Source organism: Uloborus diversus, chromosome 4, assembly GCF_026930045.1.
Source record: "Uloborus diversus isolate 005 chromosome 4, Udiv.v.3.1, whole genome shotgun sequence".
Taxonomy (NCBI): Eukaryota; Metazoa; Arthropoda; class Arachnida; order Araneae; family Uloboridae; genus Uloborus; species Uloborus diversus.
The window spans coordinates 112146366-112218454 of NC_072734.1; the positions used below are offsets into that span (position 1 = coordinate 112146366).

Below are 72089 nucleotides of genomic sequence, written 5' to 3' on the forward strand. Positions count from 1 at the left end.
CCTCACAAAATAGTCTGAACAAGTTTTACAAAAAAGCGTCGCCAGAATGAACATTTCAAATGAGAGAAGTTTTGAGTCTTTTCTCATCTCTGTTACTGAAATGTAATTTAATTAAAATCATTTAATAAAAAAATAATTAAAAGTATAAAATAAAACACATGCTTAGCTTATAAATTTTACACTGTGAGGCACTGCTAAGCGTTTCAAACATTGGCAATTCACAGTCCTCAGGCTATGCTGCAAGAAAGCAGAACAGTGTAAGAAAATACCAGCATCAGTTGATCAAAACAACAGTAAACTCCCGGTTATCGGCGGTCGGATTATCCACGGGTCTTTCCACTTTCTTTTTTATAATTGTCATTAAATGTTTTTTAAACTTATGATTGTGTTATTGTTCGTTTTTACCTTTTACACCTATTTTTTACATTCAACGTTAGTAAATGCAATGTAGTAATGAGTAATGTTTTTAGCTATAGTTTAAATGTACGTGTGTGAGTGTTACTGTATGTCCATCAGGAGAAAAGCCCCCGTCGAAATGTCTGCACCTGTCTATTGCTATAGCAACAAGGCATCTCATTTTCCAACGGAAGTTAAGCTTAATGTTGTAAAAACCCTTACGACTGCATAAAGACGAGAAGAAAAATGGCTAAACGCCCCTAAAAGAATCCTTCCCGCAAACTCTTGCAGAAAATGAACAAAGACCGTTTCTACGTCAGTAAACAGGCTCAGACTTTATGGCGGGAAGCTTTTCTCGTGAAGAATGGACAGTATTAATATTTTCTAGCTATTGTATACAGTAGTATCGCTTTTCACCTATTATTTGGATTATCCGCGAATACTGTGCCCCCTTATTCCGCAGATAATCGGGAGTTTAACGTATTCACATTATAGAAAGGGATGGGAACTTTAAGGAGCACATTTTCCACAATGGCAGATACTCTTTTTCAGTAGCTAAAATCATCTTCCCCATAGGGGATATATATGTGCTAGTGCACAATATTCAATATATTAAAATTTAAACTGTACACACCAATTTGAGCAAATCACACTATGGGTCATTCATTGATCATTCTTATATCAGAATACCACTTTTAACGCAAAGGAAAGAAAAAGTTTATTCATTTGAAACACAAAAAAAAAAGGAATAACCAAATGGCTTAAAAATGAATAATTTTTTCCTGGGGCAAGCATATTGGAGTTTATATTAAAATAGGCCCCATAAAGCTTTTTATTTACTCAAATGCAATAAATGCAATACTGCTTGCTTTAAAAGTAAAAATAGAATGAAAACAAAGAGCATGGCTAAGTAGCGGTAAAAAAATGAGAGAGAGAGAAAGATGACATGATAACGAAAAGATACCAAGTGAGAACTAAAAAAAAGGCCAACTTTGTTAGTATTTAAGTTTCCTTTCTCTACACCTTATACAAAATCAAAATTTAACTTTCCATACATTTCAGATTGGATCACTTATAGAATTCTATCATTGTTGGTAGCGATGAAATGACTTAGAATCAATCCAACACATGACAATTCCATAATTCGTTTTTTTTTTTTTTAAAGCACTAATTCTGACAGAATGCACCCACGTAATGTTAGATAAATATATATACAATTACATCTTTTAATTACTGAAAAAAAGGGAAATTTTCCTTAAAATTCCCACATTGATGCAATCAAATATTTTATTTGTACGAATAAATACTATCTAGTTCTAAATGTCTAATTTAGGAGAATTTTTCTTATTAAAATCTGCTGCTTTTTCAACAAGTAGCAATAACATCTTGATTAAATGTATAAGCTGTGCCTGTACAAAATAAATATACAAACCATCTTGATGGTAACAGTATATACAATATACATTAATTACTTACCATGCCAGTTAAATTCTTTGGCTCATCTTTATTGCAACATGATTTAGTTATCACTTTCATTAGAACAATACAGCAATGCCTATAAGTTCTACAGAACCAACTATATTTCATTCATCATTTAAAAAATTGTGTATTGACTTAAAAAATCCTCCAAAAAAAAATCTAGCTTAAATATGGCTTTCAATCTAGCAATGATAATTTCATTTCGTACAAAAGACTGATATTTTTTACGTCTTTGGTACCAGAGGTCTTACATCAAAATTTACGGTGACCCTTTCTCAAACAGAGCAAATTGGTACAGTGAAACTTAATCTGGGGTTGGATTATTTTAACACTAACCTAGAAAAAGGATGGCTCTTATGAGTGTACTTTGTAAAATAAATATCAATGCACTGATTTACTTTTTATTAGTAACAAAGTAGTTAAAAATCAATTTTGAACAATCTAATATTTAATTGGGGCAAAAATGTACGTTGAACAAAAACAAATTTGAGATTGCCGGAGCTTGGACAAAGCATGGACAAGACAAAAATAAAAATAAGTTCAAATATTTAAGACACATTTCTTCGTTTTGGGGGAAAATGTTCTGATAAAACTTATTTAAATTACTGAAATAGAAGAAATAAATGCTAATGACCTTAATAATAAGATTATGAATTTTTCATGTTATGTCTCCATTTTTTTGGATGTATGGTCACCGTAATTAAATAATTGCATCTGAAGCATTAGATTTGCAATGATATAGATGGCAGAAGTTTGTAGTCACATAACAATTGCTCAAATTAATCACAGTTGACATTTTAAAATTAAGAAAAAACTTACAAAAGTTCACCTATTAACAAAACATAAAGACATTTCTAATAAAAATTGAAGCAGTATCGTGAAGTTGCCAGAAAATAAGCCTAAATTTATAAGACAACTGACGTTAGAAGTCAAAAAACACTTTATACATTTGAAGTTTCAAAACCGAACAACATAACACAACTCTCACAAAAGTTTAATTTAGATGCCATATTTTTACATAACATAATTTAAAAGGGGAAATTGAGCAATTCTTACAAAATATCTCAACTGCCAAATTAAATAATTTACCAAACGTAACAAATTATACTAAACAGCTCTTTAACACGTACACACTTGACACGACTCAGTTTGAAAGACTTTTCTCACACAAAATGCACATTCTACTATGAAATTGGTTCTTTCATTTGGCTTAAAAGAAAACTTTCTTTTATTTTTCTTTCTGAAATATTTAAATGCATATTAAATTGTTCACCTTTCAAACAGAGTCCTATCTTACAGAAAAGAAACAAGACAGAATCTTTGCCAATAAGTAGAGAAATCATTAGCTATGCATTGTAAAGTTTAATGATTGTAGCATTATTTCAATTGATGAAAAATAGAAAACATAAACAAATAAAATAATGAATACATCAACCACAAAATTGATTAAAAGTTTTACGTATGGTAAAACACTCCATTTGAAGTTAAAGAGATAGTACTGTTACAAAATATAACACTTACTACATACAGCATACTAGATAAATTACCCCCAGAAAATAATTAGAAAAATGAGAAATTTTCTTTTTTGACGAAATTATTTTAAGTAACATTTTTACATTTCAAACTAAAATTTGAAAAAAGGCCTTCTAATGACATTAGTTGTAAAAAATGCATTTTTTTTCACTCTAACAACACTACAACTTCAGGATATGTTTCCAAAAGGAAGCTAAAGCTAAGTCACAGAGAAAAACTTAAAATAACAATTTAAAATGCATTTATTACTCTGTCTTTCCATTGTTACCATCAATTTTGCCTCCATCCCTCCAATATCTTCGTACAAGTAAAATTTGTAAAAAAAAAAAAAAACTCTTCATATGTCAGCAATTTATGGCAGATAAGGCTTTACATTTTAAGAAAACATATAATATGACCTTGAATCACACTATAATATGACCTTGAATCACACTATGTGTCATTTTAAATCAATTAGAGATCAAACTTGGAGCAATTCTTTCTAACAATCAAATGGAGATTCAATGCAGAAGTAAAAAATATATATAAAATTGCAAAATACTTGTTGCTGATATTTTTGTTAGCTTGTTTGAAATAAAAAGTTGAGGGAGGCGAAATGAACCTGAAATGCATCAAACTTCAGCTAAAACAATCACAACTTAAGAAAATCTAGCTGGTTAAAAAAAAGCCATTGATTGTAAAAAAAACATACATATTTGAGTGGAATTTGTTTTTCGATTACAATTCTTCCTTTACTATGTAAAAGGAAGTAAAAAAGAGTTAAGGTGTTAAGAAAGAAAGAATTTTATGTTATTAATCAAGATTTGATTGTAGTGTAACAACTATCCAATTCAATACAAATATGTAAATACACTCATTAAAAATTTTTGAAACATACGTTTTATGATATGCTTATTTCCGTTTCGTCACCTTAATTTAAAACACAGTATCTTATTTCTTTGCTTTAAAACTTCATTTGAATATGCTTTGAAATAATGCTACAAATGTTTTTAACAAAAAAATTTAATTCTCATGCATTATTTTTCTTTTATATTGAAGTACACAAGTAAAAATATTAAAGCTGAGGTCACATGTTTCAAAGTTTTTGATTGGTCCCATTCAAATGCCTAAATCCATAGGCACTATATACTATATTTCTCACTGGAAAATTAGATGAAGCATACATCTGTAGATACTGGGCTTTGATTTTGCTAAATGATACAACTGGTAAAATGATTAATTATTGCTACATTGCACATAATAAACTACTGCTAAATATTTTATTGAAAATCTATTTCATAAACAAAATCAATAGTCAAGGTTAATCCTGAGATATGATCATAAAAACATTTAATTGATAATTCAACCAGAATATGTGTTTGCAAAGTGCATTCTTCCTCACATGATATGAATTTAATGGCTCATTAATAATATCCTATGTAGTTAGTTGGATTTTCAAAACTGTTTGACTCAGAAAAAAATTGTTACAACTGAGCCTTTAAAATTTAAAAAAAAAAAGTTTTCTACTTAATTTTTAAAACATTTGTTCATGTTTAGCTACATTAAAACTAAATTTTCAAACTGAAAATTTACAAGTTGGAAAAAAATATGCAAGAAACATCTTTATTTGCAAATTAAATATATATACAAATATTAAAAAATAAAAAATGTTAATCCTCAACTGTTTGATGACAGTAAAAATATGAAGGGTAGTTGGGCAGAAGGAGGGAGGGGGGGGGGGGGTGTACAAAAAAAAAGAAGTCAGATTGTGAGGAAAAATAAGAAATGATACACAAATAGTTGTTTAGTTGGATTAAATGCATTGAAGAATATGAATTCAGGAACTTTTCTTAATTTAGTCAACATGTTCATAAATAATTTGTCAAAGAGTAAGAGTAATATAGAACTGCACACTAATTTCACACAATTTGAAATTGCACTCTCCATTTTTTCCTCTTAAGGCAGCAGTAATATTCAACTCATTTATTCCTTTGTGCTTTGAAGAACAGAAATCACCGAGTTGAAGGGCAAAAAGTTGTCTAGTTGGATTGGACAAAAAATTAAAACATGAAAAAACATGTCAAGCATTCAAACATAAATAAAATTGCAATATTTTGCAATTTATAAATAACAGTGATTCAAGCAATCACACATGAACTAATTTCACTTAAAAATAAAATAAATAAGTTAAAAACAATAACAAAGAAATTATAGATCAATAGGGATAGATCAGGATTTTAAGTAGTTGGAAGATCTTACTGATGAAGAAATTTTCTTTTATGCTTGTTAGTATTGAAATTTTGGTGCAAAAGTTTTTAAAAAAACTTAAATATAGAATGTTAAGTACAAAATCACATAATAATAAGATGCAGCAAAAACAAGATTATTAAAAAGATTGTATAATTGATATTGTGCAACATAAAAACTGTAAAGATTTTCAACAAGATGTATCAACTTTCATTATGGCAAACATTTCAAATTTACATTTATACAGTTTTTAAACGGCAGCGATCGTTGAGTCTGTTTTGTAAAAAACAATTTAATGGTGTCACGTATCCATGTCATCATCAGAATAACTTATTTTGACAGAAGAAATGGGTTCTTGACTGTCATCATCGTAGTCCGATTTTAAAAATTGCAAGTTGTCATCAGTTTGATCGTTTGAAAGTGATTGCATCAGTTCTTCAGCACTAACAGGGGTCATTTTAACATTGGGCGGAGATAATGGCGTGAAATCATAGTCATATAAAGCTACATCAATGTCTCCGAAAATTTCGTCCTCACTGCTTGTCGGAGAGGACCCGGGATTAGGACTTGTGCTACCAGATGCAGAGCTCATGTTTGGGCTAGTCAATGTACTTGGACAATAATAAACCCCAACATTATTTAAAGATGATGAAAGAACAGTTGTTGCTGGCATAAGTGTATGAAGGGATGTTTCAGAGTTTGAAATGGCATCATCTGAAAGAGAACAGTCACTACAACCACTGCTGCTACTCGAAGCATCATAACTACAACTCGCAGCTGAGGAGTCTACATTTGCATCGGAGTATAGGGAACCAATAGCAGATGCACTGTCACCATCCACAATTTTAAGTACTGAACTCCAGTTGAGACTAGGCAACCTATCACTATCATCATTCCATAAGGCACCTGAATCTACTTCAGTTCTAACAAAGGGAGTGGCTCGACCAGAAGACGGGTCGTCGAGAACCATGAAATATTTTTCATAGTCTGCACTATAACCTTCCGCAGAGTTCCCGCAGCCAAACGTATTGTTATTTGGAGGCTGAGGCGAGTTTATCACAGATGCTGCTACAGTTCTCGATGCAGAGTCAACAGTGTATGTGTCTGTTGCATAATTGACTGATGACAAAATAGAGCTAGACTGCGTTTCAGTGGTCGTAGTCGATGGAAAAACATCTGTCAGGCGGCTATCAAGCTCTATTTGATTATTTACCGCAGGCAAGAATGTCGAACCTGTCAAACCATCAACTTTGATACCATCCTTTTCCATTTCCCTCTCAATCTTACGCATGGTGTTAAGCATCAAAACGTAAGATCGTAAATTGGAGTCTGCTGTCTGTTTTATCTTGTTAAGCTTGTCGTAAGTTGTGTTAAGCATGGATAGACGTCTCTGGCTGTAGGTCTGCATCCGACGACTCGGAGCAGTGGGAGGATCTTCCCGATCCTCGTCCTCATCGTCATCCTCTGCGTGCTTTCGTTTCAGGCCTCTAAGCTGGGAGTTGAACATGGCAGCTACATGAATGCTAGAGATGTGGGAACCCTGTAAATGACAAAAACAATGCATATTTTAGAATTTTAAACAATTAAATTGTCAAATTAAAGTAAGAAATTACTTGAGTTTTCATTTTTCTTACCATCCTTTCAACTGTTTCACCAATATTTAATGACAATCAATCACGCTTGAAAATTGGACAAAAAGACATTTAAATATTGTGCCAAAAAAGATTTACATTTTGCTTAATGAAATTCTTAATGTATAACTCATATTATTTGAAGACTTCACTGTGTATGATTCACAACTACATTAGTTGGATTTTTTAAAGGAAAATATATTAATTTCTTTGTGATACTCTATGCAGAACAGCAACAAATGGAAGTAATTTCTAGGGGAAATCAGGCTTATTAAGCCAAGCATGGGCATATCCAGAGGAGGGCAATTGAGCGTAGCTGCCTCCCCCCCCCCTTAAAAAAAAGACGATTGTTTCAATTTCTAAATTTATCAATGAGCTTAGCTGCAGTAAATTTGTCTATGAGTTTGAAAGTGTATAAATCTTCTTTGGGAACCATTGAAAAGGAAAGTAATCGGTGTTTAGTTAGGTCCCAGATGATGGCCCTGGTCGGAATGAAGGGTATCAAACTTAAATTGGAGAGGGGGGAAGGGGTAGAAAACTCTCAATTTGCCGAATGGAACTCTTTTAATTGTCTGGAGCTCTTTTAATTTACGAATGGAACTCTTTTAATTGTCGGCGAATAGATTTCCAACTTTTGCCAAATGATGACGTTTTTGCCGAATCATCAGAAAAATTTGCTGAATGAGGAAACTTTTGGAAGGTTACAGTCACAGTGACCTTCTATCCTGGCACCCCTGGGACCTGCCCCCCCCCCTCCCCTTGTGTTGAGCTGGATACGTTCTTGATCCCAAATGTTTTAAAACCTTGGTATTAAAAGCCATATTGCTGTGGGAATATGAAGGGCAGTAACTGAAAATTTCTCATTTTTTTGCATTTTCGTCATTTTAAGCTTTACTGTACAAGCTTGCTTATTTGTTTTTTGTTGAAAAAAATCACTTGAATTTAATCAAGTTGATTTAAATCAACGAACCCTGATTTATGGCAGTTTAAACAACAACTTAAGACTGTTATTTCACTATCAAAGAGGAGAGCAGAAACCCTGTTTCTGTTTATATATATATATATATATATATATATATATATATATATATATATTGAATCAAAAAGATAAAAAGGCTTTTCTAGTTGTATTAAGAACGTCGCTCAATATGATAAGAAAGGGAATATTTTAAATGTTTATTTTTCCAACCATTTCAAATTTGTTCATTCATCATATGAACCTTTTATTGATGTAATGATATTGTGCTTACAATATAATTTTAATGACGGTTTGCCAAGCTTTTCTATAAATAAAAAATGATTACCATCAAATATGTTAAACATTTCTGCTCGGTCTCATGCAATCTAGACTCCCCCCCCCCCCACTTTTAAACGCGTTTCTTATTTTTTTTCTTTTTTGAAGAGAAAATTTGTGAACGAATGGAGCCATAAAATCTCTATTTCTCCTCTTTCAAAGTTCTTATTAAAAGTGTTCATTGTGTTTTTCCATTTTCATTTTCATAAAGAATAAATTTTTTCTACACGAATTTTTTTAAAAAAAACTCGGTAAAATGTATAAAAAAAAAAATCAGTAAAAAGTTTAAAATGTGTTACGAAGTAATTTGGTAACCAAAAAAATACTAACATAACAATGTGCATGCACGCAAAGAGAGAAGGGGGGGGGGGGGGGTAGTATGAATAGGAGTGATATTGAATTGGCAAAGTTGGATTCATTCATCAAAAAGTAAATTAATGAATCAAAACTCATGATTTTTCTGGAGCTTGCGCCCTCAAACCTCGTGCGCCCCACCGTGTCGTGGGTGTTGCGGGGGTGCTATTTATGACATTCTAACATATTAAAAGCGACCGCCGCCCCTCCCCCTCCCACACACAAAATTTAATGCGGCTTAAACATGATGTTACATTCGCCGAAACTTAGGAGTCGAAGTGCGCACCCTAGTGGCGAAACTTGGAAGGAAAAATGAGGTCGATCCGCCCGAGTAACTAGATCGTAACACTGCTGATGATGATCACGCACGCGACTTTGTTTAGACGTGAGGAAAGGGGCAGCAAATAACTACAGACCAGCTATCGGCAACTGATTCGTTATAACGAACACTAAAACAATAAGCAAAAAGAAAAAAAATCACAAAAAAAAAAAAAAGAAAAAACATTCACTGAACAATGTTTTATAAAAGGAATCGAAACACATATCATTCGTATCACTTATTCAGCAAGTAAGCTTCTATGCCAAATACCATTTTTCTGTCTAGTATATATATTTATTAAACGCAGGGCTCATTATAAAGTCCTGCTTCTAGTGGCGCAGCGAAGGGTGGTTTTGGACACATTTTACCAATTCTAATATGGTAGTTTATGTAAATAAAAGGACTAATCCCCACACCTTCCACACCCACACTCAGAAGGGTAATTTTTGCTGAAATAAGTGTTTGCCCTATCAATTATTATTTATACCGCATCTGGCTTTCCACAACACGATACACAGGGGTGCCCCCCCCCTCACCCTAGGTGGGCACCTCTGTGATACAGTTGCAGTATTATTGGAGGGAAAAACATGCAGTTTAGTTTTTCTGGTATAAATGTTACCAATTTTAAATTTTTGAATGAAATTAATTTTTATGTTCCTCGCACCTTCAGCAGGAGCGTTAAACATGTTTCGTAGGCCGTGATTAGATAAGTGGGTGCATTGAAGATGATATTCAAGATCAAATTTCAGGTGAAGCAAAGTTTTCCCCCTTTCAATAGTTTACATCAGGACTGATAAAAATTGCACCTACCCCACCCCCTCACTCTAACTCAGAAATTGGAACCTCTCTATTTTCCACCTCCTCCTCATCAAAAGTTCAAAGGACGTTCTTTACACATGCACCTTAAAATGCCACTTCTTTTATCACATTTTTACTTACTTCAATTTGCAACACCAATGTAATTTTAATTTAATTCTTAAAAGTTTATTCTTGAACTTTATTTTCACTCGTACTTAAATTTGCTGCCTCTGTCTATCTTCCATTATCCGTCGTTAGATCAGCTGCCAGGGGTTAGGATCTAACACTGGGCAGCCATGCTTTTCTCAACTTCGTTTTACAGTAGAAGATAGGGTTTTTTTCATTACAAAAGAAACTTTTCTCTTTGATCCAAGTTTGGTGGCAAAGCTAATTCGGAATATTAGAGATGAATCTAACTGACGGAGGGGGGGGGGGAGTGATCCTGAAGCCTTCGAGTTTATGACTCCCCATGGAAGGAGCCTATCGGAAGGAAAATAATAAGGTAATTTAAAATAATAAGGTTTCCGTCCAACGACGCAAATTAGTTAAGGGGCATTCCAAGGTATTTTTGACATATATGTAGAGTCCGTAACGTGACCTTTTTTGCCATAACTTTTTAATTTACCGTTTGATTTGCAAATTATTTTAATTTGAGCTGGTGTGGTGGTAGGAAAAGATCAAAATAAAATAATATGCTAATCAAACAGTAAATTAAAAAGTTATGGCAAAAAGGTCGCGTTACGGACTCTACATAAATGTCAAAAATACCGTGGAATGCCCCTTAAATCAACTGGATATTAGGATGTATAACCAGGTTGAAAAGTATAGCGCCCAGAATCCTTCACACGACAGACAACTCATCAGGGCGACATTGTCAAGCGTTCGCTCAACACACGAATCAACTATATACCCTGTTCGCGGAATACATAGGGGAGTGGTAATGAATGCGCCACTAACAAAATGTGAAAAAGTATTTCATAAAACTATTTTGGTGCCACTATTAGATGGAGCTATTTGTTCTACTAAACTCATCCTATTTTCAAATGTTTTAGAGAAGCCATTTTTCCACGAGAGTAGGACGGTCAAGAATCTGATCGAAAAGTAATTTTTTCCTTTTTCAGTAAAATAAATGCTAGCTAAAAAATATCTATTATTTCACTGCATATATGTACGTGTATTTAGCAAATCTTTCCATATCTGTAAACTAATTTTAAGATGTAATTTGATGTTATTTGAATTTCATGTACTAAATATACCTGAATATTTGTTGCTCTGAGGCGACAATGTAATCCAGAAATATAGGTGGGGCTGAATGGGCCACAAAATCATGGTTATAGATGGGCCACCAAAATATGGGTTTTCTTCCTTTTTTCTGATTTTCTCTTTAATATGAAACATAACAGTCTGTCATAGATTTACATTACTATCTCGTTAGAATAGGTTTATAGTAATTTCTATAATTCGCACATTTAACCTTAAGGAATATTGGCTATTTATTAGAAACATAGGTGAAATTCTATAAATGATTAAGATGAATTGTTCAGTTATTGACCACACCTACCAGTATTTCACCATTTGGATTTGATATCAGTGATTCCATCCAGTATTTATTTAATAAATAGGTTTGCGTAGAATAGTGTCCTTTTGCTTTGTTGACTTTATATGATTTTTTGAAAATGTCCTATTGTTTTCTTTTGTAGGCTGAAGTATATTTAAATAATACTTTTAAAAAAATTACTCGTCTATTTGGAAACCTAAGTAATAATTCTTATTTATTATTAACACTTTGTCAATAATATTATTGACTTTGACCAAAAGAAATTAAAATTTTAATTATTAAAAAAAACATAAAATTTAAAAGTAATTGTAATGAAATAGATAAACATTTTTGTTTGTATTTTTAATTATTCATGAGAATTTTTTTTTTAATTTCAATTTCACATGTTTTTATTGAATTCATTTTCATTTAGAGGCCCATTCATTACCTTCAATGGCCCATTAATCCCACTGTTGGGGATGCCAAATTTCTATATTTTTATTTTCTATTATGATTCATTATAGACATTTACTAATCCAACTTTTTTACATAATGAAATAAGTAAAATAAGAGCCAATTCTGAGCTTAAAAAAAAAAAAAAAAGTATTAGAAAATTACAAAAGTTAAAAACCAAAAATTGGCCCATTCATTACAACTCTCCCTTACACTGAAAGTAAACAAAAAAGTTGCCATAAGGTTTGCTGCAATACCACTTTTGGAGACTTTTCATCAAATGAAAAAAAATTAACCGATAGGATTTGCATTCGCCATTTTCTTGACACCGATTTGTTCTTGTCCAAGCCAAGCACGTGATTGAGGTGGCCAAATGGCATGATTCTTAGTTTACATCTAGTCTATCTTCCCCGTGAATGAAGTTGAGTAACTCGGTTCAGTTTTAACAACGATGTATTGTTGATGTCAAAGATTGATAGGAAATAAAAATACATTACATTATATCATGTAAATGTCTTTATGATAAGTGTACTGAAGGGTATCGACCATAAAATCGTTCTTTTTATAACCACATCTTTTTCACAATTTTTTTTTTTTTTTTTTTAACAACATGCCTGGTATTACCTATTCTAGAAAATCACCAGTCATAACATGACGGGTTGAAAGTTCTTGGCCATTTCCATTCTATTTGTAGAAACAAGAAATCCAACGAGTATTGTCCAATCGCAATTCGTGATAGTGAAAAATATAATTTGAATTCAAGACGTTTTTTTCTTTTTATTCTACGTTCTAAAATTAATTTTAACAAAGATAGTCTGAGGTACGTATGGACAAGCAAAGAATTAAATGGAAATACGCCGTAGGCCTGACGTTGCAATGTTCCATGATTCGAAGCTAATTTCTCTGTAATAGATAGGCAAATAATGAACATTGAGACTCTGCGAAAACGCAAAGAGCACCAACCAGGAAAAAATAATACCTGTACACACTCCCGCGAATTGAGAACAGCTATCTAGGTCAAACACAACGCACAGGAGGGTTTTTCGCGGAGTTGGAAGAAAAGTTTTGGTTCGTGATGCGTTTGTTCCAAAGTGTCCCTTATTTCTATTTCCCCGTTCGAATGTTTGTATATTGAAAATTTAACACCGAGCAAGAGAGCATTTAAAACGCAATACTTTACCATCCAGGCCTCGTTAGTAATTAGCTTAAAAAATAATTAATTCATGTCACCAAAGATAGGCTTCAAAAATAATTTTAAACCGGTTTGACTACTTATAAGACTAGGCAGGAGTTGTTTAACACGGTTCATGGTTTTTATTACCGTAAAAAGGAATGAGTGATCACATATTTTGTTTAAAACGTACGTCCGAAAATTTTGAAAATATTTATAATAATAATAGTAGTGATAATAATAAGTGGAAAATATGAAATTTTCATATTCAAAGAGAAATTGATTGAATTCGTTTGTACAAAATTCGTTTGATTTTGTTTGCATAAAAAAAGAGGTAACCCGACAAAAAAAAAAAGTTTCACCCCCTCCCCTCTTAAAGTAAGGATCTGTAAAGATTTTTCTAATCCCCCCCCAGGACCCTTACGTAATTACTGAATGGCCCCTAATCAGGGCGTGCACAGGGGGGGGGGGGCGAGGAGGGACACTTGTTGTCCCGGGCCCGATATTTTTCAAATGAGGGGTGAAATATGTGCAGGGGTGTACTGGTGAACAATATGGAGGGAGCCCGTAAAAGTCCTTCGTGACGGGCCCCAAAATTTCTATGCAAGCCCTTGCCCCTAATGCACGAAAATTGCAAATTACTAAAGACACGTGTTTTGGGGTTACAAGGAACCCTCTTTTCAATGTAAAGAAGCGTTGAGCTTTTCGAGGAAAACAAGTCCGAGGAAAAGCTAGGAAAAGCTTTTCCTCGGTCACGTGTCTGCAGTAATTTGAAATTTTTTTGCATTAAAACGTTGGTAATTCATTCAGTTAACCGCTCAATAATATTGTGAAATTGATGAATGTGTAAGATAATCTCATCTACATCCTAAATTGCCTCAAAAAATTGCATTTCTTTCTTTGCTTCATGAATTTCATATGTTCTTGTAATAATATCGTCGGCACCATGCTCCTCATGGTTGTCAACATTGCAGAAACAATTTGAGGAACATCTGTGGTGATTTTGAGGAGCATTTTGAAATTTTGCAGAGCAATTCGGTATTTTGCATAAAGTTCAATAAAAATTCTAAACCTACTTATCTAAAATTGTTTTTGAGCTTTGATAATCAGTTTAAACACTAGCATAAAAATAAAAACAGCTTCTAACACTATGTCATGTTTGAAAACGATCGGCCGGGAAATGCGGAACAAAATAACTTTTTTTGCGGGGCTGAGGAATTTCACTTTTTTTGCGGAGCAGTTGGCAATCCTGCATGCTAAACTAATGGATGCGAAAAATCGTGTTCGATGTTTATTGAGTACTAGACAGTACCTAGTACTCAAAAAGGGCTACTAGTTATAACTACTTCAAACGGTAGTTTATTTACCCTTAAGCTATCTATAAAAATTAAAACATTGAAAATAACTAAAGGCATCAGGTGGGAAAAAAATTATATTCAGTGTTTTGGCTCTTAAGAAAAGAGTTAATTTTCATATTCGTTGGTTTAGCATGGTGCCGATGATATGTTCAAAAAAAAAACTTGTGTGTAAAAATGTCTGAATTTTTACTTTTTTAAGCTATCCTAATCAGCTCTCCAGTTTTTTATTGTATTGCTTGTATTAACCACGTATGGGGGGGGGGACATTAATTGTAATGACATATATTATATGGTTAGGGAGGGAGACTTCAAAAGGGGGAGCAATGCCTGAAAGTTTGAGAATCCTTGCTATAGAGTGTCTGTGTGTGTTTTTACCACAGACTTTTACTTAAAAATTACATGGTTTCGTTTTGCTGTAAGGAATAGATGGCCCCGTTAGGTATTATACACCGTTTTAAATGTGCTAGATAAAACTGAAAGTTTTGTAAAGTGCTTAAAACATTATTTGAACTCCGGCCAAAAAAAAAAAATCGTGAAAAGTGAATAATGACTGCATAAAATTACATCTTTTGCATTAAAAACATGGTTTCTTTGTAACCGGTAAATGTTAATTGTTTTTTATACTTCAGACGGTGATATCAGTTTTTAGTTGTTTTTAATTTTAATCTCCATTTCATGTTTCAAACTAAATGACATTAACATATTAATGATCTCAAAGCAACGTGATAACAGCAAAATCAATGGAAATGTTCTTAGATCAATTACTGTTCTTACTCTTTACTTTTCATTGTTTGTGCCCTCAGCATGAGGTTCCTCGAACTTTTTTTTCCGGGAGTAAGGGGGGGGGGACTTCTCAATTTACCCGATGAGTCCTTTCTATGGACAAACCGACATTTTGCCCCGCAAATCACAACTCATTCATTTCAAAATTCATAATTAAAAGGGTTTTGAACAATATTTTGTAGCTTGAGACATCACAAACGTGTGATCGTTTAAGGATTTTTTTTTTTAACTTTTTAAAATTATTACTTTTTAATGAAATATCTGAGCTGTCAGTGAGGGAAAAAATGGTAGCTTTGTTCGTGGAATGGCCTAATAGAACTCTGAAGCTTCCCAAATGATACAAACACAAGTATGCACAAACACGTACATCAAACAAAAAATATTATTAAACTTTTAAACTGGCAAAATTACAGTATTGTCTCCAATTTACCTAATATGGAATTTTTTTGAGAAGGATAGTCCCGATGGGAGGTCACGGGAAGTTGCTGCGACATCCAAAAAAAAAACCTCCCCTTCCTTTTTTGACAAATTTAGTTTAGTCTGAATAATCGAAAAATTTGGAAATATTTTTGCAATTTTTAAATGTCCCTTTTCATTAGATGTACTAATATGTGCATACCCATATTTTACCATTCGGCAAAACTTGGAGTTCCATTCAGCAAATTAAGAATTTCCGCCCTACCAAAAGTGTAAGTTCGGGGCGCAAACGCTATTACTTCATGCGTCCTCTTTCACTTTTCATCTTACACTAGTGATGTAAAATACCCGGGTATTTATTTTCAGGGGTAAATACCCAGGGTATATACCCGGGTAAATACCCAAAGTGGGTATTTACCTGGGTATTTATTTAAAAAATTTATATTCAACTAAAATACTTTTCTGTATGTATTCCACTATGTATGTATATAACCAACCATATACAAAACAATAAATTTTCGCCCAAAAATTTTTTTTGATCACACATTTAAAGAAGTATTGTGTCAAACAACTTAGCAATCTAATATGATATTCACATTAAATGAGTTGGATATGCCTAATCAATGTTGATAGCCAAATATCAGATATAAAAAGCCATCCTACAAAAAGTAAAAACTTTAACTGGTTACAAAAAAAAAAAAAAAATCAATTTTTTAAGGTCCTAGTCTTTTATAACCCAGTAATATATCCCTGCACGACATCAAAATGTAACAAAATGTTGCTCAATTTATTATTGCTATTTATTTACTTATATCTTTTGCAGAAATTTCCTCCAAACCTAGCTCAAGTGTTCAGGCGTATTCTACATTTCATATATTATATATATATATATAATAGACACACACACACACACATAATATACAGACACATTTAAAATTCAAAAATAGAAGGGAACAAACCAAAGATGTTCTGAAGAATGGCCCTTGCGAACTAAGTGGCTGGTCTATCCCGTGATAACGTATCAGTCCTTGGTTTGCTTATTTATTTCATTTTGATATTTTGACTTTCACTTTTTATTGTATTTCAAGCATATGTATTGAGTGGGAGAAAAAATAGAGACGTTCCAGCTGATTTACAATGTTTTAATTTAAGGGGACCGTGGACCTTCCAAATAGCTCAAATCGGTCAAAAATATGATTTTTTTATTCCGTGGAAGTAACAATATATGAAGTGTGCTGAATCGTATGAAAAAACCTCTTGTTGATCTGATGTTTTATCGCGAAGTTATATGCGTTTAAAAAAAAAAGTAAACAGAGCGTATTTTCCATTAAAATGGCTGTAAAACATGTAAAAAAAGTCGAAAAACTAAGTAAAACTAAGTGTTAAACATGTAAACTAAGTTTCACTAAATTCTTACATTGGTATTAATGTCAAATATTTAGTCATCGTGAAAATATATTTCAAGAGGTATTAAAATACGAAGAACATGAAATGTAGGTGAAATTAGACTTTAACGTCATTTATCTCGGGCTGGAAAATTCGATGCGACACCGATTGAAAAAAGCTCCATGCGACTTAATTTTTGTTCGATATGTTTAAATTTCAGAATATGATACTTTGGTAGTAGTTTGATAAAACTGGGTATGCATTAAGGTTTAAGAGAATTTTATGTTGCTTAAAAATATTAAAGTTTTGATTTTTATATAATATTCGCAACAAAAACTATTCCTTTACGCGAAAAAAAATACTGTGCAGTTAATAATGGACCAATCCTTAAATGGATACCCATATTTCTTGGCAATGTTCTGTTCTTTGATAAAATGCAAATTTTTTTATATGGTTGCATATTTTTTGGCTTGATATTTTGCATGCTAATAAACTTACTAACTTTTATGCCCAGTTTCATATTTCAAAATTAATAAACAAAAGAAAAAGCTTTCAAGGTCCACGGTCCCCTTAAAGAACAAAACAATTTAATAATAAAATTAAATGCAGTACAACATAAATGTTAGCATAAAAATACTAAATCAATCTTTTTCAGTAAAATGTGTTTGAAGAAGTTTAAAATTTTTTTTTATTAATCCTAAAGGAAAGAAACTGCTGATGTTTGTTTCAAAATGATAAAGAACTGATAATGGGAAAGAGAAAAATTAAAGATAGCTGCACTTCCAGCAGGAAGGAATTTTGATACTGTCTCCAAAAATCCTGTGTTACTGATGGAATAAGTCTTAAAATAAAATTCCAAAACAGTATATTAAAATGAAGAAAATTTGAGCCTATAATAGTTTATTCTAAATTCTGACAGTTTTTTTTAATAAGATTTCACTAAACCTTTAATTAAAAAATTATAATATATGAATTTTTATTGTTTTAATCTTTCATTTTACTGTTTATGTTTAAAAAAGAAAATTATCACCTTTTGATACCACCTAAATTTTTCTTTTGCAAAACGCACAATTACTAGGGGTCTTACCCAGCCTTTGAATAGCCAAAAAAATATTAACTTTCCCACCCTACACACTAACTGCATGCATTAAAAATAGTTAAAATAAATTTTCATCACGAAGTACCGGGGAGCAAATGCAAATGAGCAAGGCAACAGAAAATAATATTTTGATTTTATTTATTTTTTTTTGCTTATTAATGTGAACACTGTTTCTATATTTGTCTTGTTATCACTTAACAGCAATAAAATAAATAAATAACATCATAGTCTTAATAACTTCTCAGTTTTTTCTTCCAAACAGCCATGCTTCCTTCTTTTATTTTTCATTTTGTATATGACTAACCTAGATTGTGATTTTAAAATCCTGCAGTTCATCATTGAATTGCTTATACTTCTCCAATTATGACATTGAAAAGAAAGATTCTTTGGTTAACGATATGTGTCTTTCATAATTTCATCAAGTCTTTCAATAAAAAATATTATAAACTGTGTAATACATATGTATGTATCAGTTTTACCAATTATTTCATATTTAGATTTAAAAAACAAATTCCCATTCACTTTTTGCATTTTTTTTAAATACCCAGTTTTTGGGAATTTACCCAGGCCTTGAGTAAATACCCAAAAAATATTTACCTACCCACTGGGTATTTACCCGATCCACATTACTATCTTACACCAAGTTTTTTTTTTTTTTTCGAAAATTTAGGAGCACTGTTAAGAAATAAACAATGTATTTTATGTGAAATGTGTACGTGTAGTTCATGTAAAGTTTGATTTGTTTCAAGACTTGTACAAAAAAAATATTGAAACAAAATTGTGAATTGCAAATCTATCGCAGGCGTGCCCACTCCCCCCAAGAGCAAAGGCGCCCCCTATAAATATCCCCAAAAAGGGAGAGAATACCCCTCACTCCCCCCCCCCCCACCCCCGCTAAAATTTCAATGGCGCAGTCTGTGCCATGACCCCCTTAGGTGCGCACCCGTCTATCGAAAGATCTTGCTTGGTTTTCTGTGGCTAAGCCAATCTTAGATGACTCACGATCAACAAGTTCCGAGTTGGATCATCTCTTTGACATCCCCACGCGACCACATTCGGAACACGCACGGCACGGATGTGCAACATGAAAGTTGGCATCTCGCGCTTTCGGAGTTTGCACGTGCGTTTGGAGTTTACCACGCATGGCTGATCATGGAATGTAGTTGGGCGGCTCCCCCTACCGTTAAGGTTCCTCAACGAAGAAAGAGCAAAGGAAAAAACGTAACATCCGTGCGGCAGAGAATTCCAACGAGCAGCTGACTAAAGCTTCACTAGATGGCGCTACACGTTAAAGTTAATTTCAAAAAAAATTGGAATAAATAAGTTGAAATTTGAAAGTTAGCACACAATTTTAGAGCATGTTTTATGAAAGTTCCGTACGTAGACGGTACCTTTAACAACGCATTTGAAATTTGAATTAATTTTCACACTATTGGTTCTTTAGTTAACCTGTTTAATAAATTAGAACCTGGTTGCTACAAAGCCTATTCTCAGCATTGAAAAAAAAAAAAAACTGCTGTTATTAGTTCTTTTTGAGAGACAAATTGACTAATATGAGGCAGGGCAGGCTCGTCCCGTCATTTAGGGGAGGGGGGCTCAATAGGGGAAATGGGGTTGTTTCCTTCAGTCAGAAGTACAGTAAAATCTGTAAAGTTGACCACCTTTGTAAGTTGGCCACCTGTCTAAGTTGACCGCTTTTGTCAGGAACGGAATTAGTCTTATCTTACATAATGAAGTAAAACCTCTGTAACTTGACCACCTCTCTATCTTGACCACTAGTATACACCAGCTTTGGTTTGGAGTATTGTAAAAAAACATTTGTAAGTTGACCACTTGGCAAAAGCATTATATTGTACTAAAAGTTTAATCAGTTATACCTCAAATAAGCAACCAGACATTTAAGAAAAACCAATGAATATTTATGTTTCCATCGAAAAACATTGGGCTAATGTTAAGTCCCAGAAAATGCGCCTAACTTTAATAAGGAGTTATTTTATAGATAAGTAGATTACCAAGGTTACAAATGTACACGAAAAAATCAAATGAAGAATTTGAGTCACTTTTAACATGTTATGAATTTTTAGGAATTGTTAATTTCAAGGAAGAAATTTTTCATAAGCAATGAGACTTTTTTTTTTTTTGATCGATTTACAGAAATTTTAAATTTGTAAGATACCTTACACGTCATTCTGGGAAATAATCTCTAAAAATATTTAAACAACATTTTTTCTTATTGTTTTAAAGTAATGTTAAACAATGAAAGTGAGTTTAAAGTATTCCGATTAGTTAAAAAATGAATGCATGGGGAAAAATGACGGGAAAAAAAAAGTTTTCATTACTATCTTTTATATGTTGAAAACCTGTCTAAATTGACCACAAAGTACTGCACCGCAAGTGGTCAACTTACACAGGTTTCACTGTAGTACTTTTTGTCACTGAAATTAATAGAATAAGCAAAAAAAAAAAAAAAAAAACACATGAACCCAGAAAATACTTTCATTTTCTTAAGAGTTTTTTTTTTAATTAATTTTTTTTAATGTCCGATTTTTCAAATAAGGCGTGGTCAGGTCTTGATGACGTCACACATGATGCTCTTTCGCGCATCTTTCTACAGCGTTTCCACGTTATGATAATCAAGAAGCGAATTGAAATTGCACTCTACAACTATATCGTTGCCAATACACATGAGTAAAGATGCAAATTAAATTTTTTTGCTCTGTGAATGGCAACACTGAATGGCATTTCATCATTTGTGATGTCATTGGCAGAAGCGTAAACAATGAAAGCGCACCGATTTAAGTAATTTTTTAAAAATATTAAACTTAAATTATTTAAAAAATGGTCAGATCTTATGTTTTTAAGTATGCTCTTTCAGAAAAAAATAATTTTTAATTTGTGGAAACGACCCCATTGCTCCCCCCCCCCCTCAGCCTTGAGAAATTAACATATTAACATACGAGTAGGCTTCTGAGGGTTCAATCTAATTCAATAGCCGAAAGCATTTGATGAAATTTGATAAAAATTGAGTGAAAAGTCTATTTTTATTGTTCTAGTATTCTATTTAGTTATTCTTATTCATTTATTTATTTTCGATTTCATTTTAACATGTTTATTTTAGGCAATTACAAATATTCTAACAGTTGTATAGCTGTAAAAGATGTATTCTTTGTTAAACCCGGAAATTTTAAATTTTAGATAGGGGCTTTGCAGTACAAACGCATAGAGGGGGTGGGAACCCGAAATTTCTGTCCTGTGCCCTCAATATATATAATGGCAAGGAAAACTTAAGACGAAGACACCTTCAAATCAAACGGCATTGTAAGAGTACTTAAATCGATTATTGCAGAAACGGAATAAGTCATTTTTTTTTCAAAATTGAGTCAGCTGTGGTTTTCCCATATTTGTATGTCGAGACATCGACTAGGGTAGCAGGGAAGTCAATCCTTGTACAACAAAGCACGTTATCTAGGGGTCACATTTTTCGTTTAGTGCAGAAACTTACCTTTACCAACATTGAGTACTAAAGGGAAATTTTTCATATTGTTGGAAAAAGTAACATATATCAAACTGATTATTCAGTGCAATTTTGAACAGTCATGCTAACAAGTTCTTCGAGCTTGATACACAAAACTAGACAACAGAAGGATAGAAAAAAAGGTTTCCATAGAGGATGTATTTGATGAATATGAATATAGTTTTATACACACTTAAAACTTTTGCTTTTATCTCAGTTTGTTAGGGGTTTTTTTAATTTTTTTTTTTAATTTTTTATTATTATATTTTTTTTACACCAGACTTAATTATTTCACTAAAACAAGAGAAAGAGGAAAATACACGATATATGTTCTTAAGATAATGAATTTAAGAATATGGACTTTACTAAATATTTTTGTCACTTTGTTACATTATTTTTTTATTGTCATAAATCAGTTTGAAACAAATCTGTTTCACTTGATTAACATTTTCATCACTCTAAACTAGTCGCTCAGGATATTTATTGCAGAAAGGGCATAAGTACAAATTAAAAAATAATAATAATAATTAATTTCAGTGACGAAATGAAACGTAATTTAAGGTGAGGCAATGATCCTACTTGTGGCTAGATTAGTCATAAAAATTTTCTTAGAATTTAGTTCACTTCTGAATGAAATAATCACTTTTTATAGATTCCTGAAAAGTTGCATTAGTTGGACTTATGCCATTTCTGAAATAATCGATTCACTTGTAGAGACTAATTTTATCTTTTAAAAAAATACTTGGGAATGATTATAACCTTCCCGCCATATACATTATTTGAAATCTTTTTTTTTTCCTCTCCCTCTAAAATTTTCTAGCATGCAAATGCTAGGGTATGGCACAGTCGGCACCATCAAAAAGTTATAATTTAGTGAAAAACGAACATTTTGTACGACTAAGTCATATTTCATTTAATCTCATTTTAATTCTATTCTGAAGGACTGTCTCCCTTGCAACCTTCCTCTCTTCATAAACATATTCAAATGATAAAGTATTGTAATTCACCAGAAATAATTATCTGGAACAGCAATACGGCAACTGAAACATTCATTTTCATAATAGTACATTTTAAAATATGTACAGTCGAAAGAAGAAAAAAAACATATAGATGACTACCACACTTGTGGTGATTCTTGAAAGTAAATTATAGGCAGGCTTGCTGGACGTCCGGGTTTGATCGGGACCGTCCCGGTTTTCAAACAAAATCTCGGTGTCCCAGCCGGTTTACTTCAAGTCCGGAAAAAGGATAAATTTGATTACAAAATGACCCAAAAGGTCTAAAAATAATTAATTGTGAAGGATTATTTAGGATCATTACTTTATCATTTGTAACATCGGCTTGCAAAATTAATATACCAGATTAGCTTGTTAGGATTTGACAAAAACCCCAAAAAAGGCTATCTAAAAAAAGTCCTATAAAATGAAAAGTATGTATATCTAAATTTTATTTAGATATTTTCAATTTTTTATTCCTCATTCAAAGTGTCTTTTCTTACTGTAAATACAGTGGACTCCCTCTATCTGAACACTCTCTAATGTGAACACCCCAATATTCTGAACACATTTTGATGATCCCGGCGTATACATGTATTATCCAGTCTCCCTCTATGATGAACACCTCCATAATCTGCACACTTTTGTTCGGTCCCTTGAGTGTTCAGAATAAAGATTCGACTGTATTTACATCTCGTAGGTGAAATGTTCAAATTATCTGCTTGTGTCATTTTTTATTACCTCTGTTTTTGGTTCATAACTAGTAACCATTTTTTATAGCGTTGAAAATAAACTGCCCTGAAAAAAAAATCTAAAAATCAACCAGGGGCATGTACCCCTTTGAATACTAGCAATGCTAGGGTGGGAGGAGGGAGCTTCCGGTGTCCCGGTTGAAAATTTCAAACGTCTGACAAGTCTAGCTATAGGTGAAAAAGATGAGGGAGGGAATATAAAGAAGGCGTCATAAGAGTTCCGCTGTTTCCAGGGGCGGATCAAGAATTTTTTTTGGAAAGGGTCCGAAAATTGAAAAGCACCCCCTGCCCCCGGCAAACAAACAATACTTCATAATCAAGTTTTCATGACTTTATTTTTTATGTTTTTTTATGATCCTTTAAGGCCAATTAATCTACCTTTAAGCAGATAAATATTAATACACTAATATACTTTGAATGTAAAGGAAGAAATGTCTGAACATTTCAAGCTAATTAAATACTAAACCTTATATAATTTCAGCGAGATGCTATAAAATGAGCGGTTTTAATTAGGAACATTGTCATAATGAATTATATCATTATGACAAGAGACGAGGAGAGCAATGTTCTTGTTGATTTGTTCTCAAATCCATGATATATATCAGATAACATTTTGATACGACGTCGATTCCATTAATATTATGATTTTGCCAAGAAAATACCTTGTGATTTCTTTCATTTTGCTTCTTAAAAGCTAAGAAATAATTCTATTATTTCGCAAATACCTTCTTAGATAGAAATTACTCCTCCTGGCTTTTTTTTTTTTTTTTTTCCAAATAGTATTAATTATTGCTTCCGACCTCTGACTCCAGCTTCACTTCTTTTGCAAAACAAAAATGCTTTTATTAAAATATGCTTTGTATCTTTGTGTTCTTTTTAAATAACCGCAAAAAAGATTTTTTGTGTTATGGAAAAGTCAATTAAACAGTTAAATTTATCTCTTTTTTTTCTTAGGGGAGGGAGCGGCCCCCTCCTAAAATCCGCTGCTGGCTGTTTCAAAAATAAAAATTGTGTAGGAGTCCACTATTTGAAGATGACACTGAAATGTTCTCCGATTTTAGCGATTCCACTTTTATCACCAGTAGATCTACAAACGCGAAATTTTGGTGATTTGTAAAAATGTTTTAGTGAAGTGAACGGCTATTAAAACATTTAGCTATGAATTTTTATTTTTTAATGGGAAATATAGGCATTTCCATTCACCTTAACCTCTTGTATTCTGGGGAAAATGGAAACAACTTCGCAATGTTTTTTTTTTTTTTGGAAAACTAAATTTTGATTATTTTGTACATATTTCTTAAATTTAGTGCATAATTTTTCTTGTAAAATGATTTCAGATTCTAATTGGGCGATTCAGGGGATCGAATGTTCGCATGCGACGCATGGTCCACGAATTAAACATATATAACTTCTTAAATATCTAAACTGAATATATGCATGTCACGGTCATTTCCCTACACCAACCTTACGGTGAGGAAATCAGTTTCCATTTACGCCGTTGTCTCTGGGGTAATGATGGGCATAATCGAGAAGTTTAATGATCGAGAGCTCGAGAATCGAGAACTTCTGATAATCGAGTGACTGACAAGACAATCGAGAGCTAAGAGCTTTGGAAACCGAGAACTAAAGCGACTGATAATTGAGATCTTTTTTAAGCGAGAACTCGAATGATTGCAATCGAGATCTTCGAAATCCAGAACTCCAGTGATTGACAATCAAGATCTTTCGAATCGAGATCTGAAGTGACTGACTTCTCTATTATTTTGAATCGAAATTTCGGTATGTGATAATCGAGAACTCGAACTGTGATAATCGAGAACTCATGATTTGATAATCGATTACTCGAGATCCGACAATCGAAAACTCGTGATAATAGAGTCCTTGAATGCGCTTGAATAATCGAGTGATTCGATTATGAAAACTCGATTATGCCCATCACTACTCTGGCGTAAATGGGAACAAGGAGAGATTTCTGCTGAAACAATCAGAAACTGTTTCGCCAACTCAAAATTTTGCAAAAAAGTTGATGAGAACTTCAAAAATGGTAGAAAACCCTTCAGATATGTCTTCTCAAGAACTGGAGTTATGAATTGAAACGAATCAAAATATCTCTGCAGTTTCCACATTAACATTATCATAGGTTTGCCAGATTGCTACAGGGAAATAGACGGATGATGGAACTGATGAGTTTAATAAGGAACGCCTTGAGGCTGAGCCACCTCCTTAGGGTATTTCAAAAAACTTTTTTTCGGCTAGAGTCCAGGACACCCCCTATTTTTTTTTTAGACTTACTAATAGTATTCATGCTGTAAAAGTTTCAGCTTCTTACTCAAATTTTAAGAGGGTGCTCAATGACCCCTCAATTTAACATTAGCCGTAAAATATAAAATATGAATTTAGAAACATTTAATTTACCCGGCTGTTTTTTTTCCGTAAATAATTATTTTATTGTAATGTATATGCATATTACTCGTGTATATTATAATATGTAGCATTGTTTTTTCCAGTTCAATGTATTTTTTAACTCCCCTCCCCATACTTGTGATGAAGTTTGGGGGAGGGGTTGAGCACCCTCTTTAAGTTGAAATAGGAAGCTAAAATTCTTCCAGTACATTACTATCCACAAGTCTAAAAATATTGAGGGGTTTCCTGTTATCTAGGAGAAACTTTTTTTTATACGTATTTTTGAACCACCTTACACCTCCTACCTAAAGCCCTAAATTGTAGCTTAAGTAGCGACACGTCTGTCATCTTGATGCTAAACGCTGCTTTCTTCCTATTCCTATTAGATGAACTAGAGTACTTTGCTTCTTAATTGTGGTTTCTTGTTAACTCCGTGTTAATCCAAAATCAAGAGGCACCACAATTAAGAAGCAAAACAGGCTAGTTTATCATAGCAAACATAGGAAGAAAGCGGCGTTTAGCCCTAAGATGGCGGACGTGTCGCTATTTGAGCAGCGATTTTAGAGCTTTACTTCTACATAATTCTGAAAAGAGGACACATTGGAAGTGTTGAAAAGTGGAATACAACAGTGCTCCGATGACACTGATACGAGCAATTTCTAAATGAGCTTCTGAAAAATCTTAGACAATTAACAATTGATAATTTAATGAACTATGCTTACGAAAATGCTTGGTGGGGTAGGGGAGCTTAAGTTGAAAAGGAAATGGTTTTAAGTCTTAAAGTTTCTCAAACAAATTAATAGGAAACTCAGATAAAAACTTCATACCCGTAATGTTTATTTCTATTTAGAAGTTTGTGTGACGAAGGTAGACAAAATGAAAGAAATGATGGGAGACAAAACATAGCTAACCAAACGAACTCTGCTATTCAGTACATGATCTCAACGTTACCTTGAAGCATTGAAGACTCTAGAACACCTTACAGTTCGATTCAAGATCAGCTAAGATGGTTACCAAACAAAATCTCAATCTGTTCCCGCGTTATAAGTTACTATGTCATTAACGCTTGTTCTCACCTACTTGGCACGCGTTCAGAAACGACACCTATGAAAATGGAATCTTGGCGACAGTGAAAGACACGAAAAGTGTGCGTCAACATTACAAACCAAGAAAGATTTTAGGTCTTTAATCCCTGCAGGTAAAGACTTTTCAGGAACTTCAAACCTAAGGAGAATAAACATTTAAATTCGGAGATGCCGCTTTCGAAAAAATATACGAAGTTCATAAGTGGCGGACAAAAAATCTGCATCACTTCCAAAAATTCACATTTCAAAGAATTTCTCGAGAAATGAGAGAACAGTTGTTCTGTAACTTTTGTCACATAATAGGTATGTTTCCGCTAAAATGTTTCAAGGTAAAACATTCCATTCCACGTGTTTTCTTTGGGGTAAATTACGGGCTTCAGACAGTTTGTGGTGTAATGTAATTTCAGAAGAATAGAAAAGAAAGCTTCCCGCAAGCGCAATGAAAAATTACTGTCATTCACTAAGCGTCAAAGTTATAAGTTACGGCGTCTGTTTGTTTTACCTTTTTCATCCGCCATTAGACAGTGGATGCAGCGTCCCCTATAGTTTATTGGAGTTGCGAATACGCTACTTTGCGGTGATTTATAAAATTGCCAAAAAAGGTAAAACATTGCGTTCCACGTGTACCATTTTGGGCAAAACAAGCAGTTTGTTATCTTTTTTTTTTTATTAGCGTGATTCATCATTTGGAATCGTCATCCGCAACAGCGTAACATCAAAAATATCTGCTACAAAACTGAGTACACATTTTATTTATCTTGTTCTGAATCAATTTGAATAAATATTAGTTTTTCATTTCGATGAAAAAAAGCGGACTTAATAACATTGGCTGGACACTAGGGCCACGCTGAAAAATTATTGCTTTTTCCTTAATCCCCCCCCCCCCCCTAATTCCAAATAACTGATTTAAATAACCTTATTAACTACAGCATCTAACTGAAATAGACGTATGCAAATAAATGATCTTGAAAATATTTATCACAGAACGAACTGAAAAATCCAGAAAGAACGTTAAGAATTTGAATAATAAAAACTTGGAATTTTTATCGCTAAAATAGTACGCCAACTTTACTTTATTGCTCTGCAAACGTTGCCATTATCGGTGGAAGAGTTTCGCCAAAATTTTGTTTAGGTTAATTGTTTTAATATTGTGTGAAAGAATAATGTATCTTGACACGATTTCACTTATCAGTTAAATCACTTCCATGACGAATGAATTAAATGCATAATGATTTAAAACAGAACTGCTACTACATATCCGCGAGCAATTTGTAGATGATTTACACAGCATAGCATGACAGAATTTTATCATTTAGTTGCGAAATAGAAATATATGAAACAGCGAGAATTAAAATAAACCTATTCAAAGAAACTCCAATTACATAAATAAAACAATTTGTGCCAGTTAAATAAAACAAAAAAATATCATCTTCCTTCTTTAGATATTCAAATCATATGGTCATAGAGAATTCGGAACTCCAGCGCTCGAATACGCTACCTTGCGGTGATTTACAAAACTGCAAATGAAACTAAAACATTGCCACGTTGCGTTCCAGTGTGTCTGTTGACATAAACACAGGCAGTTTGTTCTGAGTATTTATTAACGCAATCGGTGTGTCTTAGTTTGCTTTCAGCTACAGAAATTAATTCGTCCCTTAGTAGTATTCTCGAGCTTCTCAAAATAATGTTAGTTTTCATTATTTCCTTAATAATTGGTGAAAGCGAAAATTCTGGATTAACAAACTTGGATAACATTATACAAGGTAAAAAATTTTATTGTTTTGTATGAATTTGTAAGAATATGGAGTTTTTTTTAATCTTAAATTAATTAAACTTACCATATTTTACAGCAGCATTTAGTTGGAATGGACAGTATGCAAAATATTTTCTTGAATATATTATCGTAGAACAAAATGAATAACCGAGAAAGAATTTACTTTATTCCTTTTATTCTCAGCTGAAAGGTTTCGCCAAATTTGTTTAGGGTTATAGTTTTAGTATAGTGCGAGGAAAGTAGCCTTGGCGAGATTTCGCGTTTTTAGTTAAACCATTTTTAATTTTTATCATGAGTGGTATAAAATGGTGGTAAGATTACAGAATTCGATAAGTGAAAAGAAATAATAGTCAATCAACTGAAAAGAAAACTACCACCATATATCCGTGAGAATTTTGTTGATGATTTGCATAACATGACACAATTAAATCGTAACTCAGAAATTAGAAAAATCGAAACAGAAAATTTTTAAATTAACCGATTCGGGAATTCGAGAGAAATAACTCAGCTACAAATGGAAAACAATAAGCGCTAGCCAAGCAAGGCAAAAAAGTATCATCTTCTTTCGATAACAATTTGTAATGTCGTATTGAATTTTCTAGCATTAATTGTTATTCTTGTCAGGCCACAATTATTATTTAGTTTTATCAAGAATTGATAAATATCGAATTCAACATCGTGAAAATAGCTGCTTAGAACTACGAACTACATAGTTTGCATTAATCTTTGAAGTTTAGTAATGCTTCTTGAATTCTCATTTCTTTCTACGTGGGCCAGAATATCTTCAAGACTTTGAAAATTAATTTAAAAAGAATAAAGCGAAAAAATCATACGTACGAACAAAAATCACAACACTTTTAGCATTTTCTTCATTACCATGTGCGTTTGTTTTGGTTTTTAAGTCCGCCATTATACAGTGACTTCAGTGCCCCCTATAGTTCGTTGGAGTTGCGAATTAATGACTCTTGGCAGTCTTACGGTCACGTATGTGCACTATGTGATAAAAAAATCATCAAATGCCAGAGGTGTCAGGAAACTGGACATAATAAGTACCAATGTATAGAAAACAACAGTACAAAATGAAAATGTTGTTCGATATGAACCAAAAATTTATGAAGATAGAATTCAACATCGGGAAAATGGCTGCTTCAGAAAAACTTACTGTGTGCTTTGCATTAATTTCTTACTTTCGTAATACTTTTTGATTTCTCACCTGTTTCTACATGGGTCAGAATAACAAGAAGACATTAAAAAATCGTTTAGAAACACTGAAGAAAAAAAAATCATACATACGAACAAAAATTTCTGTCATTTACTAAGATTAGAAGCAATTTATACGTTACGGCGTGCGTCTGTTTTACCTTTTTCATCCGCCATTAGATGGTGGCTGCAGCGACCCCTATAACTTGTTGGAGTTGCGAATAAAGTTAAATTTCTGATTCGTAGCAAATGATATTTTCGTGAAGAAAAGTAATTTTTTTTTAAAAAGAGTTACATTTAAAATATCATCTGTTTCGTAATCATAGTTATTTGTGGAAAATTCGCAACTCCAACAAACTATAGGGGGCACTGCAGTCACTGTCTAATGGCGAATGAAAAAACTAAAACAAACGCACGCTCTAACGTATAAATTGCTTATAAACTTACGAAAAGAGAGAAATTTTTGTTCGCTTGCATGATTTTTTGTTCTTTATTCATTTGAAAAGATTTTTCAAAGTCTTGGTTATTCTGACCCATGTAGAAAGAGATTAGAAATCAAAAAGTATTACGAAAGTAAAAAATTAATGCAGAACACACTGTAAATTGTTCTGAAGCAGCCATTTTCACGATGTTGAATTCGGAATTCATAAATTTTTGGTTCGCTTCGAACAGCATTTTCATTTTGTACCGTTTTTTCTATACATTAGTACATATTATGTCCAGTTTCGTGACATTTCCGGCATTGCCACATAGTGCAGACGTGACATGTCAAGACACAGACTCAATCATCATGCATTTAATTCATTCGTCATGGAAATGATTTAACTGATATGCAAAATCTTATCAAGATACATTATTCTTTTACACAATTTTAAAACCATAACCCTATAAACAGATTTTTGGCGAAACTCTTCCACCGATAATGACAGCTTTTGGAGAGCAATAAAGTTAAGTTGGCGCGATATTTTAGCGATAAAAAATCCCAACTTTTATTTTTATTTTTCAAATTCTTAACGTTCTTTCTGGATTTTTCAATCTGTTCTGCGCTAAATATTTTCAAGAAAATTTATTTGTATACTATCCATTTCAATTGGATGCTGTAGTAACAAAGGTTATTTAAATCATTTATGTGGAATTAGGTTAAGGAAAAGAGTACTTTTTCAGCATGGCCGTAGTGTCCAGTCAATGTTGCTAAGTCCGCTTTGTTTCATCGAATTGATAAACTGATATTTATTCAAATTCACTCAGAACAAGATAAATAAAATGTGTACTCACAGTTTATATCAGATATTTTTGATGTTACGCTGTTGCGAATGACGATTCCAAATGAGGAATTACGCAAATAAAAAAAAAATACACATAACAAATTGTTTGTTTTGCCCAAAATGAACACATGGAACGCACTGTTTTAGTTTCTTCCGCAGTTTTGTAAATATCCGCAAGGTAGCGTATTCGAGCTCTGGAGTTCCGAATGAGTGAAAACTTTTTTCAAGAGAATTTAGTTTTCATGTTATTCTTTTTTTTTAACATCGACTCGCTTTCTACCAGTTTTAATAGCTTTTGTGGAACACAATAGATTGATAAAATTCTGTTAAGTTGATGTACGTTAGTTTTAGAATTCGGAACTCCAGCGCTCGAATACGCTACCTTGCGGTGATTTACAAAACTGCCGACAAAACTAAAACATTGCGTTCCATGTGTTCATTTTGGGCAGTTTGTTATGTGTATTTTTTTTATTTGCGTAATTCATCATTTGGAATCGTCATCCGCAACAGCGTAACATCAAAAATATCTGATATAAACTGTGAGTACACATTTTATTTATCTTGTTCTGGGTGAATTTGAATAAATATCAGTTTTTCAATTCGATGAAAAAAAAAAACGAACTGAACAACATTGACTGGACACTTTTCCTTAACCTAATTCCACATAAATGATTTAAATAACCTTTGTTACTACAGTATCCTACTGAAATAGACAGTATGCAAATAAATTTTCTTGAAAATATTTATCGCAGAACAGATTGAAAAATCCAGAAAGAACGTTAAGAATTTGAACAATAAAAAATAAAAGTTCGCCAAAAATCTGTTTATAGGGTTATGGTTTTAAAATTGTGTGAAAGAATAATGTATCTTGACAAGATTTCGCATATCAGGTAAATCATTTCCATGACGAATGAATTAAATGCATGATTTCTTTTGATATCCAATCATATAGTCATAGAAATAAATTATCTAGTGTTAAACGTTACTCTTGACAGTCTGCCACGTATGTGCACTATGTGACAAAAATGTCAACAAATGCCGGAAATGTCACGAAACTGAACTTAATATGTACTAATGTATAGAAAAAACGGTACAAAATGAAAATGCCGTTCGAAGCGAACCAAAAATTTATGAATTCCGAATTCAACATCGTGAAAATGGCTGCTTCAGAACAACTTACTGTGTGTTCTGCATTAATTTTTTACTTTCGTAATACTTTTTGATTTCTAATCTCTTTCTACATGGGTCAGAATAACCAAAAGACTTTGAAAAATCTTTTCAAATGAATAAAGAACAAAAAATCATACATGCGAACAAAAATATCTATCATTTCCTAAGTTTAGAAGCAATTTATATGTTACAGCGTGCGTTTGTTTTAGTTTTTTCATCGGCCATTAGACAGTGGCTGCAGCGCCCCCTATAGTTTGTTGGAGTTGCGAATTACTTTTAGTTTAAGTATTTAAATATCTTTCTGTGTCGCTTTCTCGCTTTTAACCAGGGTTGTTTGGTTTAAACCATGGTTTTAACCATGGTTTAAATCAATTGGTTTTTTTTTCAAAAAAAAAAAAGCCAAAAAAAAAAAATCCATTTTACAGATTTACATTGATTTCCCCACACATATTGAAAAATGTAAAATTCCACTTATGCTAAGTTCCTAGCTAAGTTGCAGAGATAAATACTAAAATTGCAAAGTTGCTTCTTCAAAATGTATTACAAGCTTTAATCGAAAAAAAATATTAATACATTTTTTATTTCATATATGTGCCATAAAACAGATTTCAGTCAACTTCCATCATTATGTTTAATTTGCATGATTAGTTAAGATTTACTAAGGATTGAATCTTTTATTGTAGATGCAATCCATAATATTGCTCACTCCTGTTGCAGGGGTGTGACATTTTTGCCCATTTATTTGCACTTTCCTGGAATTTTAACTTTGACTTGTAAGGTAATCAACAGTCTAACTTAATTGTTTGCACCTAAAAATTAAGATTTGTTCTGCAGGTGAACACAAATAATATTTTTTGAATCAAATTTTAAAAAAAAAGTTTATACTTCATAGTATGATACATAATGGTTCCTTATATTATAATGTAGGAAGATTAAAAGATAAATTTTTAAATTCCCAGAACAAAATGCAAATGTATGTAAAAATTGATTGAGAAATACACGAATCTTCACATATAAACTACACTCTCCATTGGTGTTTTATTTATTTATTTTTTTTGGATTCTGTGTGCTCAAAAGATTTTGATTGGCTACACACCTATGCTGCTTTATGACTATTGGGTGCAGATAATTCTTAGTCCTCCCCCCTTTTGTTCACTGGAATTGGGATTTTGGTATTTGCTTTGCCTTAGCTAACCTGTGCAGTTTACAAGAGTTACTTACTCATATTGTTTTAAAAAGAATGTCTAATTCTTGTAGAAAAAAAGACCTAATCTGGCTTTTATTTGATGAAATCAAAAATGAAACCAGTATTTCGTATCATAAAGGGTCTGTATATACATGCATACTAATATGTTAATCAAGTCAAACATTTCAATCAATATTTCCCCGCAGAAAGCTATTTTAATTATTTAATTTAGTTACAAGATTTTGTTGTGATCTCTTTAATTAATCAAGAAATTAGGTATAATGTGACTATTGAATAACTGTTAATTACATGGAATCTTAATTACCTTCCGAAAATTGTTTTTCTCGCAAATAGTATTTAAACCAAAAAAACCCGGTTTAAACCAAAAACACCGGGTTTTTTGGTTTTTTTTACCAACCCTGCTTTTAACATAGAGCAAAAGTGATCCCAATAAGTAAATTTCGGCACTCTTGCTACTGCCATCTGTCTAAAGTCGAATATATTAGAAAGTAATAGCAGAGAACACAATTGATTAACTATTAAATTTAAATTTTGAAATTAACTAATAAACAATTTGATTTGAAGTTATTTGGATCCATCGCCATAGCAACGCCATCCTTGTCTTGCCGCCAGGTAGCGTTTAAAGCGCATCGGCGGAAGGCATTTAGTATTATGGAGGCGTTGATTCGTCTAATTAAAAATCATCATTCTAACGGCCATGTCATCGTGGAAAGATCATGCTTGATACTGGTTAATAAAATGACTGATGTTTTGGGATTTAAAAAAAAAAAAAAAATCCAAGGAGGTCTGACTTTAAATTTTGAGTCAGAAATTTGCTCTTTTCAACATATTGACGGGAAATATTACACTTTTTATTTGTATGATTGCTGAACATGCGTTACTTGAAGCAACTTTTATTTTTAACGTACGCCATGCAACGCCAGACAGTGCAGTTAGTCTTCAATAAAAGAAAATTTCTGCTGAGGTTTTCAAAAAACCGGAGATGAATGAAAAGATGTTTCTTGATATCGACAGTATCAAAATGAGATAATGTCATTCAAACAGCATTTAGCAGTATTTAAATTTTTAATAGTTGAAACAAGTAAAATTTTCCTCGGCTAATGCGATCGTTACAATTATTATGTTTAAGACGCAAGTTGAAACCTCATGGGTCGCGATTCCTAATAAGGTTGAAAGGGTCGCCCCAAAGACCTCAAGCTAACAAACTACGGTAAAAAGAAGAAACGTTCTTAGAAACCCCTTTTATCATGTCATTACGAAAGATTCTTCTGTTTTTCACAGCCCCCCTCAGTCTCACGTGTTTAAACCGTACATTAGGGTGGTTCAAAAAAAAAAAAAACTTTTTTTCAGCAAGAGTCCAGGACACCCCCTATTTTTCTTACACTTACTAACAGTATTATGCTGTAAAAGTTTTAGCCTCTTAAATTTTAAGAGGGTGCTCAATGACCCCTCAATTTAACATTAGCCGTAGCATAAAAAAATGCCAAAAATTTAGAAACATTTAATTTTCCTAGCTTTTTTTTTTTTTTTGTAAATAATAATTTTTTTATTGCAATATTATATGCATATTACTCGGATATATCATTATATGTAGCATTGTTTTTTCACTTCAATGTATTTTTTCACCCCCCTCCCCATCCTGATGAAGTTTGTGGGAGAGGGTTGAGCACCCTCTTTCAGTTGAAATAGAAAGCTAAAATTCTTCCAGTATATTGCTATCCACAAGTCTAAAAATATTGAGAGGTATCCTGGTATCTAGAAGAAACTTTTTTTTCTACATGTATTTTTGAACCACCCTACCGTACATGGTAAATTACAGGAACTTAAAATAAAAATTAGGCACACGTGCCACAGACAGAATTACAATTTGACATTACTTTTTTTTAAAAATATACAGAGATAATTTTCAGCAAAAGGAAAAACTACAAAATTTCGCTCTTAATATTGAAATTTAAAAGAAAAAATCTAGTTAATCTTAAATGCGTCATATCGTTTTTCAGCCTTAATCATTGAGCTTTCAACATTTGAAAACTGTAATATTACAAATATTTTATCATAGGCACTTTTACCAAGAACGAATATTCTTGATATGCATGCAAAAATCTTTAAAAGTAAAACGTTTCAAAAAGAACCAACAAATACTTTACAAACTGCATCTCAAAACGATTCCACAAAAGTTATCGCAATACAAACCTCAAAAATATATTAAAAATCTTCAAAACTAATATTAAAAAATGTAGTTTAAAAAAAGAAATAATAATGAAATTGCACATAAATAAATTGCATGAATGTGCTACATAACTAAGTACAAGCCAATGAGCTAATCCAAAACAAAAATAGTATCCAAAATTTTCGTTTATTTGCCCATAAACACTCGCGTTAGAAAAGACAGCGGAAAGATTTGAAAAAGGTCAATGCCATGGGCGTCTGGGTTCAGGCTGTAGAAGTAGGAGTAGAAATGAAAGCAAACTTGGGTCCTGCTGCCGCATCCGCAGCGCATGCGCGGGAGGCGAAGCGATCAAAATGCCGCCGCAGAACACGGTGAATCACAAGTTTTTCTTCCCCTCGACTGGGAAAAGCGGGACTTTCATAATATCAAACTGTGTATAAAGTCTTCAGGGATACTATTTAGTTTTAGACAAATGAGATCTTTGTTTTTAAAAAAAGGTCCTAGCAGTCCGGATCCTGACATAATTATTCTTTTCAACACAGACACTTTTTGCACAATTATGTACCAACGATTGGAAAATTTGTACCCCCAATCAAAAATTAATCTTTTATTCCAATTTTACACGAAACACACGAAGAAAACTTCAAAAGTAAAAATGCAAATGTTACACTTATTTATGCGAATGACTTTTTGCTTCAGTAGTACTGACTTTCAATGTGAAATAATTGACTAAAATTAGAATTTTAAAATTTTCTGACAAAGCCAACAAATATGAATTGAGTCAGCCATCAGATTAGACTCAACCCAAGCAGGGAAAATGCCCATTTTAGCCGACTAAAAGTAACCCCCCCCCCACTCAAACCTCAAAAAGAAAAACAAACCTACTTGGCCGTTGAAAAGATAAATATCTCCAAACAAGAAAAGTTTCCTTAGTAAAAAAGATAAAAAAAATATACAAAAATCAAGACTTAAAATAATAAGTATTAACAGTATTTCTACTCATCCAAAATGCTTCACAAAGTTAAAGATGACTCCTTATTCAAGTGAAGCCAAGTGTCTCAATGGATTCTTTTTCCTATTAGGACTCAACTCTACACAGACAGAACAGTAGCTTTAAATTGTAGTCTTTGAATTACTTCAATGTGTATAAAAATTTAAAGTACAGCCACGCTTTAATTTCTCCTACTAAAAACTAGAAAGGAGAAAGAAAAATTACTTTCAAATTCCAAATTATGACTAAATATTTTTATTCACTCATTTGTCAATTGCAAACTACATATTTAGTTATTCTCTTGCTTTGGCAGAATTTTTCAAACGGTTATTTTTTTTAGTTAGGCTTTGCTTTTTTTTTCATGGCAGTTAAACTTTTCCCCTAAATAAACTTAAACTTTACTTTTTTACTATATCATGTCTTTTTCCTTCATTTCACTGCATTAAATCATTCAGCGACTAATTTTATCTGTTCCTTCAATAAAATTTTTACATTTTTTACCTAAGTAAAAATACTCATCATGTATTATCCACATTTTTTTTTCTTTCTTTCTTTTTTTCAAGCTTGCTATTTTAAAGCAATATTATAAATAATTATTTTGAATCTATGATTATTGCTCCATCACATTTTTTCTTGCTCACACAAACACAGTTACCTCTTTTAGTAATTATAGTTGCTGCTCATTACACAAAGCTTGCATTTTTAAATACGCCTTTAAACCAACCTCATTTAAAACTGATGAAAATCTTCATTCCATGAATGGGGGGATTTAAATCTTAATGTTTCACTAGATGATAATAATTTTCTTAACAGTAAATTTCATTGTAATTAGAACAGATTGGCCATTTTTTAAAACATTCTTCTAACAGGCAAAAACTTTTTTTTATTTAAATATTTTTATTTATTTACTTATTTATTTTTGTGTACTTGACCAACTTTAAAGAATAATATATTTGATTACTTACATTTTTCAATATTATTTATAACATCTTGTAGTTATGTTTTAGAAACCAGAAATATAACAGAAACAAGAATAATTTACTAAAGATTGCTTTGTAAAAATTTTCTTAGTACAAGAAAATTTTTAAAACATATTTCAAATATTGGAGCAAAATTCAACAATTATAACTACAAATGTTTCTTTGTAATAAACATGAATCTAAAAAATATTAGTAACTTGACTATGTTTGGTTTAACATTAACTAAATTTTTCTAATTTTTTATCTAATACTTTAAGTGAAGCATTTCTTATCACAATTTAAGAAAGAGATAGCATGTAGATTTAAACTCTCGTTGAAATAACACTTTAATGAGAGTACATCTAATTCTAAATCAAAAGGGTACAATGCAATCAGAAATTACAGCATTTCCTTTTTGCTTTGTTTGAAATCATATTCTTTTATGAGCAAAACCTTAAAAGAAATGATGATAGAGAACAAAGAAATAGACTAATAAACAAATTTATTCATGATGAACATGGAATTCCAAATTCAATTACTTATATATGTGTAGAAATTGTTGACTATTAAATAGCACTTTTCATTTTTCCCTTATTTCAACATTTCATATTAACACCCATAAAAAATTAAAGAGGTTTCCTTTTAAAGATCTCGATTATTTTTACAAAATGTAGGTAAATGCACGGAGCCAAACACTTCCGTTTTAAAGACGTAGGTGAGCATTGAGCAATATTTTTGAAAATACTAGAAAAAGGTACACTTAACATTAATCAAAAATAGGGAGAGAGGAAAAGCTCTCTAAAAAAAGTAAATGCGATGTTAGTACAATAGTATTTAAAACATTTTATAAAAAGCTACATATGAGAGTAAGTTAATATTGTTTCCAAGTTGATACCAAAAATAACTGCACTAGATCAGAAAGATGTTTCAAGAGGATTTTTGGACATGTTACATTATCATTTATTTAATTATAAATTGTTATGTGCAAAAAAAATTTTATTATTCGGTTTTTAGTGCAAGATTACTTTGTTGCCAAAATTCGGATAGTAATATAAGTCGAGATTATCACTTAAATAAAGTAAAAAAATAGCGTTAAATAGCAAGCAGAGTTTGCTTTTAGTTTTTGAGACGTCATGTCTTAAATGCTTTACAAGGGTGCTTTTTTTTTAATTTAAATTGCTAACAATTTTTAATTTAACATTTGCAAACAATTTTGAAAATTAAAATTATATTTTTTATTGTTTTTAAAAGCAGAATATTAAAAAACAACTAATAACTAATCGCTACAAAATAGCTACTGTAATTTGTTTATATTGAGAATTATTTAAGTGAATTAGGAATATTTGTATAAGTAACTTCAGATTATCACTGATTTGATAATTCTCATGTTGGATTCTTCAAAAGAGACTGAGAGAAAATATTTATTGCTTAAAGTATTTTTCATTTGTGTAGTTCATGATAGTAACAAAACAAATGGATATCATCTTTACAAAATTGTTGTCCACGAGCTTTCATCACTAATAGTGAATAAAGTATCTAGATGTTATTGCATATAAATCACACAACAATTTCAATTATTTAAAATATATTATGAATAATAAAAAATGTTTCACTACTCGAGACGCATTTGTTTTTCCAACAAATTTAATAGCTGCACTGAGGAAATTAAATAAAACATATCCAGAAGAATAAATGCAAATCACATAAGTAACTAATGAAACTAAAAAAAATTGAGAGCATCAAAAATAACATGCTTGTTTTAAACTCTGTGTATTCACAAGAAATGTAGAGAAATCTATGCTTAGTGCCAGGATTTTATAAAAATGCTGAACCATGAAGACAAATTTAAAATATATATTACACCTCTTAGAAAACAAAAGTAATTACTGTGCATCACCTCCTGCACAAGAAATACTTGATCGATATATAATGCAATTTACCAATGAACCATGTGTGAAAAATATTTGATCCATAATGTATTTCTTACATCATGGAAAATGCTGAAGAATGAGAATGCCAAAAATAATATCATTTGAAAGTATTGTAATTTAAATTTATAATATACTCATATCTGTTGCAGGTGTATCAGCAAATTGAAGTTTAAATTTCATAGGAATAAAATGCTACTGGTCCTGAAATCTTTTCATTTGATTTTTTAATAGTTTTAAAACATTATATAACTTGACATTTTCATGTAAAATATGCAGTGGATAAAGCCAGCTTTGAATTGTCACAATTCTTTTTTGATATGATTGTCGTAAACTCAAGAATTAAAAAAAAGGTTTTATCAATTTCATTTAAAATTGTACTTCAAAGGCATACTTAAGAATTAATTGTCACAATTATTTTGCACCTATCCATGCTTTGTCTATTAATCTGGATGGTTCTCACAATCAATCGCTAACATTTGTTCTGAAGTACAACCAAGATTATTTGGTTAACTAATATTATTCCCAAATGTTGCAAAATTTAAAAAAAAAAATTATAAAGAACAATATTTCCTTTGCTATTAAATCCAATATTTTAAATTCAGAGCATGTTATCTAAGTACAAAAAGCATTTAGATAACATAATGCATTTTAGTAAATAATTAAAATGTTGATGCAAGATAGATTTCAAATAATTCAAGCAACTAATAGGCAATTTCACTTTAAGTGTATGACAATTTTACTCTAATTTTTCTTTTCCTAGTTCTTTTTCAGGAGCTCAGCATTGAAAAATCAAGCATTGGTTTAGATTATCTAATTTTATACTTTTCTAAAGCAATTACATGCACAACATAATTATTCTCTGTTTTTACTACTAAATATTAATTTCATAAAACTTGTATCGTGTGTGACACTTTGGGAAGTTGTAACACATGTTACAAGTTTTATAAAATCAATCATTTTTGAAAAACTGAGAATAATAATACTGACTCCATTTTTGAAAAGTTTAATCCAAACAATTCAAATTTAATCAGTTTAATTTTTATTGTGAAAATTAATTAAAAATAACCTCACCTTGAGTTAAAAATAGCAATTTAATTTACATTCATTGTTTAATTAACAGCAGAAACAGTCATAAATATTCAATGTATCACCAAGTATATGTTACAGCCAAGATAGAATTCAACACTTTGCAATATTTAAGCATGTTAATGCAAACATTACTTGTTGAACAATAATTTTACTTCCTTACAAAAACTTGGACACCAAAGCTATGATACATACAGAATGCAATGTCCATGGGTATATACAATTTATTACTACTTCATTGCATTTGTTGCACAGATTTAACTATAATTTTGCTGAATTTCCAATAAAAGGACAAGAAACTATATATTGATACTTTATATATTTTTCTTTCATTTTAAAACTAACATGTGTATTACATTATGAATTCTAAAAACGCAATAATTAAATGGCCACAACCCGTCAAATATTTGTATAAAATAAATTTTAAAACTGATATGGATTATAAATTTCTTTCCAAATTTTATTGTAATGTGTATTTTGATGGAACAGCAGAAATCTGCATATGAATCCCTCTGAAGTCAAACATTTTTTTATTTATTTTTTTTTTTTTTTTGAATTTTTAACAAGCAAACTTTTCATTCTCAAACACTTTCACAAATAGCTGAAATTTACATTTTCTTGTTAAATCGCATTTATTCACAGTTGATGAGAGCGCAATTATTTACAGAAGTGTCCAACACTTCAACTACATTTTTTAAAAAATGCTACATTTTAAAAACCCGGTTAGAACATTTTGTTCGGTTAAAACATATTGTTCGTAGTTTTACATGTTTAACGCATTGAGTCCTCGCTAACATAAAAGGACTTTCAGCCATTAGTTCTTTTTTGAACAAATCCTACACTGCAATACAAGACGAATTTCAGCGAACAGTCAGTTTGATTGCATACGCAAAGCACTTAGAATATACAGATGTTATTTATTTATCCACTGTAGCGGCAGGTAATCTCGGTGATGAAGCTTTCTGTAATAAGAAATTTTAGCATTAAAACTTATAGCATAGAAATTATCTACATTTTCTATACTTAAGTATGCTAAAATGTTTTTATATTTATTTTGTAAAGTTTTACCCTCAAAGTAAAAAAATTAGTTTGACATCAACTTAATATTATAATAAATTTTAAAAACATTTTGCACAAAACATTTAGAATTAATTTTATATTTTGCTCCACTTTATTTTAAAATTGGTTGAAACAAAAACCAACTTAATTTCAATAAAAATTAAATATTTCTCTTTTGAAATTATTTTTACAACATAGTAATTACAGGAGCATTTTTCAAAAAAGAGTGGAATGAAGTTAAAACAGTTATTACACTGTATCAATAAAAATTTACTTCTAAAAACAACATCTTGTTAAAAATTGATAATTAAACTTATTACAGATCAGTTTATGTGCATAGAAATAGCATACAAAATTAGAATTTATGTTATATAATTAGTTTATATGCAAGAAAAAGAAAAGAGAACGTTCAAATAATTGAAAGAAATACATCAAAAGAATTTTTTTTTTTTTTTTTTTTTTTTTTTTTAATCAAGAAATCCCTTTTTTCCCCAAAATAAGGAAATTGACTCAAAATATTCTCATCAACTAACCAAACTTAACAAAAATTAAATGGTTTCAAAACATCACATCAATATAAAATGCATTAGTTCCTGCCTGCTTATTTTTATGACAGGGAAAGATTTTCATGTGTATTGATGGAGCAGGTGATCTGCCACTCCAGTTATCTAGCTACATAATAGATGGCGCCAGTGAAATCAACTTATTTTTATGAAGCTTAAGTGGTGCCATCTGTTGAGTAGTGGTATTCACCTACAACACAAATGCTATTTAATTTGCAATAAAACATTAAAGCAGAAACGTTTTAAAGAAAATATTGCATACAAATGATTTTAAGTTAAAAGGAACCCTCTTTTTTAAAGCAGAAAGAGTTTTGAGAATCCATTACTCAAAAGTAGTCAATAAACAGTTAGGAGCCTGTTTGTTGACTACATTTGAGCAATGGGTGAAAAAAGTTAGGAGTTCATTAATTAGAAACAAAGTTTTGTACATTTTAAATTTGCGTGCATATCTACATCGTTTTATTAATAAGTGAAAAACTGTCAGGAAACTTTTTGTTGAGGGGGAAAATTGCTTGCTAAAAAGGACATCGTTAAAGCAATATCTTGAATTTAACGTATTGCTTTGTGGTATTTTGATAGTTGCAAGACGTTTCAAAAAGCCAGAAAGGCTGTCCAAATAAGCAACAGGTCGCTGTCAAAATACAAAATAAATAAATAAAATAGAAATTTTTTTTTAAAAAGCATAGAATCACAACCGATTTTTTTTTTTTTTCCCAAATACAGAATTTTTAATTATTTGTGCAATCAGTTTTAATGGTATCAGTATAACACATATCCTACATAGTAAATTTTTTCTGAAGTAAAATTTAAAAACGGTGAACGATCAATGCCATAAAAGGAATAAAGTTGCAAAAAACGCTATTTTTCCTGCATTCGCTAATAAGCCAAACTGTCGTCAATAGTATAGATAGAAACTCTAAAAGATCCAAATTTAAACTAATAAATAGATTTTTACAATAACTAGCAAATTCAAGTTTTTTTATGGCAAACGAAAATCAAGCAAGGAATTTTATCATAGAAGTTAACATTTGCGGATCGATATAATGAAGTTCTACGAAAATAGAGTAGGGAGAATCGGCAGCGGTAAGGAATAACCGATCGATAAACAGGGAAAGGAGGGAAATTCTAGAACTGCAGAAATAATGCCGCATGATTCTTTTTTGACTTTCATTTCTTAACTCATTTCCAAGCAGATATTATTCTAAGTAGTTAATTATTTTATCTTATTAAATTTCGACAGTGAATTTCAGATTGTAAAACATCTATAAAATATATAAAAACGCAGTTTTTTTTTTTTTTTTTTTTTTTGAAGTGGTAAATGAAAAATATTTAATGGCAAATATCTAATTATTTGTGTAGCAAATATTAGTCTTAACTTCCAATAGAAACACAATTCAGGGAGGCACAAAAGGATAGCTTTAAAAATAAGCGAGTAAAAAAATATTATGTAAAAACAACAGACACATTTTTAACATCTTTGAAAAGCTTAAATATAAAATATTTATATTAAGATAGTAAAGATTAATACACATTTTTAATGTGTATTAATTATTCTATTGGCGACAGGACGAGCTATGGGTGTAATTCTCTCGAAACTGGTGAATAACTTTCAAACGAAGTTATGACCTTCAATCTCATAAACCATGACTACACTAGATGGCGCTGACGCTTTACGGGCCTTGGCAATTTGTGACTTTTCTGTGTTAAACCGATGCAACTATGATTTGTTCTTGTAATTCTCGAAAAATGCGAAACTTCATATGTTGCCCATTGTGTCCGCAACAGGAGCTGAATCCAAACCTGGGTACCCACCAATCAATGATAACGTTTCAAAGTTTCTTTATTTTTGATTGGAAGTCGCCCATTTTGACAGCAAGAGGCGCTGAACGTAACCCTGTGTATCCACCAATCAATGGCAATGTAATGGAAGACAGGGATTCCATGTAGCGCCCTGTTTGTTGTGATGAGTTTCAGCGATTGTCACGGCCTATAAAAATTAAGAACGTTTTATCATTTGAATGTCTTGATTGTATTCTGCACTAATCATGCTGAATTCTTCCATTTTGGACCCCCCCCCCCCCCCGCAATTTTGAAGTTGATTCAATAAAGTTTTTTTTACTAAAATTTAAACTGAATTGTTACTTTTCCTGCAGATTTCACATGAAAAACACTTTTATCGATATTCGAAAGATTTCACTTAAGTTCTTATCTTTACCATCAACTAGCTGCATTGCTCGGCGTTGCAGTGTCTATCTCGAAAATGAAAGTGGCGTAAAGTGACGCATGTTCAACAATCAAGCAGAAAAAAAGCGTAAAATTTCCTATCAATGTGTAGAAAAGAGCTATTTCATGACTCAAAATTTTAATTTAGACCGCTTAGGATTTTTTTTTTTTTTTTTTTTGTGATTTCCACAACTTCAGTCACCTTGAAAAAAATATAAAAAAAGCAGCATCAGATGCGCTCTTACCACTTTGACAAGCAGCATGCACTAATGAATTAAGTTCTCAAAATTTCAGAAAAATATATAAAATTTTCACTAACAGAAATGTACATTAACTTATCCAACTGATAAGAATTTTGAAAATCTATTCTATACATATTCCAAAAAAAAAAATTTCACTCATTTTTCCACAAATGACAATGATTACGATATTTTATTTAGACATAACCTTCACTTTTTTTTTTTTTTTTTGTATTGTCTGTTATTTATTTATTTCTTCGTCTGCTACAATCAGAAATTCATATTATTTAATTTCATTTCCAAACCGGAAACCGCAGAAGATACTTTAAAAATGCGTCGTTTTAAAATATGGAATAAACTTAAAATGAAAAATTAGGGAGTGTTTTAATTATCCCTCGAACTTCGAGTAAAGTTTATATCGTGCAGCTTTTCAAGGGCTTTAACATGCTGCAAAAATCGCCGAAATGTGACGTTTTTTTGATAAACTCGCAAATTTATGATTTTCTTTGAAATTTAATTGGAATAAAAATCTTGAAATACTTTCTTTTAGGTTGAAAAGTAACAGATGTCCAATTCTGCACCCCTCACTTCGCGGTCATATGAACTAGGCCCGGATCTAAGCAGGGAAGGAGTCCACGACTCAGGAAACGAAAATAAGTTTTACAAAATATTTTTTTGAAAATTACACTCAAGTTTTAATAGTTGAAAAGAGTTTTGTAAGGTTTTGGTGAAAATGTGAGGAAAAATTGAAACACAATACATATTACTTGAGCGCATAAGCGAAGGGCGGCAGAAGGGTAATTCTTTATGGGAGACTTGTTTTCTTGCTGACATAACTTAAAAACATAAAAGAATCGCTGTAAAAAAAAAATTCGTTTTTTTCTGGCGGGGGGGGGGGGGCGGAGAAAGATCAATCATGCGATCGGTTAGGGGCCTTGCTGATTTTTTGCAGGAGGGGGGGGGGGGCAAAATTTATAGTTCCGGGCCTCATGGGCGGATTTATGGGGGGGCAGAGGGGGCAATGCTCCCCCAGTTTTGGGAGGACTTTATGTAGTAACAACACATCTTCCAAAAATTAAAAAAATATATATATAGTTATTTTTTCTTTTTTGAATAGTTTAGAAGGGCATGGGTGGATTTATAGGGGGGGGGGGCATAGGGGGCAATGCCCTCCAGTTTTGGGAGGACTTTATATAGTAACAACACATCTTCCAAAATCTTAAAACAAAAAAAGTCATGACTTTTTCTTTTTTGAATAGTTCAATGAAAATGTAGAGAAAAGCGAATGTCCTTTTCTGATGGGGGGAAAAGAAAAAGAAAAAAAAACGAACATTAAATACAAATAGCACAGCTGTCCCTGGGGTGCTGAAAATTTGTCTAAATTCACTATTTTGGACTGAAAACCATTTGGGCAAGTATATGAATGAAAATATAGGCTAAACGAGCTATACATTAAGCTGCAACACTTATAATTATTGACGATTATTTTAACAAATTAGAACCTAAAGCAAAGGGAGAAAAAACTCCCCCCCCCCATTCGCGCAAACAGAACGATCTACTCGTTATGATTTGTGTCCACATTTCAAGTATATTTTTGCATAATATTTATGTTCTTGGCAGATTAATTGGCCTTTTCAGAAATTCTAAAAAACATAGTTTTTTTTCTTCTCTCTCTCTGTCTTTTTTGAAGAGTGAGAGAGAGAGAAAATAAATACTATCGCAAACTGAATAAATTTCAGTTATCTGAGTATTCTGATTAAATGAATCTTTTTGCTTAGAGGGAGAGTACAATTTTACTTACTTTATAAATACTGTTTAAATAGTAAGGTAAGTCATAATCATCTAAGTGAGTCAATCCTGGTCATTATTGAAATCTAAATAATTGAGTCATCAAAAGTCTTGGAAAAATTTGCTGAAATATTATAAATGTCTATAAAAACCTAACAAAGATTGGTAAAATCGTAAAAATCCTTTAACCGTAAAAACTGACGAATTTTCGTAAAAATTACAAAAAATCAAGCAAAAGTTTGCAGGTAAGAGTGAATTACAAACAGGGCCGAATTTACCTCTATAAGATAAAAAAGCTATTGCTTAGGGCCCCTGCTTTGAAGTGGGTACTTAACTCTCAAAAAAAAATTCATGATTTGTTCCTTAAAAAATGGAAATTGCTTGAAAAAACTAATTTCATTTTTAAGTGGTTGAAAACCTTGAATATTTCAAAACGTGTGACTACAAATCTTAAATTTTAAAATTTCTAACAAATGGTGGAGGGGGGAGGAATGCCAAACTATGTCAAATTCAGCTCCTTGCCACATCCTGTATTAAAAATGTAAATAAAAATCATGGTTCTCACGTTTGTAACATATTATTTGAAATAAATTTTTGTGACTCACATGTTTCATATCTTGCTATTTATTCAATCCCAAATGCAGTATTTTGGAAATTCTTTTGTATTGATTCCTTTTATCTTACTTCTTCTACATATTGTCTATTTGTTTAGCATGGAAAAAAATACACTACCTCTATTCCTTTTCGTTTTCTGCACTACTTACAATTAAAAAAAGGTTGTTGTAATAAGAAATCTATAGTTTATTTTTTCTTTCAAACTTAAAATGGCTGTTTCTTACAAAGTTTTAACAATACTGTACAACTGTAAAATCTAGTTCAATTTCTCTATCCAATTAACCTTTATAAGGCTGCAAAATGCAAATTTTATATCCATTTTACAAAATTTCCTCCGGGGGAGAAACCCCCTGCCCCCTAAAATTGGAGATGTTCTATTTCCCACTTAAAAGGGAGCCCTGCGTCACTCTCGATACCAGCTCCCTCTCTTAAGGTCAATTCAAAAAGGACAGCATGAAAACGACACACAAAAAAGTAAAGCATGGATTTATGCATCACAGGAAACAGACAAAAACGTGGGAGTGGGGGGCAATACAAATGTTGCTAAAAAATAAAAATCCTGCCCCCCCAGGAACTCAGTTCTAAATCCGCCTATGCCGGGCCTGAACGAACAGTATCACTATACATGTCTGCAGCGATGGGGGGGGGGAGGGTCAACAACCTCGGAACGCTCGATTGTAAACGTTCCTAGTACTGTAAACGTTCCTAGTACGGTACGAAGTTGACCTGAAAATACAGACTCGCCACGCTGAGAATATAGAAAAAATAAAAAAGTCGTCACGACTGAAAAAAATCAACAACTAGCCCCCCCCCCCCCATCCTGGCGTTTTTAAGGGGGGAGGGGGTAGCATTTTTTGATGTGAAGGTTCTTTTTTTACCATTTTTCGGTACGTAATTCACATCGCGAATATTTGCCTCGTCTGTTGGACGTTGGACAGGAAAACTTTGTTTTCCAAGATATTCTGCAGATATTAGGCACCGATATGTCGATCGAAACAGTCCAATTTAAACATATTCGTTCCGAAAAATGCTTGGCTATTTTTGCTCAATGCATTTTGTATTGTGTATGATTGAGAAAATAATGAGAAATATTGAAAACTGAAAGCAGATGCTAAAAGATTGCTGCACAAATACAGCAAAAAACTAAATTATGCATGACACGTGGCATTGAAAAAACAGAAGCCAAAAAAAGAAGTAGTCAACATCTAAAAGCAGGCTGTGGATGATTTTTTCAGTTTAAATTTATAACTAATGCTTTTAACCATTGAAACAGAAATACTGAAGTTTTTTTTTTTTTCTCTCAACTTGCATTCTGTCATAATATCTGCACTTAACTCCAGCCAAAACAACGAATAAATTAAAAAAATTAAATTTTCAATTACTATTATTTTTCATTGTTTACGGCAAACAATTTCAAACAGGAAGCGAAACGCAGGGATTATGAGAGAATGTAAACTAAGAAATTGTCTATAAAAATTATAGTAATTATAAAGTTAACCTACTAAAGTTAACAGTTAACATGTTGCTCCTTATTTGTTGCCAAAAACAATGAAAAGTAATAGTAATTAAAAGTCAAAGTTTTGTAAATAAATTTAACAAATTCATTTCAAGGTTGAACTTAAGCAAGCATATATCAGGCCCAGATCTGCGTCCTGCAGACTCCGCAGTGCAATGGAGCCCACGTCCTTAAGGCGCCCAACAACACAAGAAATTGCAAAAAAAAAAAAACTTAAAACTAGCTTATGAACGTTGCAAATATACACTGCTAGCCTCTGCGGAGTGACCCCACAGATTTTGTTGCAGGGGAAGAGAGGGGCAAAATTTATAGATCTGGGCCTGCATATATTTGAATTTCCAGTGTTTTAAATTTTTTAAATAATGCAAGGTTTCACGCTTTTGTTGATTCAAGTCAAATCAATGATTAAAAAGCGTTTTTAAGGGTTTTTTTTTTTCTCATTTATACTTGTTCAAAATTGTTTTTAAATTCCAGCATATAAACTTGTAATATTTAGAGCAGATATTGGTAATCATAAACTATTCTCTCTTTACGCACAATACATTTAAATTAAAACAAAAGTCAACATGTATATTTTTTAACAAGCATAGGCAACAAACAGGTAAATATGTTCTAAACCTTTAGTTTCACCTCAAAAAAATTTCAAAACAAATTACTATAACACATATTAGATTATAACTATCCCAATTTCCAATACAAGTTCATTTTAAGTTCTATATGCTTAATTTACTGAGTAACATTTTTGCTTTAATCAGTAAGAGAAGTTCAGATATAACTGTTTGTTATTTAGTTTTGGCTCCTGGCCACCCAGTCTAATGTGTCCGGAAAACAAACGGTATAACAAAAGCCGAATAAGACAGAGTTTCATTAATTAACACTTCTCCCACATAATTAAAAACACAATTAAAGATTAAGTAACAAAACAATTTAATATTTATGTATTAATAAAAAAGACAAATGTGAAAAGTTATGAGAGAATTGAAATGTAGGTACACCTTTAGTTTGAGACCAAGTCCTTAATGGAAAAAGCCTTTTGTTTTTTAACCATTAGGCACAGTGCATAACGATTTTTCTTTTTCTCTTCTTAATGCCTTTTTCCTTCTCTTTCCTATGTTTCCCAGTTTATACAAGGGTGCCCAGCCCTAGGGGGTGCACATAAATTTTGGGGCCCATCACAAACAGGGTTGGCTTTTTGCCAGCAGAAACTTGTTTTTTGCAGTGCCAGTGGCAGAAAGTGGTTATAACTGGTAAAAACTAGCAGAAACTGGCAAAAAACATAAAAGCGTATTTAACAAGTCAAGTAATGATTCAATGATATTCGTTTAAGTAAACTAAAAAATTAAACTTCATTTCATCATTTCAAAAAATAAAATCTTATGTTAGTGCCCTTGATTTAGTTCAGAAAGGGAACTTTTCATTTGCAGATACTAGTAATTTTCGGATTAATCTACCAAAAAATAATATGGGTGCTTAGGAAAGAGGAGTGACATACAGAATTCAACAGGCATTACTGATGCTCTTCTGTTGCAAGAATATTCTGAAATTTCTCATTTGTGCATATAAATTGAGAAACTGTTTACATTTAAGAAACAACCTTTCCTAAGAGGCAACTGCAGGGTTCAAATAATGTAACATTTGATTTTTAATTGTGATAAAATTGTAATTAAAGTGTGCTTTGGTTAACAATTAATGCATTTTTTATTGTGCGTCAATAATTAATTTTTTGTCATTTTGTGAGCTTTTGCCAGTTTTTGCTTCAAATGAGGCAGAAAGTGGTTTTGGCCATGCCAGTTTTAACCGGTTTCTGCCTCGGTTTTAACTGCCTCAGCAGAAACTTGCCAACCCTGGTCACAAATGACTTTTCCAAGCTCCCATCCATATTGTTTACCCCTACGTCTCTACATATGTCTTACCCCTCATTTAAAATATCTCAGGCCTACTTCAGGCTCAAGCCAGGGCGAACAGGTGCCCTTCTCCCCCCCCCCCCTTTGCAGCTTTCTAAAAGCAAGGATGCACCCCCCTTAAATATTAAAGAGCCTCCAAAAGTGAAAATTACCCCTCAAAACACCCCTTTTTTAAAATTTCAATGCTGCAGTCTATGCCACGACCCCCCCCCCCCCAAGGGGCACCCCTGGTTTGTATAGGGAAATTTTCTTCATCACCTTCCACCACAAGTTTCAGAAATGCTCCAATGTTTCTCATATTAATAGTACGGAGTCCGGATAGTCTCAAGTGAGATAGAAAGTGATAGCAAAAAAAGGTGAGTAATAAATGAAAATGACCTATTTGTAACTCATTAAGTCTGCAGAAAAAGTTGCCTGTCAGCTAAAAGAGTCTACTGACCTCTGGCTAGTAACTGAAAATTTGGATTTTCAGTTCTAGTATTATCCATGCATTTATGTTTCATGTAAAATAGCATTTCTAACTTCAGGCAAATCATCTCCTCATACATAATAAAAGATCAAAAAACTAAATTCACCTTAAATTAATATCAAATCAAAAATATTCATCAGAATTAAAGCGATTTTTAAAGACTTAAAAGCTGAGAATGCCCGTCATACTTGAAAAAGTGCTAGAAATAAGAATTTCAACCTAGGGGTCATAATAATGCCTGAAATAAGTTTTTACTCGTAAAATGTTTTAAATAGGAGAAATTTTAATGTTAAATTAAACATGTATGAGATGACGCATGGGTGCCGCTTTTTAAGATTGAGAAGGCGACACCAAGTTTAAAAAACAATCGGCAGATGGATCTCGATCTTCAAATAAAATTTTATTTTTCTTAGGATGGAGATCCATCTTCCAACTTCTTTTAAAGATGGAATTCCCTCCTCAATGAAAAGTGTCCTCCATCTCCCAAAACTTTCAACAAAAATTATGAATACTTTCAAAAGAACAAAACTTATTTTCATCAAGTGTTTGAAGATTTTTTCCAACAAAAAAATGTCGAAGGTAGATTCAAACCTTTAGTAAATATTTCTTCACACAAAAAGGTTTTTAAAAAAATAGTTTAATAATAGTGAATTTAATAGCGATTATTGCGATGTAAGATTCGTACACTTTAGACAAAGAACTGTATTGAGATGTTTATGATATGCACGGCGTATTTAATTACGCTGCGGGAAACAGTACTTAGAGTACTTGGAGAATGCAGAACAACCATGACGTCGGCGAGAGCAATAAAATAATGAACTTATCAGTTGAAAAATATAAATCTTTGATTTACGACAAACTGTGACTTTTGGTGCAAATGATCCTTTCCAAACAACATTGAAAAACGAAATAGAATCTTACAGTAGAATAGCGGGAGGCAGTTTGGAAAATCTTAGTACCCTTACATGGGGGGGAGGGGGATCAAAAAATCCTGAAATCTTTCTTACGTAATTAATGAATTTTTTGGATTAGATTAGCAAATTTTTGAATTTTGAAGGCCACTGTACCTATCTCGCCTAGACTGCTAGAAGATTATTTGGCCCAGGTTCCTTCAGCAGACCATTTTGTTATAGTCTACAGCCAGGGGTGGATTCAGAAATAAGTTTTTTGGGTAATGTGACCAGATGTCCCGCTTTTGGCGGGACAGTCCCGCTTTTTTGTTTAAATTCCGTCACACAAGAAATATAACATACAATCAAAATTTTTTAAACGCTTTTTCGATTTTTTGCTGTCAGTTAACGTAAGAACGTCATGTAAAATGTTATTCTTTAATGTTTAATATGCTGAACTACCTCCACCATGATTCGGATTGAAGAATAGGAGCTGTTAAGCGTCTAAATGGGCTGCAGAAGGAGTCTCTGGAGATAAGCAATGGGTAGAGATATTTACTCATTTTCGCACTCAGGCGATTGAAGTCAACTGTTTGACAAAGATTGTTGAGTTTGGTTTCAGTTTGCCAGGCACAACAGCAGTTGTTGAAAGAACATTTTCCTTGGTGAATAAAATTTGGAAATCTGAAAAAACGCAATTATCAGTTGTCACTTTAAAGTCTTTTTTTAACTAAAATTAACTTTTCTTATTCATGCAAGGAATTCCTTGATTTTCTGAAAGGCAACAAGAATTTGCTTCTTAAAATTGCTTCTAACAGCAAGTATAACTGAAAATAATAATTTTGATTAATAAATTTGTTGTGTGATGCAATATTCTTTACATCAATACTATTGAATTATTTTCAACTTGAGTTCTTTATTGGTACATTTGAGTTATTTCTTGGCATTTTTCTGTTACGTAAAATATTAAGCCTGAGAAAAAAAACTACTCTACTCCCCCCCCCCTCGTCATGTGTCCTGATTTTTAGCTTGAAAAATCTGGTCACATTATTTTTGGGGTGCACTTCCCAACATTAAAAATAAAAAAACACCACATTCCTTCTAAAATACGGTATGGGGGTGGGGTTGTGCTAACGCGAAAATAGGGTTTCTAAAATGGATTTGATCTGTCTGGAAATTATAGGATTGCATTCAGTGATTTATCTCCAACTGTTCTGCAATGTACGTACCATCTTTAGCAGATTGTATTGGAAAACCATCCCAAAGATAATCATTTAAATCCAAATTAGAATAATTAAAACCAGATTTAATTTAAATGAGTTACAGATTAGTTTCTTCTACCAACTTTAACGGAATATGTACTGAAACATCAAAAACATGTCTGTCTAAGTTAGAGCATTCAGAAGCAATCGAGAACGAATTTAAAATTTAGTGACATTGAAAAAAAAATCAAAACTTCTTCAAATTAGATACAGAATTCCATTGAATAATAATGAATTAGATTCACTGGGAAACCATATATTTCAAATGAATGTTAGATATTTGTATTGACTACAATTCGTATTTTATATTAAATTGAACGTATACAATTAATTATAAGTATTTACATTTTCACTAATTATTAAATTAATTATTTTTAAGTAGCTATTTTTCAAAAAAAAAAAAACTCCGATGCTTAAAAAAAAATCTCTAATCATTCTCTTATCATTCGCGTTTTCCATTTCAAGCCAGTTGAGAGACCCGTGCTGCCATCTATATGTCGCTGTTTAGAATTTGTACTACGCATTATCATCGGAAATGGTTTGCAAATGAATATTCAAAGGGGAAAAGCCTTATTTCAAAAACCTTACAAAAGTTACGAGTCAAAAAGAAAATTTTAATTCAAACAATAACTACTTTAAATAATTTAAATGTCAAGTCTCTGCGATATGACATGAAGATTACAAGCATATTGCATTGAATTTTTCTCGTGAATCAAAATAATTTAGGTAAGTTTTAATTTACACTAGCGAATCGCTTTTCAGGTTTCTTTTAGCAAAATCTTAATACACAAGTACGCAATAAAATTCTAGAATATTAAATATAAAACTAGAAAATACTTTTTACAAGTAATGCGGCAAATTAAAAAACAAATCGGTAGCTAAATGGTGCAGTTAGTGCATTCAAACTTAACATTTTGGATCAGTTTAGAAAAATGTTTCACACTAAAACTTTAAAACATTTGTATAGACTACATGCTTCATACTCAATAAACAAACTGGATTAACATAACATTTGAATCGATCTACAGAAACTATTAAAAGAAATACCAAAAATGCAAGTTCATCATTTTCTGAATTTGCACATCATATTGCACTTTTAAATATTTTTAAACATAATATTTTATTAAGAAAAACGACTATTAATTCAGATTTAAAAAAATATGCTGAGAAAGTCTCATTAATGTTTACGTTACGAATAATGGTGAGCTCTTTAATGAGATTTGAAAGTCACAGAAAAAGTAGATGTGTATGAAATCAAATAAATAACATAAAACAACGGAATCATTTTAATCATGGCACAAACGTTTCAAATTTTTTAAAATAATTTTGAAATAAAGATGTTTGCATGTTCTATGACATTTTGTTAGATTACAAGTTTTAGAGCAAATATCACAACATCTATTTAAGCTCTTCATAAAGCAATAAGAGAAATAATAGTACCCCCCCCCCCCCCCTTAAAATCATCAAATTTGAACGCCTAAAATGAACCCCTCATTAGATTATTACCTTTCTAATGTTGGACGGAAGTACAACTATCAACTAAGTTTTAAATGGTGGAAGCTTAAAAGACCCCTCCCCCCCCCCCCAAAAAAAAGAGGGCTAAATAATTTTCTTTATGAGTGGACAAGAGACTCTTGTTCTTATAGCAAAAAAAAAAAAAAAAAGAAGCATTAATGGAAAAGAAATGATCATAAAAAAATTTCGCTGTAGCACCGTTTTCGATAACAATTTCAACTTGAACTTTCATACTTATTAGCTTCTTAAAATAAAAAAAGAGATTTGGTAATTATGGAACCGTATCCACATTTCAAGTACTTGACTTATGATATAAACTAAAAATCGCAACGAACACAACATAAAGTAAGATACATCTAAGATGCTTTGATGCTATTTTAAACTAAAAATTAAACAAACCTTAAATTCTGCTATGTGGACTGGACAAACTTCTACACCCATGCCATCGGTGTGTGGGCCAAAGCCTCGCAAAATTTCAAAGTAGATCTTCCAACACTAACTGACGAACAGTTGACAGTCCAGTCACCTGTATGACAATCTTCGCTATAACAACACTATAATGATCGAAACATGGCGACGACGTCGGAGCCCTTCAAAATAACGCCCGCGCTTCGCATGAAACAGCGACCACACTAAAATCTAGCGAATCCTTGCAAAGTAGGGTTGCTTTCTCTTTTTGGTATTTCGTTTTGACTGTCGCCAAGCCACAATCGCCAAGATCTACGCCTCAAATCTAAATTTCCTTTGAATTTTCCCTACGTGTATTAGATTTATCTGAAACTTCTTTCTACTCGGAACTCGAAGCGGTGAAGCGTAATCTGTATCTCGGGTATGACGGTGTCAGAGTGACTCTTATTGTAGTGTAGTTGATGATTTGAATATTATTTGCTTTTTGAAAGTGGTCACTATAATTTCGATGAGAATTTTCAGTGATTTAAAGTTAAATTAAAAGACACGACGGCGAATCCCGACCCGACTGGGAGTAGGCATCTGGTACAGGAAAGCAAGGAGGCGACTGCATCCTCCCTTTTAAAAGAGGGGCTTTGCCCCTCCACTTTCCTAAGTTCAAAATTAACGATGGATCGAAAAATGATATATTTGATCGATTTACGTGTTAAAAAAAATAAAAATTGTCTGAAAGAGTGTGTGTTTTATATTTTTCCCATGTAACGACAATTTAATAAATATTAAAATGGAGCTTTGAGTTGGGGGGGGGGGACAGAGGGAGTCAATTATGGCGTTCCATCCCGATTTTGAGGCCGTGTCCTGAATGTTTTTTGGAGAAGATCATTTAATCCAATAATGATGTTAAAATTCAATTGCCCCCCCCCCCCCTTTTTTTGTTTTAATCAATTTTAAGAGTGTCTACCTTAACCTACTTCATGCACTTTCTTTGAGATTCCACTTTTTTGGTGCACCAGCCGCCTATGCGACTGGGAGTGGAAGGGACACCGGGAGTAAAAAATGGCTCTCCCTAGCATGCAGGGCCGGATTACCTAATAGGCCATCCTAGGCCTGGCCCAGGAGCGCAAGCAGAAAAGGGCGCACATCACGGAGAAAAAAAATTAATAAATAGCTTGTTGAAAAAAAAAAAATGTGGCGCGCTAATATATACAAAGAAGCGAAATTCGACTAGAATAGATAGCAACCAGCCCGTTAGCAGAAAAAAAGCAATTGGAGGATAGGGAAGGGGCGTAATGATTGAGTCGAGTTCCTTTTCTGGTCAAAGCAGATAATTTGCAATATCTTTGATTTGAACAATAATTTCTTAAAAATATAGCTATGCCCAGGAGCGGACTGGATCATCCAAGAAGACGTTAGCCTTGACTCCCAAAGGACGCACAGGTTCGAAACGCAAAAAAAAAAAAAAAAAAAAATTGAATTTTGTCATCTTGAATTCAAATTATGTTTTTCGCAATCACGAGTGTGTGTGTATATGTAAGCGTGTGTGTTTGTGTGTGGAGGGTATGTATGTGTGTGTAGGCATGTGTGTTTGTGTCTGTGTGCAGGCATGAGTGTGTGGGAGTATGTGTATGTGTGTGTAGGCATATGTGTTTGTGTCTGTGTGCAGGCATGAGTGTGTGGGTAGTTGTGTATATGTGAGTGTGTGTGTGTTTGTGGGACATGGATGCAACCTGGAGGCGTCTTTCGCTATAGGAGCAGCATCGTGAGGACCCGGTCGACGGGTGATGGTGCAGAGGGTGGCGGTGGGAAAATAAAATGATAGGACATCAAAACAGTCAAATGAGAACAATAAGCAATCGTGATTGCTCAAAAAAAAAAAATAATTGAATTTTGTCAGTTTGAATTCAAATTATGTTTTTCGCAATCACGAGTGTGTGTGTGTGTAGGCGTGTGTGTTTGTGTGTGGGGGGGGATGTGTGCAGGCATGAGTGTTGGTAGTTGTGTATATGAGTGTTTGTGTGCGTGGGGGCGGGATATGTGTATGTGTGTGTAGGCATATGTGTTTGTGTCTGTGTGCAGGCATGAATATATGGGTAGTTGTGTGTGTGTGTATGTGTAGGTGTCTGTATGTATGCGTGTGTGTGTATGTGTAGGTGTCTGTATGCATGCGTGTGTGTATGTGTTTGTGTGTATGTGTGTGTTTATAGTTGTGTATGTATGCGCGTGTGTGCAGGATATGGATGGAACCTGGAGACGGCTTTCGCTATAGGAGCAGCATCTTGAGGAGCCGGTCGACGGTGATGCTGCAGAGGGTGCTGGCGGGAAAATAAAATGATAGCACATCAAAACAATCAAGTGAGAACAATAAGCAATCGTGATTGCTCAAAAAAAAAAAAAAGAAAGAAAGAAAGAAAGTGCATAGGTTTGACGCCGGTAGGCTAGTAGCCGGGGCGCGCCCTTGGCTTTGCAAAGGTGAAAAAATTTATTAGAAGTAAGTCACACACAGGAAAACTAGTAAAAACCATGACATAGAAAAGGTTCAGTTATAAAACTTGTTACTGAAACTATTTTTCTCTTGATGTCTTTAAATTACATCAGTAAGTATAATGTGTTTCGCAAATAATAATTCATTAATTCATACTTGTTTATAACTGCCAATCATCAAGAGCGCCCAAAGTTAAAATTTTTGGGATTGGAGAAATTATCAATTTACCGAATAGAACTTCAAATTTCACCGAATGACAAAATACCAGCACAAGTACCAACATCTCACGAAAAGAAAAATTAAACATCCTATTTTGCACAAAATATTCACCATAGACTGCTTTAATTCTCTACACACACATGCATTGCATGCAAGTTCCTAATAAATAATTTATTATACACAATTTTATGTATTTTTACTTGTAATGGTGTAAGTTATCGGGGTTTGCTTCCAACATATTAATTTAATGAATATTTTTATTCAAAATTTCACCACGAAGATCAGAACAAAGTGGATAAAAATCAGGGTTGTCAGGTTTCTGCCAAGGCGGTAAAAACCACTGGTAGAAACCGGTTAAAACCGGCATGGCAAAAACCCCTTTCTGCCACATTTATGACGGAAACTCAAAAAATGACATAAATGTAATTCCTGACATACAATAGAAAATGTATAAGAAAAATAATTAAATATTAACCCAAATACAATTTATTTACAACACTATCACCATTCAAAATCAAATTTTACATTGTTTTCACACTGCAGCAGCCTGTAACAAAATACAAGTTTTGACGCTGTTTCTAAACCTAAACAATTTCTTAATTTTTTGTGCACAAAGGAGAAATTTGAGAAGATTCTTTCAATCCCATCAAAACATCGATGTTAGAAATTAAAACATCGATCTTTTTATCAATGTATAACATACATTTTTGAATATACTACACTAATTTAAGCAATACAAAAGAATACGTATCCGACGAATATATTGAAAATACTGAACCTCAAATCATGAATATAATTTAATAAGAATAATTTCGCAACAGCTTGGTATTATAGTTGGGCAAAAATTGATAATAAGACAAGCACCGGTTAATACAATCTAGTTATAGTAATAAGGAAATATTTTCAAACTGAATTAAACTAAAAGTAAATTTACATCAAAAAAGAATCTAAGAAAAAATGCATCATGCACTTACCGTCAGTTGAATGATGAGAAAAAGTTGTGCTAATTATTTTAAAAATACAAAATTAACTCTAACAATAATTTTTAAGAGTAAGAAATATGTGTTGTACTGTTAGTTAATAATTACACACATATTTAAGGTAATAGACGGACGACTTGTTGGAGGAAATTGATAAGTAACCCCGACTATTGGTGTTGACAGTTTGGAAAAAAAGAAGTTTGTTTACTTTGTCCCCTCAGAAGCGCATTTCTCTTTTCGCAGACTATCCCACCAGTCTGAGAAACATCTCTTTCGATGGAACAGAAGTTTCCATCACTATCAAATGCGTATAGGATTTTCCTTTAGTTTAAGAACTGGAGCCTTGAAATAGACTGCAAGTTCTGGCACCAGACTACCAGTGTCAGGTTCTTCCAATAGTTTTGATCTCTTTTTTACTCTCTAGTTAATCTTTTACTATCTTGTAGTGATCTTCCCAAAAATCATCCTCTACGCAGAAAAATTGTTCTCATAAAACGGGTGTAAAAAATTTTTTTTTTTTTTGGCAACTCCATAAGTAAACTTAATTACCTAGCGAGAAGATTGGAGCAAAATTTTATGATAATTTTCAATTAAAATGCAAAAACATCAGCATCGAAAAAACATCGAAACCAAAACATTGATAGTCCAAAAACATTGAAAGTAAAACATCGATTTTTTAACAAAAAAATCGATGTTTCCAAAACATCGACATCCATGTTGCACCCCTAGTTTCAACCAATGAAACTCTTTACATTTATGAGTCAGTGAATCTAACCAATTATATTGTTTCTTACATACAGCAAAGTTGAAGACTGTGTTAGTATTTATATAATTGGATTATTAGCTTTCCATAGAAATCAATATGGGGGGGGGGGGAGCTCTTTGTTCTTGAGAATAGCTTTATTCAGATATATTAAGTGTAAAATGACAAGTTTCTGAATTTTAGAATTTAATGAAATAAAAAAAAAATCTGTATTTATTTAAATATTTGATATATCACACTTTATATTAAATGCAAACAAAATAATTATAAACAAACTGAAAAATTTGTTACTTACAACATTACAAGGCTAAAATTTCTAACACATAGCAATTTCAACTACGATAAATTTTACTTTGCTTTAGAAATGTCAGTCTTGTTATTTAACATATTTTTACACTAATTATTAAATAACTATTATATTAAGTTTTTGCAATGACGAAATGAGTTATATATTTTATTTTACTTAATTGCTTGTCATTAAGTAATTACTAGAGCTATTAAAAACGTTTTCTAGTTTTTGCCAGTTTCTACCAGTTTCTGCCGGTTTTTACCGGTTATAACCAGTTTCTGCCACCGGCAGGGCAAAAACCAGTTTCTGCCGGCAAAAAGCCAACCTTGATAAAAATGCATGGGATGCCCCGAAGTAGGTTTTAAATGGAAAAAAAAATTAAAATATAGAGAGAAAGAGTGATTCAGAAATTTTTAAGGTAGAGACACCAGCAGTTCTAAATATTTCTAAGGTAAAAAAATGAATGGAAAACAAAAGAGCATTAATAAATTCAAGAGCCCGGATATTTAAATTTAAATAAAGAGGGAAAAACTGTATAAGATATTACTGCTGAATATCAACCTGAAGCCAAAACGTCCAAAGGTTTTTTCCGGGGCTAAAAGCGTTTTTTTTTTTTTTTTTTTTTTTTTAAACAGACAAAAATTTTAAAGGTAAATTTGAAAATTCCATTATGGAAAAACTAAAACAGTTAAATTTTTTGGTTAAAAAAAAGTGGGTCAGGATGTTTTACAACATATTTTAAAAAAAGAAAAATACTATGGACAGAGCAAAATAGGGAGAGGGAAGGGTTTTCTAAGTCTGTCCCCATCTTTTTACTTCACCAAAGGTAGCCTAAAATTGCATTTTTATAACTTTAATAGAAAATTTTCATAGGAGGTTCCATGAACCCGCTTCCACTATCATCTTCAAAGATTATCTAAAATTTTTTTTATGAAACATCAATTTCAAAAAATTTCCGAGTGAGACTCAACGAACAGCATTCATTCCCACAACGTCATATCAAAAATGATCTTCAACTGCGTATTTAGGACCTAAATATCGAAAATTTCTGGGGAGGGTCCTAAACACTAATTCTCTCTCAAATACCATCGAAGAAAACAAACAATTTCGTTCATAGGACCTCAACTGTAATCATTTGTGCAGGAGCGCCCCCCCCCCCCCCCCGGTTCCATTTTGAAGATGGCCTAAAATTTCAAACCTTTTCCGGAGGAGCTCCCCAAACCCCATCCAGTCACCCAGTATTAGAGGTCTTACAAATGCATAGAGTTTTCATTTCGATTTTTTTTTTTTTTTTTTTTGGAAAGATCTCTGTAACGCCTCACCTTTACATCGTATCAGATAGTCTAAAACTTTGTTTTTCGGAATTTAAATTCGAAAACTTATCTAGAATCTAGAGAGTGATCCTAATTTCAGCTCTCCGCCTACTTTATTGAAAATCGTCTAAGATTTTGTTTTTAGGACCTCAATTTCGAATATTTTTCCTGAGAGCGCCCCCGATTTCAGCCCTTCATCAATATTATTAACATCGTACAAAATTTTGTTTTTACGACTTTAATTTTGAAACAACTGCGGAAGAGAGTAAGCGAACCCTATTCCTTCTCGTAATGTCATCAGAAATGGTTTCCAATTGCGTATTTAGGTTTTCAATTTCGAAACCTTTTTGGGGAAGAACGGTTAAACCCCATCTATGTCCGGACGTCCATAAAAGATTTCCCTAACAAATTTTTGGTTTTCAGTTTCGAAATGTTTCCTCGCTAGAGCTACCAATCGCCCTGCATCAAAAAAAAAAAAAAAAAGATCGATAAAAGGTTGCGCTTTAGGACCTCAATTTCAAAAAAATTTTAGGACAGCTCTCCCGACTCTCACCGTTCCCCAACATCAATAGCATCATCGTCTAAAATTTCGTTTCAAAAACTAATTTCTACGGGGGGGGGGGGTAGAGAGAGAGAGATAGAGAGAGTTCCTGAACTCACTCCCTTTCTCTAACATCAAGAAAGATAACATACAATTACGTGTGTAGAACTTCAGTTACGGAAGCTTTCTGGGGCGAGTTCCAAATGCCATACTTCCCGTGAAAAAGCTTTAAATGACCTAGAATTGTACTTCTAACGCTTCAATTTAAAAAAAATTTCAGGGGAGCACCCCAACCCCCCCCCCCTTTTTTTTGAACATCATCGAAAGAAAAACACCCCATGGGGGGGACATGAAACCTTCAACTGTCACTGGACGCAACTAAGCCTCTGCTAATGGCTGGGGGGGGGGGGGGGGTCGGTTTCGTTAGAATTCGGATATTTGAAGTGGGGCGTAATCTCTAAGTTTGGCCTGGGGTGTAAATAGATGTTAATCCGGCCCTGCTAGCATGCCCCCACGTGTTGGTCCTAGGGGGCGAATAGGGGGTCAGCCAGAGCCTTTGATTTTAACACACTACAAATTCCATAGTGGTTTATAATGAACATGTAACGACTTTTATGCTCCCCCTACTTCCCCCCTCCCAGAGTAAGTTCTGATTACGTAGTGGTACAATAACAAAGATGGTCCGAGCTGCAAAGGGGCCCTAGATGAAAGAAAAAAATTAATTAAACGTCTTTATGTACTTATTTTCTAAACTTGACCAACGTTAAAGGGAGCCCGTGGCATGATCAGACAAGGGGTCCCGCAATGAAAGCAGGGGCTCTCTAGTAAAATTTTTCATGATAAAGTTATTCGATTCCAATAGTTTTTATGTGTTTTTTTGAATCTCTTGAAATCATTTTAACTGCTTCGCACAGTAAAATTATACTTTTTATTTTTCTTAATTGAAGTCAGTTAACTTTACATAGTTTCAGTTTCCTACAACACTATAATGAAACGTAATCTACATATATTGCCTTAATATTCATAACTTTAGAACTATGTCAGAGTAAATGCTGTGCTCCCATATATTTATTTATATGCTTCCAATGGCCCCTGCAATCCTGCCTTCCACCCCCTCTGAGCTGGATCTTGCAACGTAAAAAAAAAAAAAAATCCGGAAGCGTTTCTGAATATATGGGGTAGGAACAGCTGCAGTTCATGAAATTTTCAAAAACGTTTCTGAGTATTTCGGAATCCTTGTTCTGTAATTTTCAGGAACGTTTCTGGGTATTTCGGAATCCTCTTTTTTTAGTTTTCAAAAACGCTTCTGAGCCTTTCGGAATCCTCTTTCTGTAATTTTCAAAAACGTTTCTGAATATATTATGCTGCTGCGGTTCATGAAATTTTCAAAAACGTTTCTGGGTATTTCGGATTCCTTGTTCTGTAATTTCCAGAAACGTTTCTGGGTATTTCGGAATCCTCTTTCTGTAGTTTTCAAAAACTATTCTGAGTATTTTGAAATCCTCTTTCTGTTATTTCCAGAAACGTTTCTGAGCCTTTCGGAATCCTTTTTCTGTAATTTTCAAAAATGTTTCTGAATATATTGTGCTGCTGCGGTTCATGAAATTTTCAAAAACGTTTCTGGGTATTACGGAAACCACTCTATTTTTCAAAAACGTTTTCGAACATTTCAGAATCTTTTATCGGTGTTTTTTTCCTCCTTCTTTTTTTTTAACTGAACTTTTTTTAATCTGTGTCCCCCCCCCTCTTCTTTTTTTTTTAAACTGAACTTTTTTTAATCTGTAGGGTTTTTTTTTTAATGTTTGTTATTTACTTTTAAAATTTTAATTTTTTTTTTCAAATATAACTGCAACGAAGTTGTTTAACATGCATCATTTGAGTGTTTTAATGATTTCATGTTAACATGTTTAACATGAAATCATTTGAGTGTGGCTTCCCCCCCCCCCCCCCCCCCCCCGTGCTTTCTATGTAACACCCTGTATGATTTTGACTTGCAATATCAGACGAATTTCATGGTTAATACTTAAGGAACCAATTGAAATTAATATAGTTAACGTATGCCAGTTAAGATTTATTCAGTAAGCATTCATAAAATTTCGTTTGATGAAAACTATTATTCGCTGAATTTAGCACATTTTACAAAACAGGTGGTAAATTTGCAGGTAAAAAAATTGCTGGTAAAGATTTGAAAACATTAAAATGCTTTCAATTTTGATGGTTTGTTATGTGGTGGTTAAAAATTGCGCAAATGCAGCCACCGTGTGGGTGTGTATTTTAAGATTTTTAAAGTTGACACATGTTGGCAACAGCCTGGTGGGCTTGAGTTTTGTTGTTTTTCAGTATAATTTGCATTGAGTATATACACTTTACCCCCCTCCTCCGAGAAAATCTCGAAATTACGAGCCTGTATAAGCTACTTATAGATCAGATCCTATGGGGGGGGGGGGGTCCATTTGCTCGTTGTGTCCCCTTCGCGAATGAATTAAAATTGATTCGAACAAGGAAGTAGAAACTAGAAGTAATTTGTTTCCCAAGTTAAGCTCTGAGAATGAACTTTGATTGCTGCAACTGCGTTCGATAAGGAGCTCTTATCAATAAAAAATACTTCCTATCTTCCACAGACACCTTCAAAATCACAGAACGTTTCTAATGCCATTCTCAAAAGATAAAACTATTCAAAAAGCGGATTTTTTTCCTTAAATTTTAATTCTGTGGATTATTTTTCAGTTTATATTTGTAAACATCAGAATGTGAAGTTGACACACTGGTTTAAAACAATATTGACAGTGACAGAGATTGTAGAATGAGTAAGACCAGGGGTTAACTTCTATCAAAAGAAGTGCAGAAGCCATATTGTCCCCTTCCCTGCATGGTTGCTGGAGTGGAGATACAACCAAAGCATTCCTGGTCAAAGCCAATGGAATAAGGAACGCGTACAGAGCAAGTTGTGGTAACTTGTGCAGACTTGTAGCATCAAAGTGCCGCAATAACCCTTAAGGCTCCTGATTAGCTTCAAAGCGGGTTTTAACTGATAACATCGCAGCCAACACCACTGGCACCAAGCACTTCCTGCGAGCCATCTATATTCTTGAGTTGTGAAAAGCACCATTTTGCGGTTCGACAAAAACTCTTAATTAGTTCATAACCAAACTTACTATCAAACTTGCATCAGTAAGTCCTGTTTACATGAGGATAAACAGGGCTTACTGAAGCGTAAGTTTGCCAGATATTATCCAATTAGAGAATTTGTCTTTCATTTTGAGATGAAGATATAGATCCTCATTTGAAAAAAAAAAAAAAAAAAAAAACTGCTTTTAATTACACTCCTGTTTGTGAAAATTGCAACACCACGAAGTATTTACGCGAGTGAGCTGAAAATTGCAGGAAATGTAAAGTAGGACATGATATGCAAATGATTAGAATTGCAGACCGGTAGCACATGCGTATGCTGAGTAGCGCCCTCTGAACGGCGGATCAAACCGAATATAAATAGACGGTTGTAGCAAAGCGTGTATGATTATCTGTGGTTATATGCTAGAGTAAACGTTAACTGAATCTTTACTATGCCTCTTCGACGAAAGAAAGCGAAATTTGAACAAATTTCGGAGTTTGAACGGGGCAGAATCGTCGGCCTTCATGAAGCTGGATTGTCTTATCGTGCAGTAGCCGCTCGTGTGCAGCGTAACAGCAGCACAGTCATGCGTGTTTGGAAGCAGTGGACGGACGAGGGTCGGACAGCTCGGAAATCCGGGAGTAAACCCCGAAATGTGACGTCAGCTCGCGATGACAGACACCTGGTGCGTATGGCGCTGATGGACCGCACAGTTTCTTCTAGACAATAATTGGCAGCACAGTGGTCAACAGCTACAAGTGTTTTATTGTGTGCTTCATCAATTCGGAGATGTCTGCTGCAGCGTGGGCTGTGCGCAAGGATTCCTTTATACAGGATTCCTCTCACGCAAAACCATCACCACCTGCGGCTACAATGGGCCAATGTGCATAGGAGCTGGCGTGCTGATTGGCAGCAGGTCGTCTTTTCTGACCAATCCCGCTTCAATTTGTGGCACCATGATGGCCGAATTCGTGTCAGGCGCTATGCCGCTGAATGGAACATTACGGAGTGCATTATCAACGCCACAGTGGACGAACACCCGGAGTTATGGTCTGGGGTGCCATAGCATATCATGGACAATCACAATTGCTAAGAATTGTGGGCAATTTGAACAGTACTCGATACATAAACGAAGTTTTACAACCCGTTTCCTGCAAGGATTTCCAGGGACGGTATTCCAGCAGGATAATGCTCGTCCACATGCAGTGTTGCCAGACGTCCCGGATTTCAAGGGACAGTCCCGTATTTTGAAAAATTGTCCCGCGTCCCGGGAAACTTCCATACGGGACGGCTAAAGTCCCGTATTTTAGCAGATAACACTATTTTACAGAACGAGACATTACTTTAAGGGAAAAAATAAAGTAAAACAAAAAATGCGAAACAATGAGCCATAAGAAAATCATGTGGCAGCAAACGAAAAAAATTATTTTTCTTTTAACTTGGTTTGTATATTTTTGTTTCGGCAGCAGACCATGACGAACTGAATGGTTGCTTCTTAGCTCATTGACTGATGTTGGAGAATATATTTTTCAGGAGTGCCCACCCGTCAATAGCAAAGCCCCCTCCCAAAATGAAAATTACCACTTAATACACCCCCTCTCTAAACATTTCAATGGCGTAGTCTGCACCACGACCCTCCCATAGGTAGGCACCCCTGTATTTCTGCGCATGCGTAGTCAATTGCAACGAAAACGATTTTTATACTTTGATAGGCAATATTTGTGACGTTTAATGCTTCGTTGCATTAAACGATTAAAACGTTAATTGAATATTTCAGAATTATCTTGCATAGACGTGTCATTAATATCCCCCCCCCCCTCCCTTTTCATTCCTAGAAGCCTGTCCCGTATTTACTGTTCTTAATTCTGGCAACCCTGTCCACATGTCACCAGGACTGTCAAATCCTACCTTGATTCGCAGCAGGTATAGCTTCTACCTTGGCCTGCATATTCCACGGATATGTCACCGATTGAACATGTGTGGGATTTCGTTGGGCGGCGTCTCGCTCGTGATCCTCGTCCTGTTGCTTCTACAAACGAACTTAGGTTGCGCATACAAACAATATGGAATACTCTTCCGCAGGCAGATTTTCAAACTTTGTTTCACTCCATGCTGATTCGTGTAGCAGCTCTTATTGCGGCGCATGGTGGCCACACAAAATACTAATTTCTATCTCTTTTTCTCGTTTGTTTGGTTTGAAAATGTAATCATTTATTTGTACCATTACCACTCTACTGTGTATTAAATTTCATTCAACTATGATGTTTCCTTCATGGTGTTGCAATTTTCGCAAGCAGGAGTGTATATAAATTGAAATCGAGTATTTTTCTTGAGTGATAATCTGTTCCATGGAGTTGTTTCGCTATCTGCAATAATTTCATATACAATATCTAATATTTTTCTGATGGCAGTGATAACTTGCTTGGGGTTGACCGTTGACCCCCAACAATCCCCTCATTGCGAGCCCACCATGCACAGATTTAACTTCAAATCTTCAAAGATAATGTTAACATTTTTTGAATGCTTGTCTCCTTTTTGAGAACATTTCGAAGCAGGTTTTTAACAGGCACTTTTGAGAACAGTGGCAGATTTAAAATGTCGCAATTTCGAGGAGTCACTACGACAATGAAAGCCCCGAAGGGGCTTCAAAAATGCACATGATAAATGTTTTACATTCTCTGATAGACAAAGGGGACCCTTGAAATGCATTGTGACCTGGGGCCGATGGGCCCACAAGTCTGAACACTTTTTTTTTTTTTGTTTTTTTAAATTTAATTATTTTTTATTTTTTGGTGCAAATTTCCTTATTTTTTTAGTTTTTGTAAAAAAATTATCTTATAATTGTATTTTTTGATGAAACTGTTTTATTTATTTATTTTGCGCTCACAAACCTTTGAGACTTCATTTCGCTTTTTTTTCTTTTCTTTAAACTCGTAAACATGTGTGCCTTTTTTTGAGCAATCACGATTGCTTATTGTTCTCACTTGACCGTCCTTGATGTTCCGGTTCCTTTTTCAGCTTGGACCAGGCCTGCAGCACCACCGTCCACCGACGGCGGAGCGGCAGTTCCAGAGCACTGTCCCCCAGAATCCACTTTTGCTGGGCGGTGGCGTCCATGTCCTACACACGCATGCGCATACACAGTCGCCTACGCGCGCACGCCTTTACACACATACACACGCCTACGTGCACACACGTAAGCCTACACACACACACGCACACAACTATATACACGTAAGCATCCAGGAGGAGGGACATGCTTGGGCGGGGGAGCCAGTTCTAGAAACAATAACTCGAACCAGTAGAGTCTTGTCGCAACTCGTGATTGCGAAAAACATAATTTGAATTCAAAGTTTCGGAATTCAAATTAGAGTTAATTTTTTTTTTTTTTTTTGAGCAATCACGATTGCTTATTACTTTCATTTGACTGTCCTTGACGTTACGGTTCCTTTTTCAGCTTGGACCAGGGCTGCAGCACCACCGTCCACCGGCGGCGGCGCGGCTGGTCCTGAGCACTGTCCCCCGGAATCCACTTTTGCTGGGCGGTGGCGTCCATGTCCTACACACGCATGGTCATATACACTCCCCTACGTGCACACACCTTTACACACATACACACGCCTACGTGCACACACGTAAGCCTACACACACAACTATACACACGTAACCACCCAGGAGGAGGGACATGCTTGGGGGGGGGGGAGCCGTTTCTAGAAACAATAACTCTAATCAGTAGGGTCTTGTCGCAACTCGTTATTGCGAAAAACATAATTTGAATTCAAAGTTTCGGAATTCAAATTAGATTTTTTTTTTTTTTTTTTTTTTTTTTTTTTTTTTTTTTTTTTTGCGCCCTTTGGAGGCCGAGGTTGGCAGCCCCTTGCGGGACCCAGTCCGCCCCACTCCCGCAAAGAGATTTAAAAAAATCCCCTCAAAGCACCTCCCTAAAAAATTTAATGGCCCAGCCTGCGCCATGAACCCCCCTTCCCCCAGGGATGCCGACCTCTGCCATTAGTGTTCAAAGCGGCAGTTTCTTTGAAAATCAAAAGTAAAAGAGCAGTTTTTGACAAAATGTTTTGTGGTAAATTTTTATGCTAAATCTCCCCGATGTCCTTAACGGAGATTCAAAACTGCTCTGTGAAAGAATTAAAGTAAGGGGCTGTCCATAAATGATGTCATACTTTTTGTCAATAAATATAACCCCCTCCCCCACACACCCTTTGTAAAAAAATGTCACACTTCATCTTAGCCCCTCCCCTTGTCAGACGTCACGCTGTTTTTCATAAACATCTTGTTTTAAAAAAGTGTAATGTCACACTTCTTGTTACCTACCCTCGTCACAAATTCACAGTTTCACAACGCCCCCCCCCCCCTTTTTTTTTTAAACGTGACATCATTTGTGGACGAAAAGGACTGACGATAGGATTTACTAGCCTAGTCGGAATCTAGGATCCCGGCTCCGAAAAGAAGTAAAATAAATTTATGGGGGTGAAGGAGTCCCGGTGACAAGGGGCCCACATAGGCTCTCGCAGACCCTGTGGAAGACTCCTAGAGGAAAAGTGAAACTAACACCAATTTTGCTAAATATCCGCCGAATTTTTGATAATTGTTTGAGAATTAATGCTATTATTTATAGCTTTTTTAACTGTAAAATGGTAATCATTTCATCATTCAAATATTGCAATATTTGACGTATATATCTGTAGCTACTTGTACTCTTGTACAATATACAATCATGAACATGCGGAAGTTTTAGGTGGAGAAAAAAAAAAAATAATTGGCATATCCAAAAAAAAAAAAAATACAGAATCATTTATCAAAGAATCCTAATGCGCAGAACTGCGAGATGAAACCAGGATTATTCTGCGAAAAATGAGCTTACACTAAGTGTAATAATGCGATTACAATGATTCTTTCCTTTTAAAATTACCTTTTGTTTAAATTTTTTTAATTATTTTAAAATTAATTTTGTTATGTAACAAAGTGCGTTTACTGTCTCATGCAAAATACAGTGAAACCTGTGTATAACGATACTGTCTATAACGATAACCTGTCTATAACATGTTTTTTTTTTTTTGGCCCTAGCAAAATGTCAGCATGAATAATCAAACTGTCTATAACGATAACCTGTCTATTACGATATTTTTTTAGGCCCCAACAGTATCGTTGTAGACAGGTTTTACTGTACAAGAAACGCAAAGAAGGATTACCTTTTTAAAATAGCTTCTATCATTTCAATTTTTTGATACCTTTTCTAAATTATCCTCAAGGGTAATCTCATCTCGTTAGAGATGCAAAGAGAAATCTAAAAGTCATTTGATACTTTCCAAAGTTTCGTAGATAATCTGAATTACTTTATTTATTTTATCATAACCAACGTACTGTCTCGAAGCAACTATACCAGGACTGCGAATGAAATTTTTCGCAAAACCCTTAATTGCGCTCATAAAATTCCTAAGATCTTGGCTAGGAAACCCAAGATCATGTAACAAATTTTCTCTTTTTTAATCGTTACTTTTACAGTTAGTCGATTTTTTAAATCTCAATAAAGGTAAAGTAAAAAAATATGATAGAAAAAACTAAAATTGAGCCTTTAATAATAATTTTTTTGGAATTTTTTTTTTTTTTTTTCGTGTGTAAAAATTGTCTTTTGCGGAGAAGAAGGTTTTAATTAATGTCGTCATTAGGCTGCTATTGCGACTTTTTGCAAACCCGAGATAGAGTTCAGAAATTACCAAAGTCGAGGAAGAAAACCCAAGTTCAAGTAAATAAAAATTCTTATTCATTTTTTTTTTTTAATGGGGCTGTTTCTTGCAGTCAAAAGTAGTACTTTTAGTAACTGAAATTGATAGAATAAGCAAATAAATAAATAAATAAATAAATAACATGGACCCAGAAAATTGTTTAATTTTCCAAACAGTTATTTTTTAATTAATTTTTTAAACTGTCCGATTTTTCAAACAAGGCCGTGGTATTGATGATATCACAAATGATGTTCTTTGGCGCATTTTATACCACGTTTCCACGTTATGATAATCAAGAAGCGAATTAAAATTGCGCTCTGTGCTTGTTATCAACCATATCGTTGCCAATACACATGAGTAAATATGCGAATTAAATATTGTGCTCTGTGAATGACAACACAGAATGGCAATTCATCATTTGTGATGTCATCAGCAAGAAATGTAAACAATGAAAGCGCACTGATTTAAGTAATTTTTTAAAAATATTAAACTTAAACAAATTATTTAAAAAATAGTTAGGTCCTATAATTTTAAGCATGCTCTTTCAGAAAAAAATACTTTTAAAATTTTCGAAACGACCCCATTGCTAGTATTGTAGTTCGTCAATTGGATTGTTTCCGAAAATTTAAAAGCATTTTTTTTTCTGAAAGACCATGCTTAAAAACATGGGATTACACCATTTTTAAAATAAGTTTTAAAAATATTTTAATCGGCGCGCCGAATCAATTTCATTTTTACGCTTCTGTGCATGGCGTCACAAGTGATGAAATGCCATTCACTAATGCCATCAGCGTAGAGCATAATACTTTAGCATTAGATAAAGATAAAAATATTATATATGATAGTAATGAACTTCATGCTTGCTTCAGAAAAGCTTTCATTCAAATTTCTCGTTATGATTGCTATTAATATTTCTGTTTAATGGCAACAAAATAAAAAATAACTGTTGAAAAATAAAAGCTTTTTCAGGCTCCATGTTAGTTTTTTTACTTATTCTATCAATTTCAGTGAATGAAAGTAGTACTTTTGACTGAAGGAAACATCTCAATAAAATGAAAAATTGTGATAAAAAATTTTGAAATAGATATCTCAATAATTATTTCTGTGGAACAATTCTTCCAATCTTTAAAAAGGGTGTAAAAGTCATCCGCTGCCATAAAAATAAGTAATTAAAAAATGAAATTGTTATTGTCTTGTACAATTGTTATACAGATAGTCATGGGCGTAGCCAAGATTCCCGTTAGGGAGGGCAAACATGGGGCGCAACAAGATAGTGTTTTTTAGTTTCTCAACCTCCTAGTGTGGATCTGGGAAATTGCTTGAATTAATAGTCCTTCTAAACTATGATTATAAAAAAAAAAACTAAAAAGGAAAAAAACTCTATTTTTGATCAGATGAGGGCATAAAAAGCGGTTATGTGGTTCTCTCACGGGCATTTTTCGAAATTGAAACCCTAAAATTG

At 33.1% G+C, this 72089-nt stretch overlaps 1 protein-coding gene across 1 annotated transcript; it reads right to left on the bottom strand.

Annotated features, from left to right (window-relative positions):
• Window positions 1-5935: 5935 nt before the first annotated feature.
• LOC129220764 (serine-rich adhesin for platelets-like) lies at window positions 5936-55398 on the bottom strand. The gene is made up of 2 exons (XM_054855193.1): window positions 55179-55398; window positions 5936-7174 (listed from the first exon to the last, which is right to left on the bottom strand). Exons 1-2 carry the CDS (start codon window positions 55218-55220, stop codon window positions 5936-5938), a joined length of 1281 nt encoding a protein of 426 aa, XP_054711168.1. The 5' UTR covers window positions 55221-55398.
• Window positions 55399-72089: the final 16691 nt, after the last annotated feature.

Excerpts from the sequence above, each read along its gene's own strand:
- LOC129220764 (XM_054855193.1), bottom strand. The coding sequence starts at position 55,220 with ATGGGTGTAGAAGTTTGTCCAGTCCACATAGCAGAATTTAAG. Across the intron at positions 7,175-55,178 it reads TCCACATAGCAGAATTTAAG|GGTTCCCACATCTCTAGCAT; the intron begins GTTTGTTTAATT and ends TGTCATTTACAG.